The sequence below is a fragment of the Saccostrea cucullata genome, unplaced genomic scaffold (genome assembly GCF_032062105.1).
Source record: "Saccostrea cucullata isolate Sc308-1 unplaced genomic scaffold, CSIRO_AGI_Scuc_v1 ctg1277, whole genome shotgun sequence".
In the NCBI taxonomy this organism is placed as follows: Eukaryota; Metazoa; Mollusca; class Bivalvia; order Ostreida; family Ostreidae; genus Saccostrea; species Saccostrea cuccullata.
Genome location: NW_026920520.1, coordinates 12,928 through 85,016, shown reverse-complemented (window position 1 = coordinate 85,016; position 72,089 = coordinate 12,928). Strand labels below are relative to the sequence as shown.

General features: G+C 32.2%; 2 protein-coding genes and 1 long non-coding RNA gene across 4 annotated transcripts; all 3 read left to right on the top strand.

Moving 5' to 3' along the window:
• Positions 1-13,577: 13,577 nt before the first annotated feature.
• On the top strand, positions 13,578-22,841 carry LOC134250197 (serpin B6-like). 2 transcript variants are annotated; one of them, XR_009988441.1, is made up of 3 exons: positions 13,578-14,513; positions 14,672-14,775; positions 15,441-15,669. XR_009988441.1 is itself a non-coding variant. In XM_062732553.1 (3 exons), exons 2-3 carry the CDS (start codon positions 15,508-15,510, stop codon positions 21,338-21,340), a joined length of 1,263 nt encoding a protein of 420 aa, XP_062588537.1. In that variant the 5' UTR covers positions 14,224-14,513; positions 15,441-15,507; the 3' UTR covers positions 21,341-22,841. The 2 variants fall into 2 exon arrangements, 1 of the variants encoding a protein (XP_062588537.1); XM_062732553.1 differs by lacking the exon at positions 14,672-14,775 and adding an exon at positions 20,575-22,841 and having other exon boundaries at positions 14,224-14,513; positions 15,441-16,004.
• Positions 22,842-27,218: 4,377 nt separating this feature from the next.
• Positions 27,219-61,460, top strand: LOC134250186 (major facilitator superfamily domain-containing protein 4A-like). Its single transcript, XM_062732541.1, has 11 exons — positions 27,219-27,754; positions 52,386-52,584; positions 52,729-52,953; positions 53,280-53,403; positions 54,099-54,208; positions 54,488-54,580; positions 56,332-56,412; positions 57,486-57,633; positions 57,869-57,939; positions 60,471-60,588; positions 60,934-61,460. The coding sequence occupies exons 1-11, from the start codon at positions 27,456-27,458 to the stop codon at positions 61,110-61,112; spliced, it is 1,647 nt and encodes a 548-aa protein (XP_062588525.1). The 5' UTR covers positions 27,219-27,455; the 3' UTR covers positions 61,113-61,460.
• A 3,151-nt stretch (positions 61,461-64,611) lies between these two features.
• LOC134250151 (uncharacterized) lies at positions 64,612-66,173 on the top strand. Its single transcript, XR_009988436.1, has 4 exons — positions 64,612-64,985; positions 65,388-65,481; positions 65,588-65,813; positions 66,071-66,173. It is a non-coding gene; the product is annotated as an uncharacterized LOC134250151 (long non-coding RNA).
• Positions 66,174-72,089: the final 5,916 nt, after the last annotated feature.

The following is a 72,089-nucleotide window of genomic DNA, read 5'->3' as shown; positions in this document are numbered from 1 at the left end:
TCATTCAATCATGTATTTTTCACGTACTTTTGATGAAAAGGCTAAATAAGTTGAAGTCCACATTGTTTATATTTTCACTGTTCATATTATATCAGCATGTAAATATTAAAAGATGTTCCATTTGTACAATATTAAAAATGTTAAAAAGAATTAAATTACAAAACTTGATATACATGTACTTACTTTCATCTAATCTTTATTTCCTCCATTTGGAGATTTGATTTGTTTGAACTGTACATTTCTTTTAAGGAAGTCTGAACATGCAGATATATAATTATTACTGCATGGAATTACTTTTTCTTATACCCGTCATAAGATGATTAAATATTGGATACTGATTTAACAACATAATTTTCGCCCCTTTTGCCCTTGTTACATATTACCATGATGTTGGCGAATTTAAAATGGAGCGAGTTCAAAGAACACAGAAAAAATTCTTAAACAGAACTGTGACTGGGCGAATTTAAAACGGGGCAAAATTGTAAGTAAGTGTAAAACATTGTAAAAGGGCGAAAAGAACACGGGGCGAAAATAATCCTGTATACAGTATGTCAGAAAACTTTTAATTATATTGTTAAAATGGTATTTTTTAATCATACATTTAAACAATCAATGTACCGGTAATTCATCTACTGGTTCTGGATGTACACGATTTTGTGTTTTATATCGTGAATGGTTGTGACAGGCTTCGGACAGTTTGTAATATAACGAGTTGTAAATTATTCGCCTCTTGTCTTCAAGGATTTTTTTTAAATGTACAGTAGAAATTTCTGATATCTGAAAAATATAAGATAAAATGTATAAATTTAACTTTGTTATAACAAGAAAAAAACCCTATATTTATTAAAATGGGGAATATGATTGGAACCATTGCATTTTAAAATAACACACCTCAGCGTAAGTCAATTACAATTTTTTTTTTTTTTTAATTTATTGCTTCTGTAAATCGACCTTAAATAAAGACACAAAAACATTTTATTGTTTATACTCATGTCTGTATGAATAATACTACAAAGAAGGCTTAAGATGAAGATATAATAAACCAAAGATGCCTACAGATCTATCAAATTTGAGAAATAAAGTCCTTTAATGATGCTTTATAACTTTAGCTTGCCCAAATAAGTTAAACAAGATGGAAAACCACATTTTAAACTGTCACTTCCAATGACAAATGAAGAAAAACAATCATGAATGTGGGAGTTTTTTTCCTATTCGATAAAGGATATATATCCAAATGTATCCAGATTGCCTACAGTCTCCTAGAAACCGGTAACTTGTATGTTCAATCTTAACCTTAAACCTTAGAAATTATGATATGAGTATAATTAAATGCTTATCCACTGGCTGTCAGTGGGACAGTTCTTTCGTCAATCCCTTGACAGGAACTATGCCCCTTGGGCAAGCCCTCGGGGAATAGTTTCCTATCGCAATTTCGAAAAAATATACGTCCCACTCACAGTCAGTATTATCCAATCATTATTTCCCCCATTAGCAGATTTAATTTTTTGAACTGTGCATATCGTTTAAGGAAGTCTGAAAATTCCTCTCCTTTAAAATAATATAAAATTTACAATAGATATCATGGTTACTTTATTTGAATTCCATGAAAATGCCCTATTTTCTACATAATTCTTTTAAGCCGTAAAAAACGGGAAAAAAGAAAGCTGAAATTGATTATGACGTCAAAATGGATCTAGCATCAACAAATTTGTCTAAAGTCATTTACTAGATGTTGACCTTTAATTTGAAAAAAAAAGAAATATTAAAAGTTCTATCTGCTTTACAATATTGAAATATCTACTTGCTTAAGGTCAAATAAATGAAAGATGCCTACAATTATCAAATTTGAGGAATAAATCCCTTTAATGATGCTTTATAACTTTAGCCTGGTCAAAGAAGGTGTTTCGGGTCATAATTTGTAGGTAAACAAGATGAAATATCATATTTTAAACTTTCATTTTGAATGAAAAATTAAGAAAACCAGTATTGAATATGGGAGTTTTTTTTCATATTCGACAAAGGAAATGTATCCAGATTGCCTACAGTCTCTCAGAAAACGGTAATTTGTATGTTTATAGCCTCTTCTTTAAAATAATATCAAATTTATTGTAGGTATCGGGATTACTTTTCACGATTTCAAATTGAATGCTGTGAAAATACCATATTTACTACATATTTCTGCTAAAGTCGTTTACTAGATCTTGACCTTAAATAAAAAGATCCAAAAGCTTAATAAATAGATTCTACTTCAAAGGTTTTATTAACAAGATAGCTTAAGCGGATAAAGCTTTAATTACTTTTCCAGTGCGACAATCACTAATTCTCGGTTATTATTGCTGTATTTTGAGGTGCGTATTTCATACAAGGAAGTAAAAAAAATTAAAATGTACCCGAATTTACCTTCTTTTTACCTAACTTCTGTCATATATTGTCGAAGGTAGGTCAGCAAATGTTACCTCCCTTAGTAAACCTCTTAATAAAGTAAAGTTCCTTTACACATGATTGAGAATATTGAATAAAAGACCTTGAAAAAGATACACAGAGTACTGTAATTTTAAAATTGAAATTATTAAAGAACTGTTTAATTTCAGAAGAGACTTAAAAGTTTGCTAATGAAAGTAACTGCATTCCATGTAACTTTTATTCAATGAAATTATAAAGACACGGATTACAGCAAGTTAACCACTTTATTGTCACAATAAGAGTACACGTAGGGGCGCTGATCCAATACTAGGCGCTAGTGTGTTCCTGTTAACAAGAGGTGACGAGATCTAGTATAATGTGATCGATGGTTTTTGGTAAAAAGCTAAAATAAACAAATACAAATACTGTAGAAGTACCTTTTTCCGCGTGGTATTAATTTACGCTATGTACGCGGTCAAATATTTTCCGCGGGAATTTGTCCAAGCGTATTTAATATAAATGTAAGGCATATATTGACAATCTAGAATATCCGCGTAATTTTCTACCCGCAGATTAAACAGAATTTGAGGTTCCGCGGAATTATGACCCCGTGGAAAAAAGTATGTCTACAGTATACAAATCATACTATAAACAAAACTACAAAGACAAAATGTTTGAATGAAAAAGATCAATTTACATTGATGACAAATTACATTACACAGTTTAACTCGCTAAAAGTACAATGGCATTTAATGTCACATTACAATATTTACATTTGCAAATATCTTTCTAAGATGAACCCATTGAAGAGAAAATACGTTCAATTCTGTATGAATTTCATTTGGGGGTCAGAGGTCATAGCGCGACTGAATCACAGAGCGAAGTGATGTTTTGTTCGTGTAATAAATGCAATTTAATTCGAAATGCATGTATTCGTCTCAAATGTAAATATAAGTAATAAACAACAATGTTAAAAAGTTCACTAGGAAATGAACTTTTATTTGGTACGTGATCAAATCTACTGAGAAGCCCTTCAGGCTTAACAGGATTTGATCACGTGACCAACTAAAAGTTCATTTCCCAGAGAACTTTTTAACATTGTTGTTTATTTCTTAATTAGCCTTAAAGCTGCAACTTTAAAACAATAAACAGATAGGCCTAACTTGTAAAACTTACATTGTGATCGGTCACAGTTTCTCGGAGTTTAAAAATGTCTGGATAGTACTACTAGTTGAGTCTTTTACAAGAATGAAATTTGTGCGTGAAAATTCAGATTATATAATAAAACCTACACAGGAAACAGCATATTTTCATAACTAAAATAAATATCAAACTGCAGGCCCTTCCGGTTACATAAACAAAATGCAGCTGATTTTAGCTTAAACATAAACAGCAGACGGCCGGGTCAGTCAGCGGAATTCAAGCATTAGAATATGGTTATAAAGACTATTGGAACAATGAACAATGTATTTAGTCATTCAAGATTTGACATATTTGCTAAAGCACCTGAAATGCACAATCTGCAATTCTAAATAATACTATACAAAATGTAAGACATTACAATAATAAAAGTGATGAAAGAATATACTACTGAAGATCTTATTTTCCCTAAAAGTGGAATAGATTATATGTTTGATTGATTGTATATAGTTGAACGTTCCTCTAAAGAATTTATAACTCATATGGATACGCCGGTAAAGAGGGCTTCAAATTTTGTACTATACTCAGAACCATTGAGCAGTGAGAGAACTTTTTCATGCCAACATCTACTGTGACACGGGACCTCGGTTTATATGATCTCATCCAAAGGACCGGTCTCCACGTCCTACAGTGGGATCAAAGACAATTATACCCGGTAAGAATTATTTTAAACAGAAAACGATGTAAAATTTTTCTTTTTAAACCCTGTATATAACACAATTAAAACAATTTAGGGAAACTGCTTTTCGACTTCTACCTTGTCATGAAATGAAAGTAAAAACCTTAGAAATTATGATATGAGTAAACGCTTATCCACTGTGAGTGGGATAGTTCTTTCATCAAACCCTTGACAGGAACTATTCTCCTCGGGCAAGCCCTTGGGGAATAGTTTCCTGTAGCAGGTTTGATAAAAGATAAAAGAGCTATACCACTCGCAGTCAGTTTCTTCCAATCTTTATTTCCCCCATTAGAAGATTTGATTTTTTGAAATGCGCATTTCGTTTAAGGAAGTCTGAACATTCAAAATATTACTGGAATTACCTTCTTTCTTACTTTCGTTTTAATTTGATCTCAGATATTCGTATTTAAAATCTGCTACAGAATAAGAAGAATTACTCATTGGAATTTACGTTTTTATAGAAGGTAGGTAAAGGAAATCTAACTTCATAATGAAGGTGAGACTTACACGTTCTCTCTCGATATTGAGTAATCTTTTATTTTTTGAAAATTGGATACTGATTTAACAACTTTGCATATGTTAAAAAACTTTTTATGATATTGTCAAAATGGTACTTTTTTAATCATACATTTAAATAGTCAATGTACCGGTACTTCATTTACTGGTGCTGGATGTTCACGATTTTGTGTAACGAATTTTATATCGTGAATGGTTGTTACAGGTTACGGACATTTTGTAATACTAGTATAACGGGTTGCAAACGATTCGCTCCTTCTCTTTCCAAAGTGTCTCCAAGGTTTTTTTTTAAAAAAAAATGACATACAGTGGATATTTCTGATGTCTGAAAAATGTAAGATAAAATCTATAAATCTAAGTTTATAGTACATGTAATAAGAAAATCCCTTTTTTTAATACGGGAAAAATGATTGGATCCATTGCAGTTGAAAATTGCACAACCCGCTTAAGTCCATAACGATTACTATATACCCCCCGCTTGAAAAGCGGGGGGGGGGGTATATAGTAATCGTTATGTCCGTCCGTCCGTTACGCTTTGGGATACCCATCTCTTATCCGCAATTCCTCTTATACCACCGAATGAAATTTGATGAAACTTTAATTGAATCTGTATTACAAATAAAATTTGATGAAACTTTAATTGAATCTATATTACATACTGCCATTGTGCACCTTCTATTTTACTTTTTGTTCTGACACATATTCTGGGGTTCCATTAAGAAAACATGGACACTCCCATTATATTCATATGGGAGGCGGGGGTATCATTTCGTAAGCTCATTGCTCACAGTACCTCTAGTTTTAAAATGTATTGCTCCTGTAAATCGACCTTGTTTAAATTCATAAAACATTTTTATTGTTAATGTATGAATAATAGTATAAAGAAGGCTTAAATTTGAGAAAAAAAAGAAATATTAGAATATCTTTTTGCTTTAAATTATTGAAATATATCCTTAAACAAAAAGCCCAAAAGATTAATAAATAGATTCTACTTTATTTGCAAAAAATTTAAAGCGGAAAAAGCTTAAATTACTTTTCCATTGCGATAATCGGTAAATATCGGTTATTGTTAATCCGACTTAACTCAATATGAGATAAGTCCCGTTATGGAGACAAATAGAGATAAAAAGTTCAGGGAAGATAACTCTCACTCAAATGCACCGACTTCATTTAGCCACATCCATTACGCATGTGCATTTGCTCTTCCTTTCCATCTTCCGTCATCCATTGAAGCTCAGCATCGAGTTAAGTCTCAACACTATTCATCTTCATTTGGTGTTCCTTTGAGAGTCCAACGTCGGAAATATGAACATAATCAGGGCAAATAGATCCTGGACAAAGCGCCCATCCATATTACAGGATGTGAGAATATTAATTTATTATCATAGCATATCTAAAGTATCAACATCCCCAATGATGATATTAACCACGTGTGCAGCAACCATCGCAGTAGATGAACTCTTGTTTGCGAATATTAATACATTGGTGAAATCGAAACCAACTTTTCGTTGGTATTAAAACCAACGTTTACAAATGGTGCCCACATACATTGGACAATTACCAATAGCCACCATGCAGTGATCACGTGCCTGTTGGATCCGCCACGACATAGATCGGCGTCACATTTCATCGGGTTCGGACTGCAAAATATTCCATCCATCATGGCTTCCGTGTAAACATGTGTCGGTAAAATTGTTTTAATTTTTAAGTGCAGCGAGGAACTGGTCTGTGAATGATCCTTAAGAGAGACATTTTCTGCGCATTCAACCATAGTGGCATTTATCACTTTGTTAATTTAACTGTTAATATTTTACTTGCCATTTAATTGAATTATTTTGTGCATCAATCAGCTGATCTCTTGACAGTCTTGTTGTTACACTTGTGCTTGTCTTGATATATGCTATTTATTCAATGTTTACTTTATTTATTTATTTTTGCATTGACATCACCTCGATCATCACCACCATTGTTTTTGCCTTCATGTTTTACACTGGTTGAGAAATATTTTTGAAGAAGAGTCACAGATCAGGGAGTGTGAGAGTTGAGGGTAAGCTATGACTAATTGAGAAGGGAACCATCTACAGATCAGGTTCATATACCATAGATTTGGTACGATTTGTGTTTAGTGATGTTTGTGTATATTGTGATGTCTATTTGTGTTGTAAATAGAATTTCATTTGCATACTATGAATGGAAATGTTTATACTGTAGTGAAAGTAAAGTATTTTATGATGACGAATTTGTATAATATAATGCATGAAATGTTATTTTACGATCCCTAAAAGTTACGAGGAAAATGGAATGATTTCCTTGAGCAAAATATTCAGTGTCCAAAGATTATAAGTGCATGCTCCTTGGGTGTTCAATGACGATGGCTTACATTTGGAAAAATTTTCATCTAAACTCCATTGGATTGTCAGTCAGTAGGTAACAATAATAATAAATAACTAGAGCCGAGCTCGTTGCAAAGCAACGAGTAGGTCTTCCGTCCTGTTTTACCGGAAGTAACTTTCATTTTAAAGAAAAGAGTAATGAAGTCCAAAAATGGGTTACCGGTAATCCTCCAAATCTATGTTAAATAAAGCAAAATTAAGCCATTCTTTGGTACTTCCGGTTTGACCGGAAGTGACGACGACGGATGGAAAATTAATATTCAAGCTTCTAGTGAGAGATGTTACCCAAAAACCTGTCAAAAACGTCAAAAATATGCATTTTCTGACTACTTCCGGTTCGACCGGAAGTGACGTCCCCGGACGTATTTTGACGAACCCATTAGATAAAGCTTGATATTTTGAACAACTTTGCTTCTTTAATGCATAACAAATTCTCAATACTTTTTGAGATATCTGGAAAAAAAATTTGGCCCCTCTAGGTCCCTTAATTTAGGGGTCAGCCCTTTTTTCGACATATCACTTGAAAGATCTTCTAATTCTGCACAAATTATGTTCTATATATTTTAACAAAATATTTTTAGTTTAGAAGATAAAAAGAAAAATATGAGTAATTTTTGGTTCTTTTAAGCGTTCTAATTTTTGACCCCTATATAGCGCCATTTTGAATACAGAAATAGAAAAACAAAAACCGATGTGCACAACTTCAATCCTTTTATTATCTAAAATCAGTAAAATTTCTGCTCCAGCTTTAGCCGTCTCTGAGCCTTTGTCTGGAAACGAAAGCCTATAAATTTTCCTTTAAAGGGAAATAACTCAAAACCGGAAGTGGCTTTTTGAAATTTTAGACATTATTCTGATAGAATTTATTAACGTCTATAACGTCTGAAAAATTGAGCGAAATCCGTTGAGAAATGAGCGAGATATGAGGTCTCAAAGTTGCGGTCTAGGAAGCAGATTGAAGAAAAAAAAGAATAATAATCTTTACCAACAGAATCAGTAGAAGGTCTTCCGTTGGAAACGGAAGACCTTAATAATAATAATAATAATAAATAATAAATAAATAGTGTTGGAAACTAATTAAACATTTCAACAAACTTGTCAGGAAATAGGAATTCCAATTAATGCAGATTAAGATTCAAAGCCCAACCACTTATTTAAAATAAAATAAATAAATCCAAAGGATTCCTTAGAGTCTTAGAAACTACCTAAACATTTCAACAAAATTGTCAGGAAATAGAAATTCCAATACATAATATCGCTAGTACCTCGCAGTTATCTATCTTACTACCGCTCTTTTGCGGGGGAGTCGAGAAAGCTCAAATCTTGCGAGATTACTGGGGCACATGGCATTGTTTACAGTATTGACAATCGAATGATTTGAACAATTTTATGCTGAAAGTACAATGTATTGCCAAGAATTGAACTCCAAATAGTAGATTGTCAAATAAGGTAAGATTAGATTATTTTTATCATCTTTAAAATGTGACGATTTTCAATGAAAATTAAATGAGAAGAGCCTGCTTAGTTAAAAATATCGTTAAAAATGTAACATTTTAGGATAAGCTCCTTTCAAAAATTAATTAGCTTGGTTCAGCGATTGGTTAGCAAGGTATAACACCAGGATTTTTAAGTTATCTGTCCTTATAAATTCTACAATGATCGATCTTGCATTGTATACAATAGCACATTTGTCCCCAGCCAACAGACATTTCCTACCTCCTTCGTGAAAGAGTTCCGCTAAGTTAAGTAATCGCGATATCAAGTATTAAATCAGTTTAAAATTGTAGGCCACATAACGTATTTAACATAAAATAGATAAACGAATAAATTTCAAGGATTTCTTAGTGTGTTAGAAACTACCTAAACACTAACAAACTTAATTCAGGTTAAAATTGAAGGCCCAACCACTAATTTAACATTTCTTGTTCTAGTTAAAAATTCCACAAGCCAAGTTCAAGTTCAAGTTCAATTTATTCACTCAAACCTTATAAATGGTACATGAAGTTCAACAATATATGTACAATATATACAAAAAATAATATACAAGTTACACGGGAAATGGCGGAAATACATCTGTATGAAGTAACAAAAATAATTATGCCAAACATATTCATCCCAGAGCACATTTGTAAAGAGTTAAAATTTGTTTGGCTGATTATTGTCAATTTCAAGAAGCCCACCTTTCAAATGCAGTATTGTTCAATGCTGTGGCCTTTCTCATTCAATTTTCGTTAAACAGTAAAGTTTTATCAGGAAATGTGGTATGTAGCTGAAGATTTCACAATGCAGCTTTAGCCCATGATTTAAAAATTATGTTAATAATATAATAAATAAATAAATAGACAATTAAATATAGATAAATAAGTTAATTAATTAATAGATTAAATAGATAAATAAATAAATAGATAAATAAATAAAAATAAATAAATAAATAGCTAGACAAAGAAATATAATTAAGTTAATTAATTAATTAAATGGATAGATGCAAAAAAGCATAATTATACATGTATATATATCTTCCACATTTTGTCAAACCAAGAAACATCTTTATTATTTAAAATACTTCACAGCTACTTGTCAATTAAAACCAACATTCCACGTTCAGTTTTTTGCTTAATTTGGTGTGAAGCCTTCTCGTCATTCCAATTTACTTTAATGCTACAGAAATTTATTTCATTTGTTGGCTTTGACACTAAAACATTTAAGGGTAATACTCTTAGAATTGGGGGTGCTACACACTTGAATTTATCAGGCTTGTCTGAAGATTATATAAAGTTTAAAGGGAGATGGAAGTCCATGCATTTCAGACTTGCATTCAATTTTAGTCAGTCAGACATTTGACAACACCTTTTTACTGTTTTTTAATTTATCCTAAATTTGCAGGCACTTCTGTCATGGTATGGATTATTGGAAGTCCATGCATTTCAGACTTACATTCAATTCTAGTCAGTCAGACACTTGACAACACCTTTTTACCATTTTTTAATTTATTCTAAGTTTGCAGGCACTTCTGTCATGGTATGGATTATTGGATCATCTTTAATAGTATTATGCAAAAAACCACACATTCATCAATGTAGATAATGCAAATTGGATTTAGAACAATACAACATCCATATCAGATGGTTTGGTCGACACGGAATGACCTGGAAAAAGGTCCAACCATTCAAATATTCAAACTCTGGTGTCATAATACAACAACCCTCATGTCATAATGATTCATTGTGGGTAATAGTATTGGTACCATGTCCCTTTGCCATCTACAAAAGTTTATGAAATTGACTGTCTTGTTTTCAATTATGTTTAATACCAAGGTTTAAATTCATTGGGTCACAAATACTGCCAAGAAATTATTTCAGGCCCATGTTGTCACACAAGGCTTGCATTAGGATAAATAGCTCATTATATTGGTTCATTACCACAGGGGATGAGTGTATAGTCACTACCCCAATATTCAACAGGGCTCATCAAAATTGTATCCAGAGGGTGTCTAACCTTTCTCATATAGCACATTCTACCATTATCCTCTATACCATTCAGTGTCACAAAATCAAAATAATTTGTCAAAATTTGCAGTGCTACCTACCATTTCCATTTAGTTATTAATCATTACATATATTATTGATCTTTGCAACTATTAATCTATTGAATTATTGAACAGTTATTGATCATTACATATATTATAGATTTTTGCAACTATTGATCTATTGAAAATTTATCCATCATTACATATATTATTGATCTTCATATAAAATTTCCCTAGTTCTACGGTATACTGCATACATATCAAGCAGTAATTAATTTTGCATAATTGTAGTAAATAGCAGTTTTGTCATGGCATGGGCAAAATTTGCCGCATGTGGCGGATGTCTCCACATGCCGCGCTTTATTAGCTCCCATGTGAAGACATATGGCCGAATTTTGCTAGAAGCTCGCTGCTGATCCTGTTATCTTCCAGGGCCAGTGGCCAATAATTGAGCTTCCGTCATTGTGCCATTGCTATTGATTCTACGTCATATACTATTGATAAAGTCGACGTAGACCATTGTCTTTGTAATACATTGCTACCTGCTCATTGCAATTCATTTATCATTGAATATCATTGTATATCATTGAATATCATTGCATATTATTGCATAACGTTGCATATCAATGCATATCATTGAATATCATTGTACCCATTGTGTAAATACATGTATACACTTTGCGTACATCATTGATTGAATATCATTGTTTATCATTGAATATCATTGTACCCATTGTGTATTAATTATTCAATATACACTTTGTGTACATCATTGAATTGATACTTTATGTACATCATTGAATTGATACTTTATGTACATCATTGTAGAGATACCTTGTGTACATCATTGTATTCATTGTATTGATGATTAATTTGACTATTGATTGTATTGATGATTGATTTTGACTATTGATTGTATTGATGATTGATTTGACTATTAATCAATAAAGCCATGACAAAAACTGCCAATCATTCTTAATCTATTTTGTCGACATAATCCGACTTAACTCAATATGAGTTAAGTCCCGTTATGGAGACAAATAGAGATAAAAAGTTTAGGGAAGATAACTCTCACTCAAATGCACTGACTTCATTTAGCCACATCCATTACGCATGTGCATTTGCTCTTCCTTTCCATCTTCCGTCATCCATTGAAGCTCAGCATCCCACCCACCTCTCCCAATTTACAAGATTTTGATGAATTTTTCTTTTTTGTCAACAAAATGTTGCTGCTGTCTTTGATTTCCTTTTTCAGTCAACATCCATTCTCTTGGCTACCAGCAGAGGAATCCATTACATCCATTCCTTTGGCCACCAGCAGAAGAATCCATTACATCCATTCCTTTGACCTCAAGCAGAAGAATCCATTTCTGCCGTTCCCTTGGCTACCAGCGATAGGATCCATAACTTCCGTTCCTTTGGATACCAAAAGAACCCGTTAGCGTCATGGCTTTATTACGTTTCATTGAAATGCAAAGTATATGGTCTTCTTACAGGCTGTTTTTTAATGCTGAATCGAATTTTGCTAGAAGCTCGCTGCTGATCCTGTTATCTTCCAGGGCCAGTGGCCAATAATTGAGCTTCCGTCATTGTGCCCTTGCTATTGATTCTACGTCATATACTATTGATAAAGTCGACGTAGACCATTGTCTTTGTAATACATTGCTACCTGCTCATTGCAATTCATTTATCATTGAATATCATTGTATATCATTGAATATCATTGCATATTATTGCATAACGTTGCATATCAATGCATATCATTGAATATCATTGTACCCATTGTGTAAATACATGTATACACTTTGCGTACATCATTGATTGAATATCATTGTTTATCATTGAATATCATTGTACCCATTGTGTATTAATTATTCAATATACACTTTGTGTACATCATTGAATTGATACTTTATGTACATCATTGAATTGATACTTTATGTACATCATTGTAGAGATACCTTGTGTACATCATTGTATTCATTGTATTGATGATTAATTTGACTATTGATTGTATTGATGATTGATTTTGACTATTGATTGTATTGATGATTGATTTGACTATTAATCAATAAAGCCATGACAAAAACTGCCAATCATTCTTAATCTATTTTGTCGACATAATGTATTTTGAGGTGCGCGTTTCATACAAGGAAGTTAAAAATAAAAAAAAATTGCCCGATTTTACTCTCTTTTTACCTTACTTCTGTCAAAAACTGTCGAAGGTAGGTCAGCAAAAGTTACCTCAATTAGAAAACCTTTCTTCTTATGTAATTATGCTTCCTGTATGATTGATTGACTGTATATTATTGAACCTTCTTCTCAAGAATTCTTAGATCATATAGAGACACCGGTAATTAAAGAGAGCTCTAAATTTCGTACTATACTCGGCATTCAGGGCTATTGAACAGTGAGGGTACTTTTTGTGCCTATTTCCAATGCGACACAGCACTTCGATTTATACGGTCTCATCCGAAGGACCGGTCTCCACATCCTACAGTGGGATCAAAGCAGACAATAATAAGTATTTCAAATAGCAGAAAACGATGATAGATTTCTTCTGATAAAACCATTTATATAACACAATGTAAAACAATTTTGGAAAATGCTATTCGACTTCTATCTTGTCATGAAATGGAGTGTAAATAAGTCACACAGCAAAGTTTCTAAGATTTTATGTATTTTTTAAAAAGTTCTGAAAAAATGAAACATCATGAATTTGATATGCATAAATATAAGTATTTTTTTGTTAAACGACCATTTCTGATTTAAAAAAATAATTTTCTAAAAGAAAAAAAGAAAAAAACATAAAAGAAAAGAAAAATAACAAACAAACGAAAAACTATAAAATTGAATGTACATGAAGTAACATTGTGTGTAAGGGTCGGAAATTGTCTAGTAATTAAGCAGATGGGAACCTATCATATACTTTAACCTGGTAAAGCGTTCGAAATTTTGAATTTTGGGGGATATTTTTCCATAATGGATGTACAATGAAATCTCTCTCTCTCTCTCCCACCTGAAAAAAGTTAATTAAAATAGCAACTTGGGGCCATTATTTATTCAACCCTCTGTGTTCGTTACAATTTTTGCTGTTTTTAAGTGAATATGATGATTAAACCATCTGAGGAGCAAAATATTCACCGAGCCAATTCATTAAGACATTAAGTCAGTAAAAGGAGTTCATGCCATCTTACTTGTTTACATTTACTGAAGTCCTGGCCAAATGGAACGAAATAACCGGGAAAGAATAAACATTACCTGTCGTATCTGGAACTTTTAAGACTATTCTTGACAGGAAAAAAAAATTGTCAGTCTGTTTTGCTGGATGAAAGGGGGAATTATAAGGGAAAATTTGCGTAACTTGAAATTTTGTTTTGGGTTGGAACATTATTGGACAACCCTTCATATTATTTGTTCATCATGCTTAATTATTATTGTTTTTTATTCTTCACATATCACCTGGATCAATAAGACATTGTAACATTGTTCAAATCTTTGTCGAACATTATATCAAAATGTGGATATCAAAACATTCTGTACAGTGTATTTCATTTGTTAATATGTAAAAGGACCATAGACTGAAACTCCTCCGCAAATCGAAACTTGATATTTCTCGTCACGGTCGTAAATTGTTTTATATTTTGAACTGCGCATTTCATACAAAAAAGTTAAACACCCAAACAAAGACTGGGTGTACATTTATTTTTGCTTCCCGACTTTCTGCATGTAAACACATTTAAAATCTGTGAGAGTATATGAAGGAGGAATATTTTGTGGGGACAAACCTTTTCAGGTAATTACATGAAATTTAAATCACACAATTAATTTACGCTTAACACACTAGAGTATTCTTATATTATTTAAAAAATTAGCATTAATTTAAGAACAAATGACGAAAAACCTTCTTATGTTCATATAATCTATTTTTATACACATACATTAAAATGATAGATATACATCATCAACTAGAGGTGCATTGTGGCAATGCAGTGTGATATCAAAGCACTGAGTGTCCTAAATCAGGTGACGTCTTCCAGGCTATATCCCAAAAGCTGGTATTTTTTTATAGTTACATTCTGAAATCTTGTGTCATGAGAGACCCTTTCCACTGAAAAAATTCAAACTTGAAAACCGCAAATAAACAATAATTTTCTTTTCAATAGTCACAATTCAATATTTTAAAAGTAAAACAATACCTCATTATTCTACCCAGTCGCCTGATCCAGCTTTCCATGCTTTGTGTTGATTCTTCTGTTCACGGAACTATTTTTGAAAAAAATATATAACTGTTCGTTACCACCATCTTTTTCACTTTTAAAGAAACTTGTTTTTAAAGTTCGAAATTTGAGGCGTCGATTAACTTACTGATAAAAGAGAAAAAGAAATAGATCAATTGCAATACAACGTATTTACATGTAAGAGCGTATTGATAATGCGTAGTGACATAAAATCATTCACACATGTATTGTTACGAGCACATTTTGCCGATTATCCAGGATAACATGCAGGATATGCTATATAATAGTCCTTTTATGACAGATACATGTTGAAGTTGTAGCAAAAAAAAACCTGCTGATGCGTAAAATCTTTGGGTGGTAAAAATGTACTCACTCTTAGTTTATATTGTTATATTTGCTACATTTCGAATATTTCCTTGAAAATTAAAGAACAGAAATTTTGCTAATTTTGTAAAGGTAATTTATTAACTTAATCGTTTCAGATTAAACTAAACCAGACACAAAAGTTTCATCTTCATATCCAGAATTTGCAAAAGGATTTTAGTGTTTATGCTTGCGGTAGTTTATTGTACCAAGTACAAAATGGCAATTAGATTACCTTTCTCAAACAAAAAAGCGCCTGCAGCATTTCCAACTAAAGAACTGTCTGCATCTTTCTCCAGAGCTAACAAGAGATTCATGCTAAGTCTACTGAAGCAGTTACCATCAGAATCCAATATCTTCTATTCGCCGTTCAGCATTTCAACAGCCCTAGCAATGGCTCATCTGGGAGCAAGAATAGAAACCCTAAAAGAAATGACTCAAGCCCTTCATTTTGAGGAAATGGACAAAGATGTCCATGCAGCATTTGGCTCTTATCTGGATTTCTTGACAAAGGAAACCGGTGATTGCACTCTTAAAACTGCCAATAGAATCTATCAAAGCATGAGGTTCAAACCTGAGAAATCTTTCCTAAAAGACTGCAACAAACATTTTAAAGCTACATTAGAGAGCGTGGATTTCTCTCAGTCTGAAGCAGCAAGCAAAAGCATTAAGACCAATTCTCTGTAATCACCAAAATATTTTGGCACGCATAGTTACAGATTTGAATTTTTATATCATAATTTAATACAGGTGTGTGAGTGATTATAAAATCTAAAAATAGTTTTTTAAATGTAAACTTGGTTGCCATAGAAACGGGATGCAAACTTTCTCATTTTTGTAAATCATGAAAATCTGTACTTTTCATGAAAAACCATGTCTAGAAATGAACAGAAATATCTAAATTTGTGTTTATTGTTGTTATCCAATTAGAGATTCAAACAAGAATATTTACATTTCAATTTTAATTTTACACCTGTAAGTGGTCATGTTATGCATTGCAAAATGTCAAAAATATAGTAAATTTTTATCAATTTTTACAGACTTAAAACAAAAAAATGCAGGCATCTACAAATTAAATAATAATAAAACATGAGAGGTTGATATTTGGTTATATTTAAACAATTAAAAAATTGGTGGGCAAATGATATGTGTAAAAGAAATTCAAAGGTGAATATCCATTTTTTCTGCATTTTGAAGCATTTTTGCTTCCAAATTACTTCCCTTGGATTACTCTCTAGCGTTTGGAGGTACAATATGTAGGCACTTGTTGTGGTAAATAAATAGTTTGGTGAGAAAACTTATCAAAGCGGGTCCAGGGGAAGGATTGGCAGTGTGGAAGAAGGAAGAAAGGCCAAGATATAATACATAAGAAGACAAGAGGTAATTATAAATATTACAAATGCTAAGTATGTATACTTTTTTCTCCATTTTATTGGTTTGCATGCATGTAACCCGAGATTCCTCTGCTATGAAAATTGTGACACCTGAAGGGACCTCTGTCCTGACTCTCCACGGTACATTTAAATACATAATTGCATAAAAATACATGTTGATGGCAGACCATGAAGACATGAATCAGGTCAGACACAATCTCTTTCTATAACCAGGTCCAGTACAATCAATGGATTTGGCTAGGTAGATAGCTGTAGGCCTATATTTCAAAGCAACTTCTAAGTCGCTTGCGCAGTGCAGTGTTTAGAGCGTCTGCTCTAGAATTGCAAAGTAAGGAGTTTATGCTTATATCGCAGATTCATATCCCACTGTGAGACGTGGAGACCATCCCTTCGGATGCTATCATATAAACTGAGGTCCCATGTGGCAGTAGCCAGTACGCACTTGAACTAAAAAATCCCTCACTGCTCAATGGTCATGAGTGACAAGTATAGGACAAAATTTGTATCTCTCTAACGGCAAGTGGTGGGTCTTTCCATATTTGTATTAAAAATTCTGAAGACTAAGAGACACTTTACAATCAATGTAATCTTCTTCACATTTAGTGAAAGTTTCCCTTTTCAGAAAAGAAAAAAAAACAGGTGTATAAAAATATTTGAAGATGAAAAATCATGGTATGATGAAATCTTTGTGTATAACAGTAAATCCTTATACATTACAGCCATATTATATACCGGTAATACACATACTCCTTTATATATACAAGTGTATAAAACTAAAAGTAAATAGTTCTGTCAATAGAGAGGTTAAGCATTTTACCGTGTACGTCTACCTCTACATGTAAACTTAGCCGTGATTTTACATCGCGTTCTGTTTAGCAATGTACCGGTATGTGTAAAACATCATTTCAGCACGACACTTTTCAATCCATTTGTATCAAATAAATCTATTACTTGAAATAAAAAAAAGATACATTGGATGTATGTAATAAATATACAAATTCATACCAAACACCAGATGAAAAATAAATATTCTGTAGTTGAGTTTAAGAAGTACAAGTTCTCATCTATGTGTACTTGCGAGTCTATACATTGTGTACAACTTGTAGAATTACGCGGTATGCAAAACTATAACTTAAATCGCATTAAAATATGTCTTTTTATATAGTGCTTGACCTGTACATATTTTTGTAAGGATAATATGACTTTCCTTTTGATCATGTTGACAGGAAAATAATTAATATATAGATTGATTTTTATTATAAAATTAATTAATTATTATCTTGAATTTAGTCATTTTTAACAAAAATTAAATTTTATTCTTTTTTTTTTTGTTTTAAAAGTATTCACCAAAGAGGATGAAAAGAAAAAGGAACAAGAACATATATACATGTAAATCATGGTTATACAAAGAAATTGATTCTGGAAAAGACAATTTCAGGAACTGGGACAGCTTATAGATGCATTTTCTTCAAGGTAACCAGTTTCAAAAATCAAATCTAAATTGTTAGAAAAGCACAACACTACATGTAGTATATGGTCTGCTCATTTCTCTTTTATTGATCAAAATGATTTAAAACCATAATAATATATGCATGTATCAAAGAAAACATGTTTAACTTGAACAACTGTCATAATGATCATTAGAAAAACACCTCTTGATTTAGGGTTTGCTTTTACATTTATGTATTTAATCTAATTATGTATTTAATTCAGTTTGATATTTGTCTTCATTTGAAGATATTGAAAATTGTATTTACTTCTGCAGGTAGAAAAAAGTCATCTAAAATATATGAGTGAAGATGCAACATCATGAAGTTCAAAGTAAAGTGTAAAGCTGAATATCATAAAATCTCCAAAAAACGATGAAGCCTTAGAAGTTGGAGATATCAGGGCATTAAATTTTTTCCTTAGAAAGTACCATGATGTCTGTTACTAATAATTTAGTTTCCCAAATGAGGAGCAATGTAGCTGAGGAGCAATGTCACCTGAAGATGTAATTGGAAATGAGAATATTCATGTGTGTCTCCATACTGGAAATCCTCAAGATTCAACCATATTTCTAAGTGACTCAGTGAGGTCCCTTAATTAAGGAAGCTCTTAACAGCACACTAATGAGCTCTACTTGAAGGAGTAGTTTAATACAGTAAGAGTGATCTCCCCTTAGAAGTCTGATAGAAAAAAAATGGTTGCTTTCCAATTGATTAATATTAACATTAACTTTCCCAATAGTCAACAATTGGTTTTCTGTTTATGAATAATTCATAACATATTTCTTTTAGAAATAATGTAGGTACATGTACTTGTTGAAAATTAACTAATTGTCTCAATGTGCATATGATATTTTTTTCCTTAATTGAAAGTCTGCAGATCACTTCTTGATACACATGTATTGTTTAGAGCTTCTTTAAATTTCATATGATATAGTTTTCTAATTAAAATATACTGTAGTTGATAATTTTGATAAAGGTTGAAAAAAAATTCACATTAAGCTAACAGTACTTGTCTTAATTGTAATGCTTTGTAGCCTTTTGTCCTATCATACGTAGCAGCTAACTATGTCATTTTTAGCTCACCTAAGCCGAAGGCTCAAGTGAGCTTTTCTGATCACATTTTGTCTGGCGTCCGTCTGTCTGTCTGTCCATCTGTCTGTCTTCAAACTTTTCACATTTTCGACTTCTTCTCAAGAACTGATGGGCCAATTTCAACCAAATTTGCCACAACGCATCCTTGGGTGAAGGGGATTCAAGTTTGTTCAAATGAAGGGCCACGCCCCGGCGCCCTTATTTAAGGGGAGATAATTGGGAATTAATGAAAATTTGGTGGTATATTTTAAAAATCTTCTTCTCAAGAACCACTGTGCCAGGAAAAATGAAACTTAAGGTTCACTTTTGGATTTAAACTTTTCAATAATAAAACCAATTTCCTCTTTTTCCTAGCCACAGTGGTCAGGTGAGCGTTGTGGCCCATGGGCCTCTTGTTGTGTGTTTTGGATTTTGTTTCATGTTTATATATTATAAAAGCATATAATTTATAAATTATGATGCAGCCTTATTAACTGCAGTAATGAGTAATAGAGGACTATTATTTTTGTATTGTGCTAGAAATGGGGGGGGGGGGGGCTTATATTTATGATCATATTCTTGCCTATAGATATGAATAAATAATTTTTTTATGGTTCAGTTGACAATATCTAATTGATTTTACAAATTTTTAGCTTAAATTCCTTGAATTTTTATTTTAAAAAGAAAAATATATCTTGTTATATGAAATGTTCATCAAAGCTGTTTTTTGGTGAAATGCCAATTTTATGATTTTTCATTTTGTTATAGTCAACATTTGTTGTTATTTGCCCATGAATGTTTTTGAATATATTCATTATTTGTGACAAGTACCTTCAGAAGAAATAGGTGATATATTGTGAAAGTTCTGCTAATTTTTTATTTTTCTTCCCAAAATGTTGTAATTTTTCAGTTTTGGCCAAATTTTGAAAAGTTGATATTTTGCCATTGTTTGACAAATTATTACAAAATTTTCAAATAATTATTAAACATATTAAAGATATCCATTGAAAGTGTTGATGTTGTAGTTTTATAAGAAATTAGCAACAAAGTTCTAATCTTAAATATGGGTTCAGCACAGATGGTGTAAAAAGTGTGATTTTAGCAACATTGCCATAAACAAATTAGCTCTATATGTCAGAAATTTTGTATCCCGGTTACCATGGTAACGGAGGATGTCCAGAAAAAAATTATGCCATACATATAAGTTTTACCCTAGGAAGATACTATATGCCAAGTTTGAAGAAAATCTGAGACTATGTGTGCCAGACCCTTTCAAAATTACTTTGGTGATTACAGAGAATTGCTCTTAACTCCTGGGTCAGTAAGCAAACTGAAAATAAAATCCAAGATCTGATTCCAGCAAGTGCGCTGGATGAACTTACATTCATGGTTCTAGTAAATGCCATCTACTTCAAAGGAAACTGGGAAATAAAATTTGAAAACAGAAGCACCAGAAAAATGCAATTCCGAAGCAGAAGAAAGGAGGTTTTTTTAACAGATATGATGTATCAAGAGGACTATTTCAGATTTTGTCACATACCAGACCTAATGATTAGTGCCCTTGAGTTGCCATACCAGGGAAAAACCCTCAGCATGCTGATCATTCTACCCGACGCCGTGGATGGTTTAGAGCATCTGGAGAAAAGTTTATCTGAAGATGTCTTCAAAACAGTAAATGGTAACTTGAGAAATGTGGAAGTTAAAGTATATCTTCCAAAATTCAAAATGGAGTCGACCTTCGAGTTAAAGCCTTATTTGTCAGCCTTGGGTATGCCCTCAGCATTTGACATGGAAAAGGCTGATTTTACAGGAATGAATAAAGAGGAGAAAATGTGCATAAACAATGTCTTCCATAAAGCCTTTGTCGAAGTCAACGAAGAAGGGACCGAAGCTGCTGCAGCCACAGGGTCCGTTGTAACAGTCAGGTGTGCGAAACATACACCAATGTTTCGGGCAAATCATCCCTTCCTGTTCTTTATCAGAGATTCTGTACATGACATCATATTATTTGCTGGAAGATTTTATAAACCAACAACAGTATATGAACTTACAACAAACAATTAAACATTATGTATTCATTTGCATTGTACTGCGAGGCATGGTACTGTTATTAAAATATTTTCACATATTAAGATATGAATAGATAAAATTTGAGTTTGGTGAATTTACTATTGTTGTTGAGGAATTATCGTTTAAAGCTTCTGCAAACTAAAAAATGTCATTCTTAATGTATGTGGCTCACTCAAACGACTGTTGAGATTAATATTTTTTAACTTTTTCAATAGAAATTTGCATTACTCAATTTGTTGGGGAACAAAACAAACATTTTTATAACTGTACAAATACTGTATATAATAAATGTCTACAGACAGCAACAAAAACCCGTCGTCGTCTTTCTATAATTTATAAGTATGCGTCAAAGATGCAGTTCTTTAATAAATGCAGTGGGGACTAATAGGGACTGGTTTTGTATTCACAAAAGCATAGTCGATTTTCATTCGGACAACATATGTAGAGATATGACCAACCCTTTCATAAACATAAATTATGTAGTTAATATTGTGAAACAGCATTAGTTTGTTATGAAATATAAAGAGAAAACGAGCAGTACTGTAATCTCAAAATAATATTTGATATTTTGTTTTAATTTTCATTGTATCGAATGATAACATCTTTACTTGTGTGTTTTGTACAACACAATTCTTATGATATGAAATAAATATGCTATTACTGTGTAAAAATTATATAAAAGAAATCCAATGTGCAGATACTGATGTGTAGCGCTACTGTTCTACAATTTGAGATCTGAAATTTTGAAGATTGGTTCAATAAATACCTGTGTGCAAATGAAAATACTTAAATAAATAGACACTTTATAAACGCCGTATTTGGTCTAGAATAATGTAAAAAACATGAAATATAATGTAATAGTTTTTTTTTAAATTTACAAAATAAGATGTTGTTTTTACGGAACAATTAAGCATGAACTGCTATTCAATACTTTTATGAATATTGATGAAGATGAAGGACATGCGTAAACTGTAGTTATACACGCATGACCGCCTATAGATGCCTTGTTAAATGCCTAATATCAAGCGCAGATACTTCTTATCCCACGATCTACATTCAACATGCTGGACGAAAAGTAAAAGAGACCCGTGCACAGGAAAGGACAATAAGATGCACTTGGATTGGGAAGAAAAGCCTAGCGGATTGGAATATGCATGACTATCACATCATATGTGTGAGTGGATATATGGATGTGTTTATGTGTGTGCTAAAATCCTTTGTATTTTGCTTTTTTAGACATTTAATGTTTTTATACTGTAGAAGTACTTTTTTCCGCGTGGTATTAATTTACGCTATGTAAGCGGTCACAAATAATCCGCGAAATTTATCACAGCGTACTTGATATAAATTTAAGGCATATATTGACACACTAGAAAATCCGCGTGATTTTCTACCCGAGGATTAAACAGAAATTGTGATTCCGCGGAATTATGACCCCGTGGAAAAAAGTACGTCTACGTTATATATTTAAATAATGGATAATGTAAATAAAAATGACTGTCAATTATCTTAATGGTTTAAAATAAGACAGGGCGTATGGCAGGGACATGTACTGCCTGGCTTTTTATATTGATATATTAATGATTTCTTGAATTCATTAGAGGTTGTATATAAAAATTTCGGTATTTATAATGTAACATCCACAAACCCTGCCTTGGCTAACAACTAAGCTTGCGTAAGTTAATTTCCGAGCGGGTTACAAAAAAAATTTTGGATTTATAATATATTTTTGTATAGGAACAAATTTTTTAAGGTATAACAAAAGGATTTATTTTTCCTACATTAAACTTAAAAATTACTGGCTATTCTTATGTTACTCCGAGTCTCCCACTGTGTTTGGCTAGGAATTGAGCAAATGTTAATAAGAAAACTAATGTATTCCAGTCAACTTGTAATCTGGCACACCATTTTCATATTTGAATGTTTAACTGACTACATGTATGAGTTTAGGGGCGAATTAACAACTAAATTGTATGACAAATAAGATGATGGTATCTTTTCCATCTTTGTTTTTCTCTTTTTATTAATAGTCTGTTTTCCTCTGCAGATAGTGTTTACAACTCCCAACATAATCGATACACATGAGTGAAAATTCTCGATATGATCGTTAAGGTAGTCCGATCCTCAGGTTTATAAATTTAGCAGTTAAGTAATCAAAAATACTCATGAACGTATCTCTGAATCCACAAAGTTATGTAAATTTATCCACAGTATTTCTTTAAATTTAAAGAGTGAAGTCAATCATATTACAAAGGGAAAAATGTCAAATCTCCCATATTTTAGCAGAAAAAGCGAATTGGAATATGAGCAATGCATTTTCGAATTGTAAATTGATCAACAAAATATATTTTAGGTTACAAAACGACAGGAATCCAGGCAATCAAAGAAATTGTCATTATTTTTATGCTTATTTGGAATTTCTTGTCTTCTATTTCCGTCATGTATTCTATAATACATAGAATAAAAAGTTTTTGCTATCATTGCAACACACCACAAATCACTTCTTATTTCGTATCATGCTAATAATCAAGAAAATCTTATTTCTTTCAAACTGTATTAATTTTTTCCATTTATAGGGTACCAATGTCAACTTTTATAAGACCTTTTCTACGACTTCCAAAAAGCTTGAATCTTATAAAAATTAATAAAATGAAAATTGTTGCATGAAAATATTTCATTTTCAAGCTTTATTTTGATGTATTTCAAATTAGATATTAATTTTTGGAGTTATCCTTCCTGGGTGAGGATCGGATATTCTTAAGCAACATACTAACAATGACCAATCTAACAAAAATGAATTTCAAAAAATAGCAGGGTTCTTGCAGACAGGTTGATATTTCCAGGATTGCAAAACAATCTCGTTTCAAATCATAGTCTCGTCAATTATATGTTATAATGTTTCATTAGTTAAAACAATCTTGTTAAAAAAATAAAGCCTATGACTTGACCGTATTTTTGTTGATATACATTTTATATCATTTGATAGACCTTATTTTTTCAAAAGCACTTTAGCTAAGAAATGATTCTTCCACCAGATCATCACACAAGTCTCATAATAGATCTACAGGATACATGTACCTACTTCCTCCTACCTGGGCACCTGAACCAACCTCTGGAATTGTCAAGGATGTGTAAAGTCTTGTTGAAATGTGTGTTGCTCAATTTAGTTTTTTTTCTTTTTTTTAAAATAGTTTTTGTCTATTAATTTTCGTTATAGGATTTAGTAAACAAATTGGGAAAGGGAAAAAGAAATATGCATAGATATTTTTTTTTATTTGCACAAAAAATTATAAAGCAGATGCTGATACATGAAATATTGTGTCGATATTGGTTATATATACTTTTATAACATAAGTGAAGTGGGGCACTTCTGTGACGAAGAAAGTAACATATTACCATAATTTTAGCAAGTATTCTACCTCTTATTCTAAAAATTAAAGCCAGATAAAGAAATTTATTTAAAGATACTAGATACCACATAAAAAAATTAATTTTGGAAATTTCATAATTTTATGATGAGTTTCCTTCATACGATCGTATGTTCATGATTTTGTTATTGTTATGTCTCTGTGATGAACTGTATTCGTGTCTGTAAAGGTGCGTTTTATGTATGTATCTCTATTTGTTGCATCCCCTATATATATGTGCTGTATTGTTTGTGTGTCTATACATGTGTGTCTTTTATATGTATCTTTAACAGATATGTCCACTAAATAAGACTGTGTGCTGTACTGTTACAAGTAATTCTATGTTTATATTGTGTGCTGCATGTTTTCATTGCTGCTTTACTGTTATATATATTTTAACAATGTCAATCAAAAGCTCATTGAGCTTATGCTATGTTTTTTGATACCATATTGATATAAATAAAGCTTATTTATCTTATCTTTATGATGTTACAGTAAGCATATTATCTGCTGAAATGGAAGTTAATATTTTAATTTCCATAATAATTTATGATCATGTGTAAGAGGGAGAATTGATGGAATCAAAGATCAGAACACCTGACAAGAAGTGAGAAAAGTTGTGTTAGACTCTAGCAATATACCATTTTTGGTATTTACTGAAATGGTTTATTTTTTTTTTATCAATTGTTACTATTTTAGGTTCTTATTAAAAGTATTGTTATATTATGAAAAGTTAAGCTTGGAAATAATTGTGAATATTTTTGGTGATGTCACTTGGGACACTCTGTTGCATGCTGGTCCTTTATTGTGCTTTCCTAGCCATTGTTGGCGGGAAATTATCAGAGTGAATGTCAGTAGAATTTTATGAAAATTGATTATTCATAATTGCAACTTGCATTGTGCATGTAACAAATAAGTATGCAAATATTATAAGCATGCATATAGAGGTATTTTAAACTTATTTTAAAGATATTTTTAACTTCTAAATAGTCTCTCTATTGAAGTCAGAGTGTTCATTGTTTACATGGGAGATTGTAGTACTCGTAAGATTAAAATAATTGCAAGTTTTTCTTAATCATATAATATCTATAGTTGTGTATTTTTATTCTTGAATAAATGCATTAATGAACCAGATACTGTAACTATATGCTGTAAACGTCACATATGCCCCTTGCATAGGTAATGTGTTAGTTTATTTTATATAAATACTGTGTGTATAAATTTTATGACATTATTTATTATGAAATGAATGTTATAAAGAGTAATGAATTAAGACAAAATAATTATTGACAACTATTTTAAATACTTTAAACGATTTGTAAACGTAAGATTTTTATACTGAGACTTGTACAAAATTTATTATTATTATTATATTATTGTAGGAACATTGTCAACTTTTTGTTTCTTAATGTGGAATAAAGAACCTTGAACACACAATCATTGTATTACACATGCATACATAATATGTTGAATTTCAAAAATAATTGTGTTAAATTCTTAGTTCAGAAACAATCCAATTTTGGGGATACCGTAGTATTCTGAAACTGTATTCAATGAAACTAGACTGCAAGAAAAGACTGTCTTTCCACAATTGTTATTTAGAAAACAACAAAATTTATTTAAGGAATGAATTTAATAGCTACCCATTTTATACGGTATAAACTGGGTGGGACTGTTTACGCTTTATAAACCGCGAAGCGGTTTATAAAAAAGCGTAAATTATTCCAACAAAGTTTATACCATATAAAATGGGTAGTTATTAAATTCATTGCTTATAATTTAATGTTCATTCATTTGATGTAAGAAAAAAAGATGAATGCTCTAACAAAATGACTTCAATTTGTACAAATTTGAATGTAACGTCAGGCGGATGGATACGTTATTGTGACGTAGACAACCCATTTTATACGATATAAAGTAAATTTTTTATCCAATTAAATACAGCGTTACAACCAGAATTAAATTATTTTAAAATAAAACTTTAGGGAAGACAATAGTTATATAATACTGGGGCGGTTATACTTAGCACTTGTATTGCCTTTGATAATGTTTGCACTGAAAAGTAAATACATAGTTTCCCTCGCAATAAATCTTCCAGGAAAAAAAATTAACATACAGGACATGGACTTAATAAAATCCGTTCTTAATTATTTCAAAGTGAGATCATTTGTTAAGTTAAAATTTTGATGCGTGAAATAAATCTAATAGAATTAAAGGTTCAACTAAACAAACTTCTAAACAGGAATTCAAAATTGAATAAAATGTTACTGAAACAAAAATAATCAACACAAAAAGGGGTGAATTAGTCAAACCTACCACAAACCATAATAAAAGTAGCTTAACCGAACGGAAAATTATTAACCCAGGCCAAGATTGATATACTCTGCATTATTAAATGTATACGTACGTCAATAAACAACATCAATAATTCAAGTCTGTGTAGAGCGCTGATGCAGACAGATTATCTAGTCTCCGAAGGGAGGCCAGGTGTGCTGTTCAGGCGTTCTCGGGGGTTATCGATTGCTAAGTTTTCTGAATTGAAGTGTGCAGCATTGACGATTAAAATATCTGGACCTTCAGAGGAATGACAGAGAACAAACGCAAGATGAAGACTGTCATGTGAAATCATTGTGCTTATTCTTATTTAACTATCACCTCTCTACAAATATGGTTCTTTTGGATAAAATACTTTTTATTTGAAAATGGATATCCAAAGTACTCCGGTCATGGACACAGCATCCGCGCCCTTTGACTCTCGAGCAACAGAGGAACTGAGCAGTAAACCTCACTTCCGGTCTCTTTGGCGGGAAAATTGGGTGTCGGTTATGACTGATTGTCTAGTGTTTGGAAGTTTTGGGATGGGTGTAGCAATACTTGGACCTACTTTATTTGACCTCGGGTGTCAGACGAGCGCCAGTTTACGGGAACTACAATGGGTGTTTTTTGTACAACTTCTGTTAACCTTAGTAGGTTCAGTGTCAGCCGGATGTCTCGCACAACGGTATGTTACAAAATTTTCTCGAGAATATAAAGTTTTTAGACTATTATTGATATATTAATTGTTCGATGAACGCAAACTTCCGGGGATGAAAATGTGTCGGTAAATCACTCACACTTTATCTGATGAAGTAAGGGGATATCTACTTAATATGGGAGGGGGTCTGTTTATACAATGTTTATAGTTTTGTATTGTTCTACAATATCTGTTCCGTATATTATACATTTTTTTAAAGATAGATAACTGCTTCCTTTCATTAACTTATAAGCCTAATAGCTTTTTTCCTTTGCAAGATCATCAAAAAGCATTCACTAAAATAAGAATAAGTAATATAAAAATCATTTAAATCGTATCTGGTTTGAATTTTTACTTTGTACATGTATGTCATGAAACACATCTAAACCAAACAGACAAATAGCACTTGTTTGAATTTGTTATATATCTATATAGTTGACAAAAAATAAACACAATCATATTCTTTTGTTGATACCTGCAATTCTATAAAATACATTTTACAAATAAAAAATATTAACTAGAGGCACTGTGAGCACTGAGCTTACTAAATGCTACCCCGCCTCCCAAATGATTATTATATATGTCAAAGTTCATGTTTTGCACTTGGAGACCCGAAATAAGTGTCAGCTCAGTGGCATTATGTAATCACGAAAATATGAATGTATAATCAAATTTTATTCAATGGGATAGAAGGAGTTGCGGATAAGAGATGGGTACCCATCAGTATTATAGAAAGAATGACAGTATCCATGTTCTCCTAATTGGGAAATCCAAAATATGTCGGATCAAAAAGTTAAAAGAGGAGATGTACAATGGCACTATGTGACAAAGATTCTATGAACATCTCATTAACCCAAATCAAAAATTCATTAATAGGTATAAGATGAGTTGAAGATAAGAGATGGGTACCCAAAATCTAATTAACAGACGGACATAGATCCCGATCACTACATGTATATCCCCCACACTTTTCAAACAGGGTTATGATAAGAGAACACTTTTAGATATGACAACATGATGCATTGGAAAAAAGAATTGGCATGAAATCAAACTTTTTTGTAATTATTTTACAATCATCACGAGTTTTATGATGTATCAACCGCAACAGGTTTTTTAATAATATGGATTCTCGAGCTTTAGTAATTTGTTAGACAATGTGTAGAAGATTATAGCTGACAGTGTCAAGCTCGAATATGTCAATGCTATTACAACATATCTAAATTGATAGAAAAACATGTAGCTAAGCTAGTACAAAATTTCACTAATGAATTTGATCTACTAACACAATCCCAGTCAGGGTTTAGAGAACTCCATTCCTGTCAAACTTCATTTACAAAACTAACAGAAAGTTGGCTTACTGCAATGGATCGTGGTGAACTAATCGGTATTACATTTATAGATTTTAGTAAAGCATTTGATTTAGTGAATCATGATATTCTTCTAGAGAAATTAACCCATTACAAATTTGACCAAACAGCTATAAAGTGGTTTAAATCATATCTTTACGATAGGACCCAGTGTGTTAAATTTGGATCATGTGTCTCCAATATTCTACCCGTCACAGCAGGAGTGCCACAAGGGTCAATTTTAGGCCCACTTTTATTCTTATTGTACATAAATGACCTTCCATTACATGTAAACAATTCAAATATTGATATGTTTGCTGATGATGTAACTCTGTATTCTAATAATAATAATGCAAGATGTTTAGAAAATACACTAAATTCAGACCTTAGTGAGATTGAGAAATGGTGTGCTCAAAATCAAATGGTTTTGAATGTAGATAAAACAAAATGTATGTTAATGGGAACACAGCAAAGAAAATCAAAATTAGATAATCCAAATTTACAACTTTATGTCTCAGACAAAACAATTGAAATGGTTGAAACTGAAAAAATTCTTGGTGTACATATTGATGATAAGTTACAGTATGCAAATCATATTGATTCGGTTTGTAAAACGGTAAATTATAAGTTATTTACTCTTCGAAGGATTAAGAAATTTCTCCCTCTACATACCAGAAAACTATATTACAATGCTTATATTTTACCATCCATTAACTATTGTTTGACTATCTGGGGTAATGCCCCCAAGCAGGACATGGACAGACTATTTAAATTACAGAAAAGGGCAGCAAGGATTATTCTTGACGCAAGTCCCGATTCTTCTTCTAAACCACTGTTTGAGAAACTTGGAAACAGTTTATGAGCTAGTTGATCTATACAAATACATATTATTATACAAAATTTTCAGTGGAACGACTCAATTTATTTGAATTTCATTCAACATCTTCTTATAACCTTCGACAAAGTAATTATGATCTAAGACTGCCGAAATTTCGTACAAACTTATTCAAGACATCTTTTCAGTATTCAGGTGTACATCTGTGGAATAAACTTCCCCAACACATTAGACTCTCTCAATCACTACGAACATTTAAGCGTAATATAGAAAATTACATCATCAGCTGCCGCACAATTATTTGAGCACAATAAGGTTTCGATATTGTATATTGTATTATGATTGTTAATTAAATATACATGGACACTATATTCATAATCGTGTGATTATAATTCCTAAAACATATTACTATTATATATGATGAATTGTATTCTGTATATTTTTGTATTTGATATATATAGAAGGCCCTGGGGAAGAATAGTGCATGCACTAACCAGGTTACCTTCTTTAAATAAAGTATTTATTATTATTATTATTATTATTAACAAACCAATAATTAAATAAATATTGTTTCTTTTTCTCTTTTCCATTTCAATCTGTAATATCCTTGAATTTCTTGATGATTGAACAAAATAGTACAAATCTCTGCAAGTTTTCATAATGGTAGAAACATGCTCTGGCATATTTTTTTTAACGTAATTATTTTTGAACAAATCAAAAGAGACGTGATGCGTTAGAAAAAAGAGGATAAACATTTATAAGTCCTGGTCATTTTGATAAAAGTCATGCAATCACTTATGTTATACAATGCTTTTCAGACAATCACACAGTTATAACTAGATACAGTACGGACGGCGTGGTTCTGTAAAAAAATTGGCGAAATAACATTGTGTTTTTCTGGCAGTAGATCAAAGCCCTGGACAGTATTATCTATCACGTGCACATGTTTTATTAATCTCATAGAGAACTGACATAAATATGCCTATCCACCGGCAAAACTAACCCATTTCAGAAAATACAAACAAAGTTCCTTATAATATCACTGCTTGAAAGGTGGATGGGTACATGTATATGGTAGTAATCTGAGTGTCCCAACGTCTGTCAGTCCGACTGTTACGCTTTGGAATACCCATATCTTACACGCAATTCCTTGTACACCATTGAATGAAATTTAATGTGACTTTCACATCATACTTGTTACATAGTGCCATCGTGACCTCTTATTTTCATTTTGATCCAACTCATCTTTTGAGCTCGAGGTCTACCATAGCAAACTGAAAACTGTCATCTTTTTCTATAATATTGAAGGGTACCCAGCTCTTATCCATGACTCCTCCTATACCACTGAATAAAATTTAATGAGACTTTCACAGATTCTTTATTACATAATGCCATTGTGCACCTCTTATTTTACATTTTGATCTGATTCTTGTCTCACAGAGGAAAACATGGACAATGTCGTTATAATTATATGGGGGTGTGGATGGGGGTATAATTTAGTGAGTTCACAGTACCTCTAAATTTTTGCATTTTGATGGCGCTTATTTTGGGTCCCCCAGCAGGGCAATACATGGACTTTTCCATTATAATCATATGGGAGGCTGGGAATCATTTAGTAAGCTCAGTGCTTACAGCATCTCTAGTTTAAATTGAAACGAATATGTTTCAAGGAATTGATGACTACGAAGACAAACTTTGTTTCTCATTAGATTTTATAAAATACTTTGGAATTTTGGGACTGTTAATGATACATGTATTCAACCCCCTTTTCTGTGCTATAATATTTTTATATTGAATAGGATTTTAGTTTATATTAAACGTATATACATGTCATTATAGAGTCTTTGCCGTTTTCTTAACAATAGGTAAGTTCTGATTTTATTTAGTATGATCGTGTTAAAAGTTAACTTCAAGTATCAAAAAGTTAAATACTTAAAAAATTAATTCCTGATATTCAGATTATATTTTGTACTATTGATCCTAACAACCAAGTGACACATGTGTAATGATATCCTTGAGCTGGGATCATGTTTTATATACATTGGATTATACCAAAGACCGATAAAGAAGTGACCTAGGAACAAAATTTGACGTTAAATTCTTTTACTTTTTTAAATGAGACTAAGTTTTCAATTTGATTTTGAAAGAAGTAAATCACTCAGTCGTTTGGCAAGAGAACTATGGAACATAAAATAATATCTAGTGTAAAAAAATTGAACGTTGTCTGCAATTCAAAAAGTACTTGCAGCTGTGGGCCTATTCCTGAGAATACATAGGCGCAATATGTACACAGTGTACTGAATATTATCATTAGAAGCCAAGAAATGGTAAAGCTTACTGCGACTCTGTAATAAATTGGCGCAATATTCCCGTGATTGGTTTCACGCGTACGAAAGCCCTAAACAACGATATTAATCATATACATGAAACTTACTTTCTACATCAATGCCATAGCAAAGATAAATATATTTTAATAGGTTTCCAGGTTTTTAAGTTCAGCATGAACTATTAAAACTAAACTAGTTTTCTTCAAATTTGATTTAGAAAGTGATGTTGTATGGTTTATTAAATGTCTTTAATACATGAGATAGCATATCTTTGACGTTTGAACTCAAGTTTTAGGAATTTGAAAAGTGTACAAAATATAGCATTTTAATTCGATTTGTAGTACTTTTTAAAATTTTTAAATATTTTGATATTTTCCCCTAAAAACTGTTTTAGAAGGACGTGTAAATTTCAACTAGCCTGTTCCAATTTACAAATTTATCAAAGAAACGAAGGTCTGCCTGCAAAACCTAGAAAATATAAGGCTAACATTAGTTGGGATTTGAATTATTTTTGCCATAATCCAAAACGTGAGGGAAATACAAAATCAAGAAAAAGGGAATATAGAGAAAAGAAAATGTTGAATTATTCCCACCATCAAGGGTCTGTCCGTGAAGTGTGGTTAAATTGCATTCAGTGGTTTCTTTGATACACTGTAAAAGAAAAATGAAACTGATTGAAACGGGTTAGAATAAGTCTATGGAATGGCAAGACGGACAAATGAATATGTCGAAATCAAAAACTGCAAGTTATTAAAAAGCTTTATAAAAAAGAATAAATATACCAAAATTTTGAATGGAAATTTATTAGCATTGAGTAAAAGGTTACATCTGAGGTCATTATATATTTTTGGTATGAGGGCATTTGTTGGACCTGAAGATGAAAATGTTGCCCGAGGCCGCAGGCCAAGGGCAACATTTTCACCTTCAGGTCCAACAACATTTATAATTTTATTTAATCAATACACGCTATATTTGTTATTTTATATGGAAAATTATGGCTTCTATATATATAACATCAAGTCAATATATCTGTTGTATATTATTTATCACAAAACATACTTTTCCCTTCTTCCTTAAGAATCTATGTATTTTCACGTCGCCGATATTGAACTGAAATTGTGAACACTTTTTATTTTGTTTATTGTTAGACCGAAATTAACAGTTCTTTTGAATTTTATATAGAATGATATTTATAAGGGTATAACAAATATTTTTGGTCATACAAACGCAACATTTATAATTTTATTATTATTTGTTTTTGTTAAACTATATATATTGTAAATATATTATCTAAAGAATTATGTTTACTGAATAACACTTTTTATTTAGTTTATTAATTGGAATTTTTTATTGGACTGTTACCTGTTGAAAAATGAAATAAAATTACTATTATAACGGACATTGTAATCCATCCATCCAAAGTATGTGAATCTCTACTTGCCTTTATACAACAACATGATTTTTGATGTATTACCGAAGATATAAGATTTAAACTAAAATTTGATACTAGAATGACTTTAGCATGAAAATTACTTCTAATGAACATACACGTAGGTCAATAATTGAAACCTGTCAGGTGTTTCTTGGAGAAAGGGCAAAACAAAGAAGAACTGTAACTCAGTTCATTCACAGCAATTTTAAATTGCCAAACGTTACATTACAATTACATTACATTAAATTGATGTTTTATAATTGCATAAAAAAGAACATTCAAAAATAGGATTTCACCAATAGCAAAATGCGTTTATTATCCAAGAAGGAATTGGCATTTAGATAATGTCATACTCATCAGGCTTGGATCCTCTGAACATTACCGAGTCTAAATCTTTGTTATATATGGATAGACAAGCATTAACTCCTCCGAAAGCTAATGGAGAAATTTATGCAGTTCGCAGATGAAAATAGGGAATTTTATTTCTGAATTTTGCCCGAAAATTCCCCATGAGACATGTATCCAATCTCATGTATTTTAGATCAAAAACAAAAGGCGGAAGAATCCATAAAAATCAATGTTCAGCGAAAAGAACAATGGTTAAGATACAAAGAGGGAATTGATCAGCTTGTTCCTAACTTATCAGGCTTTTAGTATATTGTAACATCAAACACAGTGATATAGCCGAGGATAAGACCGCAGTGAACCGGGTCAAAGTCATTAACATTAATAAAAGAACAGCTGTTAATTAAGCAACAACCAGTAAGCAAGCTTCAAAAACTTCAAAATAGAAAACCGGATGAACGACAATAAATTTAGCCAATAACAAAACGCTTGACAATCATATCTCATTTTAGTATTTTTGTAACTTTTGGCAGAAGAGATGTTTTTCTTTCATTTCATTAACTACCGTAGCCTTATCAAGTTCAATACAAAAATGACGGACTGTTTAAAATCTTTATAGTTTATTGATGTTAGATGAAGCAAGCATATCGCATATTGCTATTAGTCTAGATGATGAATCAGATTTAGTGTTATTTCTAGCTGGCATATTTCTGTTAGTCTAGCAGATGTATCACGTATTGCTGTTAGATCTAGCAGGCATATCGCATATTGCTGTTGTCTGACTAAAAGATATATAAGTATTGCTGATCTAGCAGATATACCACCTATTATTGTAAGTCTAGCATATATATCACGCATTGCTGTTGGTCTAGCAGATATATCACACACTGCTGCTAGTCAAGAGGATTGATATCACGCTTTGTTGTTGGACTCGCATACATATTACGTAGTGCTATTAATCTAGCAGATTTTCACGTATTGCTGTTAGTCTAGCAGACAATCAAATACTACTGTTAGTCTAGAAGATATATCATGTACGTATTATATTGCTGTTAGCCTGGTAGATACATCACGTATTGTTGTTGGTCTAGCAGATAAATTACGTTATTGCTGCATATCAAGCGGATTTATATTAAGTATGCTATTTTTCTAGCATTTATATCACGTAATTTTGTAAATCTAGCAGATTATCAGTCTTGCTGTTCGCCAAGCAGATACATCACGTATTACTGTTAGTCTAGCCTATATTTTACGTATTAATATTAGTCTAGCAGTATACCACCTATTGTTGTTGGTCTAGCAGATATATCACGTATTGCTGTTAGTCAAGCGGATTTATATCACCTACTACTGTTGGTCTAGTATATAATTCAGGTAATATTGTTAGTTTTGCAGACTATCGCGTATTGTTGTTAGTCTCGCAGACTTTCACGCATTGCTCTTGGTCTAGCAGATATATCAAGTATTGCTGTAAGTCAAGCAGATTTATCACGTTTTATTGCTGGTCTAGCAGATAAATATCACATATTGCTATTATACATGTATCATGCATGCGAAAAAAGTGCCCAAGGTGATGTCTAAACATCTTTTTAATAATTCCTTTAAGATGCCAAAATGATAGGGATATAGAGTACCATTTTAATTATCATGGCGTGTTCTGCATTAAAAGAACTAGAAAAATGTGCAGAACATCAATAAAAATATATGTATATGAATTTACTAAGTGTTTTCGTTTTTATTTTTTACTTTAGAATATCTGTTATCGAAAACCTAGGTTAATATAATATATATTTCCATTTCTAATTTTTTTCTCTGTGATAACTCTTTGAAAGTTAGGGTAGTTTATTTTTTGATAATTCTGCCGGAATGTAAATTAGGTAGGTCGATAGGTCAGGAGCTAAGGAGGCCTAATATGCATGCAAATCTCATGCGCATTTGTCTCTGTGTCTGACGCTAAGGAGGCCAAATATACATGTAAATCTCGTGCGGCTGCCTTTGTGTTTGACGTCAGTGGATGAGGACTACTGAAATTTGCATGGGGGTCCTCGTGTAATTTAAATCAATTAGTCTATATTTTTTAAGTCTAAATCTACAATTTTATTTCACAATGAAATGAAAATATAAGGAATCACTGTCTAGTTAGTATAGTATGCCAGGGGCATCAACGATAGTGGGAAACATGGGATAATTTATGCATAACGCGCTTCGCCCGTTATGCAAATTATCCCATGTTTTCCACTATCGTTGATGCCCTGGCATATTACACTAACTAGACAGTGATTCCTTAAATAAATTAATAAGAGTTCATCCAGGTTGATATAAAGAGGATATTCTTGCTTCGTGTTTTCAATATACACTAGACTTAAAAATGAATTGGAAATCAGAGCAAAAAGTTACACCATGAAAAGACCTTGTAAAGCAAAGGACCACTAGTTGTTTTATATATATATAAATAAAGAAATATTTTAGTTCATGATTGTATAATTTCGACCAGTCCTCTTGCATTATCAGTTCGAATTGCTTGAGGCATCTTTACATGAGTTTTACATAGTTTGAATTTCACTATGCATTTTATAGCTGATCTCTGAATACCCTCTCACCATCAGACAATTGAATTGAGCAAGTGTACGAGCATCAAGCATAGTAATACGTATCGGAAATGCTGAATTTTGTCCTCTACAAAAATTGAAATTGTTCAATTAAAATTTGTATATAAAATTGTCATATACAAATTTTTATTGAAAAACTCAAATGTCTGTAGTTGACACTATCAAACTACTTTCAAACACGTTTGAAACATCCATGTTGAGTTTTTAATAACTGATTTGCGTCCGCTAAATTTGCTTTTCTGAAATGCTTCGCACCGCATCAACCTGGGTATATTATGCCAAAGAACCAGATGGTCTTTCTACAACATCAGCTTGGTACGTTGATTATGGTGTTTTGTCCTTGATAATGGACGGAGCATATTTGACGACTATGGTTGATTTGAAGTTAACGTTTGAACTACCACGTGTATTAAATTAAAAATGGTTCTATAAACAAAATACCTTGGTTTGAAACTGAACAATCGTGATAGCAGTTTGAAAAATTGAAAAATGCTTTACAGCTTCATTTTTCTGAATTGAAGAAATCAGAGATTATTATTTTATTTAGTCGATTGTTAATTTGATTAATATTTTTTATATGCAAGAGCACGAAATACTCGAACATTTTTCACATCTTGTGTTAAGTCATGAGCAGAAAGACATCGTTAAGAACCACTCTGATTGTACACAAAAGTACTCTGAAGTTAATTAAGTTATTAAAGAAATACTGAAGTTCCTAACTGATAATATATTTCTCTAGTTTTCGGAGGCTAGGTAACTTTTCCAACAAAATGTGTAAATTTTTAAAGGCACTAACTGTACTCCTTTATTATACCCCCCGCTTGAAAAGCGGGAGGGTATATAGTAATCGTTAAGTCCGGCTGTACGTCTGTCCGTCCGTCCGTCCGTCCGTCTGTTACGCTTTGGGGTACCCATCTCTTATCCGCAACTCCTCTCATACCACTGAATGAAATTTAGTGAAACTTTCACAGAATCTTTATTACATATTGCCATTGTGCACCTCCTATTTTACTTTTTGATCCGACACATATTTTGGGTTTCCCGGCCACAGCAAAACATGGACTTTGCAATTATAACTATCTGGAGGCGGGGGGTATCATTTAGTGAGCTCATCGCTCACAGTACCTCTAGTTAGTTGATCTATTTTTATATTCTTATAAAGCAGACTTTATTCAAAACCTTCTAAATGACAAGAAAAACACTAGCTGTGGTCTTCAATTCGAAATTCAGAAATATCAATGATATCTTTTAAATATATCCAGTGAATTTAAGATTAAAGACATCATCAGGGTATGCTACGCCCGTTTTTAAAAGAAATTGTTTGTTTGGTGACTTTAGACTACATGTATAGGGACCAAGTAACGAATAAATTGTATGACGAACGAGATAACTTCACCTTTTCCATCGTCAGTTTTCCTTATTTATGTACATGTAGGCATATTTTACTATAACGGCTTATGTTTTATATTAATCGTTGTATTCGGTATACAACAGCTTGTTATGAGTACGATCAATGCTAAAAAGAGGACATGCCACTTATATATAAAGCATCCATTTCGTAAATTTTGAGCTTGTTATACTGACCTTCTAAGCAAATGCAACCTACCATTGGGTTTTATTTTGGCTGAATTGTTCCATGCATTTAATAGGCCCTTTTTTTTTACAACTGACTTTCGAAAGTTTCTTCTACCTGATAATTATGTATAGGGATCACGGCGGGTGTGACTGGTCAACAGGGAATGCTTACTCCTCCTCCATCCCACTTATCAATTTCCCTTTTTTTACTATCTTCACGTATTTGTATTGCTTATTGATTTTTTGAGATTGATGTATGTTCGTTATGTTCTCCTTCTACATAATCAAATTTTCTTTTGGCTTAGATTATTTAAATTTGTAATTTAAAAAAAAAGGAAATTGATTGATTACTAGTATTAAAAAAAGTCTTGTCTTATAACTAACACAGTGGCAAAGACATATACAACTGTCTATATGATATTTTTTAGTATGAAGTTTAAACTTGTCGTTTAAGGCATTTAATCCATGTACTTTATTTATCCTGTAATACAAATGGTCATTCTTGAAATTCGTGAACTCTACGTAAACTGTCTACGTTAGGCTAACCATCGATTTGTTTTATCCCCGAGGGACTGATTTAGTATTCTATGTCTCGTTGCCCATTTAATCAAAACTTTTATAGGTAGAGCCCAGATTTTTCTGCCAATTGTTAATAACAGAGGGTTCATTTATGAGATCATATGTATCAAATGCCGTAAAAAGAGCACACTGATCATCAATCATTTATATCGTTAGTGCTATGAAATAAGCATATCATGACAAAAGTAAGCTGTATTGAACTACAAAGCAACAAAGGGTGGAAAAAATCAAATAGCGTTATTTCAAATAATATATATTTAACTCAAACCATTGCACATTCATTGTGAGTCCATATACTATAACCGTCTGACAAAAATTCGTAAAATCATCATGTTTGGGATGCAATTTATTTCATATTTGATTATTTAATATGAAAAAAGGCTTTGTGTTAAACATGTTGACTTCAACTTTTAAATCGTCAAATTCATTAGCTTCCAATATAGCAACATACCCTTATCACTTGTATATGGGGTTTGCTAGTATATCTCAGTTGATTTGACGCGGAAGAGTATAATCCACGTACGGTGAATGTCAAAAAACGCGGCAAAGTATTGGCAAGCTACTGATGAAACAAGGAGGATATGAACAAACTCGTTTAAAGTCATCATTTTACAAGTTTTACGGTTGATACAACGTTCCTGTCAGCAAATAAAACATATCGTTTAGTCAAATGTTGACTGACGTTTTTCATACTAATTTTTTTGTCATTATATATCCGCTGAATTTTCCTCGAATATTTTCCGTTATTTCCCGATCATGACAAAGCAAATGTTGGGTCTGACCGGTCGGCAGGAGATGCTCATTGCTCCATGGCACGTGATCCCACCTCTGATGTTTTTGGAGTTCCATGTATTATTTCACTCCCGATTCGCGTTGATAAAATTGACTTTGAGCTTGAATATTGTTCGTTATCTGTATCTTTCTGAGGAAGAAATTCTTCAAAATCATACGTCAGATTTAAATATTTTTAATATCCCAAACAACCAGAGTGAATTTGAATTACCATATCTATATTGGATTCCGAAACGTTATAAAACTCCTCACAAACAAAGATACAAAGCAGTATCCAGTAAATGTTCTACCAAGCCTCTTCCTTTGAGCTGTGAACAGTTGTGAAGGAGAAACTTCAAGAGTACTGTGCAACAATATATTCGAGAAGTAAATCATATGAACAGTAAAATTTAAATTTGTAAGATTTTACCAAAGTCAACAGTTTAAAAAGACTTTTCAACTGTATACACAACCGTTCAGCACGATAAATTAAAGTCCAAAATTTTTGATATCATTAACAGCTGGTTTATCAATAAAAATGGAACTCGTAAAGGACATGGGTGAACATGACGTGAGATAAGCCCATAGCGCAACAAACATGAATGTGAAAAATTAAATCTCAATTATATCAAAATTTTCCTTAATATTTCATCTAACATTAAAGTATACTTTATGTAAATCTCTACAACTTGCACAAATTTCATGAAGGTTGAAATTATTTGCTTAAAAATTCACACACGAGAACTTTTTTTCACGAAAAATTTTTCGAGATTGAGAGTTAATCCTCAAAGTTTACAAACATACATATTTTGGTTTCCAAAATTATGGAGCAACACTATACCTTAAAAATATAATTTTATGATAACTAAAAAATACTTGACTTTTCAATGGTCAACTGTATACACCACCGTTCAGCACGATTTTTATTGCTTAAAGTCCAAAATTTTTGATATCATTTTAATAAAAAATTTTTCAGTTTATCATGATTTCATAAAAAAAAACATGGTTTATCAATAAAAACAATTTGAATATGATTTTTATATGTCTGAAGCTTGTGGGCTTTCTGCACGCTAAGTCCACCCATCTCCTTTGCTTACCTTGTCATTGGTCATTTGCAAAATTATTTTGTGAAAAACATTCTGATTGTACACACAAGTACTCATAGGTTGACGCCAAAAAGTAACTCGAGTTTCTGATTGACAATATCTGTTTTTGGAGACCAGGTCTTTGAACAATTTATTGAATTCCTATGGGTACCAATTTTGCACCGTCATAAGCAGACTTGTTTTTTTTATTCATTTGAAGCAGAATTTGTCCACCATTTTATACATGAAAAAAAGAAAACATTTCTTTTGGCTTTCAGCACGACATTTAGATATATTGGCGACGTATTGTCAATTAACAATGGTTATTTCCATTTTTACATGTATATAGATACGCTATATCCTGGTGAGCTTGAGATAATTGATTCCACAGAGTCTAACAATCTGTTCCATATTTGGATATTTAACTTGAAAGGACGTAAATGGTAATCTAACAACCAAGCTTTATGATAAACGTGATGACTTTAAATTTTCTATCGTCAACCTCCATTACTTACACAGCACTATACGGTATATTACCGTATAGCGGATTATTTTAGCGGGGTGCTAATTTTTGCTTATTTTGGCGTTTTGATAGAAATCTGCTAAATTTTTATCGCTTAAATATTCAGTACTTTTTATGTGTTCATCCGCAAAGAGCTGAAACCCTTTGTCCCTTAAAATAAATCACGGCAAAATTATTTAGCAGGAAAACCTCAAATTTAAGAACCGCCAAGAAAACCCGCTATACCGCTATACCGTACCCTCAACACCTTCATACGGAGTTTATATATTTCAGATGATTCGATACGCAAGGGCATGCTCCACGTATTTACAATTTCTAAAATTAGTAAATTATTGACAAACAAATTGATGAAACGAGAATATCAACAGTCTCGTTTAAAGCTATTATTTCGTAAGTTCTATGGTCGATACAATAACCTTGTCAGCAAATACAATTATCACTGAGTCAAATGCTGACTGACATTTTTCATACTAATTGTTAGTCCATTATTTACACACTGAATTGACGACGGATTTTCCATTATTTCCCGATCATGACAAGGAGCACACGGCGGATGTGACCGGTCGGCCGGGAAAGCTCATTCCTTCATGGCACCAGATCAAAACTCTGATGGTTTGGAGGTCTGTGTTTGCTCTGCTACTATTTTGCATTGTTTTATGAACTTTTGAGCTTGAATATTGTTCGTGATCTCCATTAATTTCATTCAATATTTAACTTTTTAAAAAATCGTACATGAATTTTTAAAAATTTCTTATTGAATTTATGCTTTTCCAAAATCTAAAAGTAATTTTTCTGTAGTGAAATAAAACATATCTGTATAACATTTAAGATTTCAAAATTTTTTAAAAGATCTCTACAAACCTGAGATTTTTTCACATGTTTGTACATAATCATCTAAGATGGGTAAAGGTTTTTATTGCATGGGATATTGTTTCAAAACCTAATTAGTAGATGAGAGAGAGAGAGTTTGCACAAAAATCGACATCAGAAATATTACTTATATATACGTATTCTGCGAATAATCTTACTGGATTAAAATAGGTTCAATTCAGAAATAATAGATTTTAGATTTCATTGCCTGAGGACAATGCCTGTATCTGACGTCACAAATGTACACATCATTGACTATCAAGTATCCCTACTTCCGGATGTGTAAAAAACGGAAGTTCTACGAATGATTTATCGGGACTTAAATAAAAGAAGCTGACAGCAAGCTCTGAAATAAATGGAAATTCACAACTCAGACACACAAATCCACCATTTCTAATTTAAATCCCAATTGCAACAATAATTGAATCGAAAATTCACTCTCAAACGATATTTCTTGTTCAAAACTAATTTTGCTTCAAATAATGCGTGATGATTATAAATCTAATACGGAATTCCCAATTATAGTTAGGTTAACGAAGCTAAAAAAAAAAGTCAAGTCCTTTGAATCCTTAAATCGCATGTATTTGGTCATTTATTACGATACAACGAAGAGAGAGAGAGAGACAGAGAGAGTGTGTGAGGGTGTGTGTGAGTTAGAGAGGGTGTGTGTGTGTGTGTTTGTATTCAGTCCACCTGACGGAAGAAATCATGGATTAATTAAAATACCAATATTATGGAAAATATGTTAAGAATATATGTATATTCAAATTTAAAAAACATTCATGTGTCCCGAATGGTAGTTCTATTCATTTCCGGAACCGTAAAGTAAAATGCACCACTTTAAAAGCCTAATTTATGACAATTAAGACAATTAAGATCATGTTTGTTTTCCTTTTTGTCAAAATAATATATGAATTCATGAAAGATAGAACTCAATGCAAATTCAAAATAAAATTAAAGCTTTAAAGAGGAAATCGAGCAGTAGAATGTTAAATTGATTTTTTGCATGCATCAGCTTTCTATGAAAGTTCATGGGCTTTCGTAATTTTTCAGTAGAGAATTTACGCCTTTCGAATTCATTAAATATTGGTCTACAAATTCAAGGTGGATGATATTTTCGATTCGCTAATTTATATTGAAAAGCTAAAATGAAAGTAAACTTTTACCTAACAAACTATTTAAAATTTTACAAAATAAATCAGTGAATGATATGAATAAGTGAAGTGAAGTAAAGGTGAAGAATAGTTATCTACCTAAAATATTCACAGACAATACAATTCAATGAATATAACACATACATGTACCCCAAGAAACTCGAGAGGTGGGATGAGGTGCCGAGGAGGAGTAAGCATCTCCCGTTCATTAGAGACACCCGCCCGAAAGAAATTTATCAAAAGCAAGGTTGTTTATGTCAAATACATGAGATAATATTCCCGCCTTCTATGGATACAATCAACCAATGATACTCGTCTATTTGTTGGATGAACAATTTCGTCTAAAGATGCGAGGAACCAATGGATTTATCAAATGATTTTATATTATTAAACTCTGCAATGCAGTTGAAGCCTTTGAAAGTCGAATTATTTTTTGTTGACCCATTATCTAACAAAAAGAATGGCTCGTACATTTTGAATAAAGTTCAATATCACGTGATTTTATGTCTATTTGTGTTCATATGATTGAGATTGATATGAGGGCATTATTTTATGCTTTTAATCATAACAATATAAAAATCCATCAGCTCAAAGAAGAAATAAGTTGACAAGGCTTTTCTTCAAAATGATAAATGATTCAGTTCTGACAGTAGTTACAATATAATTGGAATTGCATTTTTCATTTGGATCTTTATGGCAACAAAAGAAATATTATCCTAACTGGCCTTGAACATATATCCTCCTTGTTTTGTTATTGGAGAATGACTATATGTGAATACTGGTAATTGTATGAGGCAGCACATGATTAATGTACAGATCTAGTTTTACTTAAATGATCAACCTCTGTCTATAGGGACCACCTCGTGTCTGCCTTCGTCTGGAAGCTCAGTGTCAGAAAACGTGTAAAACGACCCGAAATTCCCTTGATATCCAAGTATCCAAGTCTTCAGATGTATAAGAATTCAGTCCTTGTCTTTGTAGGGGATTTGTGATCTCCTTTATCTTGTAGCCTACATGTCAAAAAATTAAATCGAATTTGAAAATTCGAAAAAGTGATCCAAAATAAAAATTCATTCTAATTTAGCCATTTTTAGACAATAAAGTATCCACAAAAATGTTCATTTTCAAATCCAAACTTAAAATGTTTGACTTTACGAGGGTTGTTCGAAAAGTTCGTGGACAACAGTCATATTTTTTTTTATTTGATGTCATATGTTATTCAAATTTGGTAGAAATATTTTAACAATAAATCCAAATGATTTGTATTAATTTTTTTTCAAAATATTACGATTAATCCACAAGTTTACCCAGATTTTATAAATGCAAAAATCGGGTCGCGGAGCAGGTCAAAATTTAGTAAGTTACAGACAATACACTAAATATTGTCTGTCGTCATTTTCTCTGTAAAATGGAGCAAAAACGAAAAACAACCTAGAAATTAAAATTAAGAGTTGTTTCATCAATTCGTATACCAAATTATGGCTTTATATTTTGCCTTGTTTAAAAGAAATCAACATACATCTTATTGAAAACGAAAAAATGACGTTTAAGATGAAATTTGAAATTTTGTGTTTTACACCGAAAAAATCCTGAATTAACTCTACGAATGTTAGAGGAATCAAGAAAATATGTCACAAGCGAGTTGTGCATGTGTGTACAAATAGTACATGCAATATTTGACTCTGTATCGGATGAGGACAATCCATGAAGAAACGGTTTAACTGTAAAAATCTAACCAAAAATTCTAAAAATTTGGAACGTCAAAGAAAGACATAGGCACTTCAGAGTTGCTTATCCTGTGAAAGCAGAGTTAAGTAATAAAAGAAATTAGAACCTTAACAAAGTAAATCATCCAACGACAGCAATTCTTAAAAAATAAATGTAAAGTATTAGAAAAAGGATTTAATGAGTGGGCATTGGATTATACTGTATGAAATGTATAGTATTTTTAGAAATTCCGTTATGTTTTGAACTTTGTCGTTAAGAAATAATGATTCTAAAATTAAATTGATTTCTGTTAGAATGGAATGAAACTTTACATATCAACAAAACAAATATTTTTACATATTATATCGTGCTTATTCAAAATTTCTAGTGAGTATTATAACGAAGATTGACATCGTCCACGAACTTTTCGAACAACCCTCGTATATTAACATTATGTGAGGCATGATGATTTTTGCGTTCTATCTCTCAGAAGAATCAATTTTGAATGTACATTGAAGACCTTACAGCCTAATTGGTGGCATATTTCCCTGTACACAATTAAGAGTAGCATCTTTGTTCAATGCATGTATTTTATGAAAAGTTTATGAGACACCTAATTATTGTTTGTACAGGTCCTTGTAGTAACTTTTTAATGATTAGTTTCGAAGGGAAGTATAGAATAGTAAGAAATCGATTAAGGAAGAAGTGAAAAAGCTTACAATAGCAAGATTAGAACTTGACTTGATTGGCACTTCTGAAAGCTGATTTTTATTCATTAGTGAAGAATTCTTGCCGTTAACTGATTTTTATCCGGTAACATTTTATGTACAGACCACCAGGGATTATATGATTAAATAAATCTATCAAAAAGTTGACTTTACATAAATGTATGGACTCCACATTTTCTTCCTTTAGAGAAAAGTTGATTTATTTACATAATTATAACATACGTAACTGGCATTTCCTTTATTTTTTCAACTGATTTAGAAGGCTGTTATATAATGATAACGAACAGTTATCATGCTCACAAGTCAAAAATACTATGCAGAAAGAAAGCAAACAGAGGCCTCTGAGAAAAAATTAATTAAAGGTGGGATCAGGTTCCATGGAAGAGTAAGCATTCCCTTTTGACCTATCACAACCGCTGTGAAATTTTTCTCCATCGGGAAGACGGAGAAGTCCTCTCAGCAACATGTTAATCAGTAGTAAGCTGCGGGTTAAAAACTTGGAAGGTAAATAAACATATGTAATAGATATAAGAAAAAACTTGGATGCATATGGGTTTTTTTAATATTCCAATTTTTTTTTATATCTATTACATATGTTTATTTATCTTATATGGTAAAATAAAAGTGGTAGTATTTTCATCGAACACGGTACGGACCTCCACCTTTCTCCTTTGCTGGTCGTGATAACTTTTATTTTCGATTGCACATTCTTCCGGTTCAATTTTCAGTTCGGTTGCAGCTTCTGCAAATCTAATTATTGTTGTTTGCGATAAATTGATGTTTGAATGCCTCTTTCCTTAAAAAAATCTCGGAGCTGGGGAACAGATTTAAGACGAATCAGTTCCGCCGCCATTTTGTCCAAATTGAGCCTAGATTTTTGTCTCGTGGTGATGAAAGTCACATGACACATTTACTTTGTGCAGACATCCCGGAAACGAGGTATTAAGATAACTTAATATGTAGGTATAAGGTAAGTTCACAATAAAGAGTTCTCAGGTGGACCAAATCTTAAATTGTGTGGTAGAGATGTCATCCTTCTCTTACATTTATAAATATACAAAACTTTTGCCATCAATAACTTAAATTCTTCAGTAAAATCTAAATATGACACAAATTTGAAAGACATTGTGATATCTTTTGTTCCGAATTCAATTTATGAATGAAAATAATGTTGTTCATTGACAGAACGTTATTTATCTAAATGTAACATTGAAGGCCTACTTTATTTTTTATGTAGAATCTATAGATAAGTTCTTTAACATATTAGTGCAAACACAGGTCTGGTAATAAAAAGGGAGCATAGTTGTGTATAACCTGTTAGGTTTCCAAGACCGACTCAACGCCAATATTTGGATAAAGTAGTACACGTACCTGTAAAATAACTAGATGCACATATTTCTACATTAGAAGGATTTCAAACAAGATGTGTTTGTTAAACACTGATGCCCCCGTATGGCAGCTTATGGTGAGGGTTGAATTCTTTCAAATGCATGTCAAACTCCAAAGGTCAAGGTCAAAACTCAAAAGTTTTGGTATTCTGTGGAAGGTCTTGTTACAAGGAATACACTTCTGAAATATGAAAGCCCTAGTTCTAACTGTTCAAAAGTTATGACCAAGGTTAATGTTTTTTTAAAAATTGTACAAACTCTTAAATCAAGGCCAAAAGGTCATAAATATATATACCAGCTGAAAGGTCTTGTCACAATAGATACACATATGAAGTATGAAAGTCCTAGCTCCAACTGTTAAAAAGTTATGACCTATTTTAAAGTGTGGTATAATTTTTAAAAGTAGGTTAAACTCCAAGGTCAAGATCAAAAGGTCAAATTTGGTGGTACCTAAAGAAAGGGTTTGTCACAAAGAATATATCTGTGAAATATGAAAGCCATAGCCTCACCCAATCAATAGTTAAGGGGTAAGTTAAAAAAACAATCAAACAGACAGGACAAAAATATACCACCAGATCTTTCGATCCGGGGGCCTAATAACTGATATTTAACATCATTTGTCCGTGGACAGGTGACACTTTCCATATTCCCTAGTGCCAATCGGGGACAGGTCGACGATTCACAGTTGACACTTTCCATACGTTCTATTATCAAAGTACTCAGAAGTACAGAGAGCCGGGCTCATTTACAGAGTAGAATGGATTTCTTATGAATCACGTTTATATTCTGATCTATCAATATAAATGTTAAGACATTGACAGTGAGTTTTTCAATAATACCACGGATTTTGTCACACTTGGTACCGCAGCTGAATGTAAACAAACAGGCCAGTCTGTGCCATGTGTAGAGAACTACGGTAACACTGATTATCAAAAATCCTTACGCTAATGAACTATGTTCTTTGACTTATGAAGTTTTCAAAGTCATTACTACTAATACTTATTTTATGTAGATAAAACTTCGTTTTATTTTTATTGCTTTATTTAGCGTTTGTATTATCTCAAAAGCGGTTGAGAGTAAGAACTATTTTTTGCAAACTTTAAAATGGTGACTTCCTATTGTAGCGTTGCTCTTTGAAATCTATTGTAGCGTCAAATATATTTTAGAGGCTAGGTGAAAAGAGTAAATCTCTTAATTGTCAACTGTCTACTGTTAACAGAAGATTACAATGAAAACTGTCAACTATCAACGATTGACAGTAGAATTGTCAACTATCATGCGAAGTTTACATTAGGATAGAAAGAAGCTGTCAACTGTAAACCTTTTAATATGGTTGACAGTCATATGGTCAACATTGGAGGACAAGTGGTTAACAAATGACTACCAAGTTATATTAGCAAGCTTCCGCATAGGAACCACATACCCTTATATTGAAGTTGACCCTCAAGACCTTCTTCTCAAAGATCTCAAAGAGATATTGTCAATTATAAACTCGAAGCATAGTTTTTCACTGTGCTTCTGTGTGGATTCATACTGATTGCAAACAAAGTAAGACTGAAGATCACCAATCACAATATACAATGTATGAATATATCCGAATTTCAATTATACCTAAATAAAGGAAGAATGTCTCTATTATGTCAAATATCTTGGTTGTATTAATTGTTCAAAATCTTAACATTTAAAATGGTAAAATGTTAGCGTTTTGTTTGAAAAAAAAAAACAAAGATGATCGTATACTTAATCAATCGTGAAATATCGCTCTAGATGGCAAAAATTTTGTAATTATTAACTGAGGAAAATATTTTACTTTAACTGAATAGAGGATTTATTGTCAAACTATTAGCGAAGTTTTTTGGACTTTGATGGGAAAATGGGAAATTACATCAAATAATTGATCATTGTTGGCAATATTCACCTTTGACCTAGATAAAGCTAAACTGTGACAGCCGACGTCCTTTAGGATATTCCGTTTTTTTTTATGTTAATATCATTTGATTGCGTCTGGTTAACACCTGTTACCCAATGTATGTAAAACTATAGATATGTAGATGAAGTCATAACAATACCAATGTCAGGCAAGGTCTCTTTAAAAGAGTATAAAAAATATGCATATATAATTCTTTGCACTTCAAAAATTAACTTTGCAAAATGGTGAAATCAACAATTGATTCGATTCCAATGCAAACAAAGATAAAAAACGATCTTAACACTTTGTGTGCTTTTCGTATATAAGAAAACCACACAAATTGTCAAAGACTTATAGATTTGCGAAAATCTTTTCTTTTTAATTTGATGTACGAGGGCCGTTCAAAAATTACGCGGACTGTGCTATTATTTACTCTTACAGACGTCATATAGTTATGAAATTTCACAGAAATATGTATCTTAAAGATTACAATAAATTTTGGGCAAAATTTCTGTATTTTAAAAAAATTCTACTAAAATTATCGGTATGATGATATCGCTGATGGAGAGTTACGGAGCACGACAAAAAATTTAAAGCAAAAGCATGCGGAATCCAAAATTTAGCTCATTTATTTTCTGTAATTCGGGATATTTTTCGACAAGTTTCTCAAATGTATCTTTAAATTGTTCTATTATCATGTATTTAGATTTCTGACGTGATATTTGAAGTATTAACAGAAATATTTTTCTCTGATGCGATTCCCGTGAAAACGACTGTGAAAATGATGTCTCCTGAGATTGACGGCGCACCACACTTTTGTTAAATCCAAACAAGTTGCTGTCCCTTAAAAAAGGACTGCAATACGTGGACCATATGCATGTGTTTCCAACCGAAATTCAATTAGAGAAAATTTCTTGGTTTAGTGAATATTCAAGTAGGTTCTTTTACACTCCACAATGACCTGCCTACTTTGACTGATAGTACATTCATAGCAAAATTGTTAAATTTTATCCCCGGATAGCCTATATAATTTTCTAATTTAAAAAAATCGGGCTATTTTGACACATGTAACCCATATCGGCGGGGACATGATATCTGTTCTGGACTTATACGATGGAATACATCTGTCAGAAAATAGATCGGATTGTACACCTGTAGCATAACTCTGTAGTAAGCGATTTTTAAATTTTACCCCCCCCCCCCACACACACACACACATGGAAAACTGTTTCTACAGGCATGTATCAAGCTATATTTGGATTGTTGTATATTAATTTTATTTTGTGAGTCTTGATGCACAAAATTTATGCCGATTTTAAAAGCTAGAACATGTCGTTGAATGAAGTTTTCAATTCAAGTTATTAAGTTATCTAATCAGTAGTACATACTGCAAGATCTTCCCACTTCTTAAAGTGCTTGTGCCATAGAATGATTAATCAATGTTCAATTTGAAAATAAAAGTATAAATGTATGGGAAATTCGGATCCGCAAATAAATATATAAATACGATAAATTGTGCAAATTGAAAAGCCAGATTTTTCAATGAAATTGCATATTCTAATTCGATTAGGGCGAATTGTTCTTCGAGCAAGTTGTCTTAGAAGCAAACTCTCTAGCATTCCCGCGCATGCATATCCCGAAGTTTGTCCAGTGCATCCTGTTTAACCTCGCTTATTATGCATATTTGCGTGGACCCTGATATATTTACTGCGTGGACCTCAGGGTCCACGCAAATATGCATAATAAAACATGTAGCAAACTAGGGTATTCGTGACATTCGTCCACAAATAGCAAACTGAAATTTTAGACCGTTAGACCTCTGTAAAAATGCTAACGGGAGAACGGGAAGAAGATTTTCGACGAAAACTTGATCCGAACTGTAAAGATCGGGGTTGAGAGTCACGAATATCACACTTTATCTCATAAATACCTGCAGTTTTTGGTTTTAAAACAAAAAAGAATATTTTTACTCGTTTATTAGATTTTAAGCTAGACAAGAAATGGTGTTTGGATGTTGAATAGATAAGGTAACTCAAACTGTACAGGTACTCAAGGGAAAATGTTGAGAAAATGAGAGATCAATCACATATTTTTTTATAATGCCTGTGACGTCGAAGATTTTGCTGCTCCGTGACTAAATGATATGTCCTGAAAAATCACTCAAAATTGATACCAATTTACGACATTTTGATATGAAATTTTGAAGACCATATATTAAGTAAAGATTCTTTTATATTATGTGTGACATTTAGCCCGATTATGTCGTCAAATATTTTTTTCTGTGCAATAAGTCCGCGTAATTTTTGAACGGCCCTCGTACTTGTTGGCAATTTCTCGTTTATTTGTTTCAGTCTTCGACACACTATTTTAGAGATATCTATTGATTAGTCTTCTGATTAGCTATATTAAAATTGATAAAGAAGCTTTAAGCAATAAACTAGGGCACAAGTTAGAACAAAGTGCTTCTCGATACACGAAGATCACTATCAGGATGTAAAAATTAATTTACTTTTGACAGACAGACGGACAGTGGAAATTTAAGGACACCTTAGTTCCATTCAGTTTCACCGTACGGAAATAATGAAAGCTTTTAAGATTAAAGCAAAATTGAATATCTTGACATCTGAAAAGTGAATCAACAAAACAGACTTGACATTTCTATGAAACTTCAGCTTGTCAAAACAGATGATTGAAAACTAATTATCAATTTTTTCGACATGTACATGTACTCTTGAAATCATGTGGGGTGTTTTTGATACTTGCTTGAAAACGTTTAGTCTGTTGTGAAATAGCAGTGCAGGGAGAAAAGTGATTTCCATGAATAATTTACACAGTTGTTGCAAGTAATTTAAACATGCTACGCTTTTGAAATAAAAAGAAACTAACGCTGTTAAGCAGCGAGTTCAATAGAAATCTATACAAAGGAACCAGACTTATAATCTTGCTTATAAGATATCTTTTATTAATGATGGCGCTATTTTAAGCAAATGATCAGCTCAAAATGGACATATTCGTTGGAAAAGAACATAACATTGAAATTACGATTCAAATGCAACATCAGACTTTTTAAATAAATGTTTACCCCCCCCCCCCCCCAATCGTATGAAAAAAGTACTTTAACAGTATTTGTATAAAATGAAATTCATCATGACATTATAGAATGACACCGAGAGCGATACCATTAACAACACAATTAACATTTAATTAATCTTACATAAATGCATAAGTATTATAATATAATAACTATATCTGCATACAATATTGCTATTAATTATCTCTACTCTCGGTTTGATGAATTCCAAAGGGACCTTCAACAATCTTACTTAAAAAGGACATGGAAGTTTAAGTCATCAATCAATTTATAGATCAGTTGATCAATCAATTCATCCATTATTCAATCAATCAATCAATCACCCAGTTGTACAATATGTTGTAGAATTGTCCCTGTCCACGTGCTTATGTTGATCGGGATGATTGGTCTCCCCTTCACCACGCTATTAGTTCCCGCCTGTACCGAGTTTGGAGAACTCTTGGTAAATCTAATGTTGATGGGATGGTGTATGGGTTGTATAGACTGTGTTGCTAACCTCAGAATGATTTTGAGATTTGGAACAAATGTCTCTCCATTTCTGCAGGTAGGACTTACATATTTCTTTGCTTTTTTCAGTTAACTATCTCATTCAGAGCTTAGAAGATATCTTGCAAAGAAGAAAATAATTTTTTGATATGGTATGATGAGAAAACCGAAGTTTCTTGTTTTAATGCAAATGTATTATCAGGCAATGCACTTCTGTTATGGTCTCGGAGCATTCATTAGTCCCATGATAGCTGCACCTTTTACCCTTGATGTTGATTGCTCTCAGCCATCTCATGATAAATTAACAAAAGACTTTGAAACAACATCGAATGTAAGCCAACCAGTAGTATCAACGCAACCGTCAGTGTCACGTGCTCAACATCTTAGCCATTCAGAAAGAGCTTTCTTCATCCTGGCTAGTATCCAAGTAAGAACGACAATTTAGATATAGTAAAAAAAATATTTTAAATAAAACCAAAAGACTTTATTGGCAGCTTCTTTAGGCTGCATTGGTAATCGATTACATAACTTTTCAGTTTTAATGATATTTTAGTATTCCAAATGATGGGTACACCAATTTCACTAAATCGATACACGTATGGATTGAATGTATTCATGTAAATTGTATTATACAAAAGCGTGCTTAGCATTACCAGGCGTTGATGCATTATGTTTTTCATTAGCATTAACATACAATCTGTTGATCTATTAATGGTTTAATATTTCTTTCATCTAACTAGGCGTTTTTGACAGTTTTTCTTTACAGCTGTTGTAATAGTGGTGATTATTTTGGAGAAGAAGCATATTATATCATCCGGAGCCGCGGTGTCTCAATCAGTCAGCATGGCGTCCGTTCGTTCTGATTCATCAGATCAAAGTAAGGAAGGTTGAAAAAACATAGTAGACAAACGACAAACACAATTAAGTAGTTTAAGCTTGATTTATCTAAAAAAAAAAGTTACCCAAAACATTTAAAACAAATATGAGAGAAAGCACGTATTACAAATGTGTGTTTCATCTTCAATTCTATTGAAATAGGGTGGACATAACGAACATTGAATATAAAATATTGAAAGTATAAATTGAAACAATTGAAACAAAATGTATTCAAACACAGATTAAGGACATCGACCGCCTAAGTTAGAAAAGAGGTAAATGCATGCAATGAATGAACACGAACAATACACTGCTTACATGTACAAGAAGAACATGAATCTGCAATAGAACTATACATGTTTCGGAACACACTTAAATTGTTCAGCTGAAGTCACCTACTTAATAAGACTAATGAGGCTATAAAACTATGAACAATTATTAAATTTAAAGTATACATAAGAAGATATTAATGGAATCCTTTTCTGGAGTATAAGATCTCAGAATATCTTTATATGGTCTTATACACTTTTGAATAGTGTTTCCTGTTTGTATTTTTAAGCCTACACGTGTATGCCAAAGTGTAAAATAAAAACAAAATGTTACTAAAGGCAGAGAGTCTTAAATTGTTTATAAAATGGTACATGTTTCTGACACGTTGGTTATTTCTATAACTTTATTTTTGGTATACTTTATTAGATATGAGGGATATAAGTGGACAAACCTACTGCTTCTGCTGTGGAACAAGAGAAATCGTGATAATTATTCTAATTACTTCAGTATCCCTGTTCTTCTACGACGGATTGCAGGTGTGTAACAATCTATTTTGATGAATATAACATTCAAATATCAAAGATCTTATTCCTAATAATCATGATCAATTATTGTAAATTTTATCTCTGATAAAACTTAAACTTTCAAGCAAATCACCTGACAATATGAAATATTAGGTAATAGGTTTGCAAAGGGAAAAAATAATTATTCGAAAAAAAAAATCAGCTGTTTTACACTGTTAAAAACTTAACTATTCTATACATTGTTTCTACACTATATTTTTATTTGATAAAAATGTTTTAATGTTTTCACAGTCCTCCTATGCTGACTATATATATTCATTTGCCGTAAAAAATGTGAAAGGGTTGCAAAAAGGAGAGGGAGCGTACCTGAACGCTTGTTTCTGGGTAAGTGTGTGTGTATATTTGAAGACATTTATTTCCTGACCATCCAATTGCAAATAACTACATGGATGTGTCTGCCAAAGTAATGTTCGGTTAGATATTCCGACACTACAATTTTCTACTTTAAACATTATGAAAAGAAAAGAAAAATGATATAATTATTTGGACATCATTTTGTAAAATTGATTTGTCTTTTTCCTCCGAGTACCTATTTGAGTTATTAACCTTTCCACGCCAAAATGGTCCGTGTAACACTTAACAATTAAAATTTTTAAGATGATTAAGAGTTTTAGAATGTTAATATAATTGTTTAAATTTCTAAATTTCAACAACGCATACTGATTAGGTATGATTGAAATTCAATATTTTAGTTAAAAAAATCTTACTTTCCAAATTTCAAAACAGGTTTTATCATTTGAATGTTTTACATTTTTACACACTTTGAATTTCCAAAAAACGATTTTTGTTTTTTAAACATTTGAGTTTTTAATCTACGGTTTGTTCAGAAAGTTTACGCTTAACTATCCAAATTTCAGTAACATATTTTGTCTTATGATTACTTAAAATTTCCTTCAAACTTCTATTTTTCAACTTTCAAACGTTTTATATTTTTAGAAATTTAGAACTTTCAAACACTCAAATTCTAAATATTCTTAAACACTTTTTACATTTTGGGTTTTAGTCTTTTACTTCAAATATTTAAAATACCAAATTCCAAACCTGTTTGAATTTCGAAACCATTTCAAAAAGTCTTTTGGTCAAGCAAAAGATCTTTTACACAGTTAAAATATTGAACTGATATTCAAAATTCAAATCGGGTTTGAAAATTTGATATTTTGGATATTTCTATTTTAAGTAAAATTAAAAAAAACTCAAGGTGTTTTGGTTACTTGAAATTTATATGTTTGAATCAAAATACAAAATTTCAAAAAACTCCAACCATTTTGAAGCTCGAAGTAAATTTTAAATAATTGAAAGACGAAAAATGATACTGAATTTTGGATAGTTAAGCGTAAACTTCGTGATCAAATGGTAGATTAAAAACTCAAAAGTTTAAAATACGAAAATCGTTTTCGGAGATTTGAATTTTAAATAGTTAAGGCAAACATCTAGAAAATTAAAATTGTAAACCTGCTTGGAAATTTGATAATTTAGATTTTTGATCTAAATTATTAAATTTCAATATACCAAATTAGTTTGAGTTTTTGCAATTCAGAAATTTGAACTATAATATTAACACTTAAAACTCTTAATCATTTTTAGAAAGAATTGTTACTTAAAGTCTTACACGGACCCAAAATGGGTCCGGATCTGGCGTCTGTTAACCATACCAATAAACTGTTGTGAAGGCGCTCAATTTACTATAAAAATTCATTATTTATATGACAATAAAATTTCGATCGACAGAAACGTTGATTAATTAAGAAGGATATTGAGGTAACGAACAGTATTCAATCTCAAAGGTCAAAAAACAACACAAAATAAGAGCAGAGCAAACACAGACCTCCTAAACATCGGAGGTGGGATCAGGTGCCATGGAGGCAAACTAAAACCAAAGCAAACTAAATATCAATATCAACAATATCTTGATTTTGGATATTGTTGTCAATAAAATAACTGTACCTGTCCATGTCGACAGAATTAATTATAAAGCGCATTTTTGAATTTGTTAGCATGACCAGGTGCTATTATACGACTGAAGACGTCAGAAAATAAAAATTCTATGCTTAAATATTTACTAATATACTTCACAGGGAACCTTTGCCCTGGGCCGACTGATCGCCATTCCATGTGCCACTAGACTGACTGCTACCTTTATGCTCACCTGTAATTTAGTGAGTATTGATTCATGCTGCTTTGGCCCGCCACGTGGTTCTTCCTTCTCTTCTTCTTCTTCTTTTTTTTTTTACTTGCATTTATTATCTTCTCTTAGTCTTTGTTTGAGTTTTGAAACTAAAGTGTAAACATCAATAGTTTTTTTTTTAATTTCCAGAGTTAATATATTCCAGAGAGAATGTACTTAATGACAATGTAAAAAGTAACCAAAATCTAGACACCTTTAAAATAGACTTGATGTATTTTGACAAGATGTGTGCAGCCATGTAATGGGCAAAACAGCCCTAGAAGAGATATAATAAATAATTCGATTTTAAATTGAATTGTACACGGTGCATTATGTCTTAAAAACACATTTTCTCGTTTTGGAATCGATTGATGATAAAACTAGAATACATAGCTGTAGTATAATTAAAAATCGATAAAATTCAATTTGTGGCAAACTGTTATTGTTCCCTTAACTCATACCAAAAAGAAATATTATTCCTGGTCAATTTGTTTTTCTTCAGTTTAATCACTTCAATTATTGTCTCAAAACATAATAAAGGTACATGTAATATTCAGATCGATTATCTGCGTTAAAAGATACCATTCCTTCATTACAACCATTTTAAATTGTACTTTTCTGCTGCTTATATATATTTCCTGCCTATTCCCCTTCATAATGCATACATTTTGATTGTTAATTGATTATTTATGAACATCATCATACTGAAAAAAAAAATACTGTATGTTTTATAATTTTGTCTGCATCACTCAAACAACAGGCAAAGAAATAATACAATACCCCACCTGATGAATTAATTTTGCATTTAATAAACTAAAGCAACGTCAATTTATGGTGAAAATGTAAATTATAGGAATGCATCGATTTCATGTTATTGTGGATAGAAACGATTTTCTATATAGTATGCATATTCAAGCATAGTGACTTTCAAAGATAAAATTCATACTCAAGTTATTAATTTTTCCCATACAAACCATCAGAATATATAGCATTATAAATCATAGTATACAAAGTACATTTGTTCCTCTATATCGCATCATCCTTACAATATCTTTTAATTTTTAGGGTGGATGTATTCTCGCCCTTTTATTCACATTGATATTTCGAGGGAACCATGTGATAGCATATTTCGGCACATGCGTATTTGGACTCTTTCTAAGCAGCATGTCACCAACTATTATGTCACTTACTGAACTATTTATTGACATCAATGGTGAGCCTGAATTAAAGTTTTTATTCAAGTTATAGCTAAATTTCATCCTGTCAATATCTTAAAATAATAACACATAACCGAACGATAATTTCATTCGGAAAAAAAATGAATTTTTTTAGTTTATAGATTATGAATTTCATTTCGAAAAAATTCATGTTAAACGAATTTATCTGGAAAAATATTCATCAATACGCATTTAAGAAAAGTGAAATGCTTTTGATTTGATTATTGTCAGCTCCTATAGCCTCCTGCCTGGTAGTTAGTGCGGCCCTGGGTGAAACACTGTGTCCAGTTATTGTGGGCAACGTAAGTAAACTACTAAATAATAAAGCATTATCTTTTACTACTGAAACAGCAACGAATCTTTTTTTTTTGTTCCAATTTAACATGCTTGCATTTCGTGTCGGGATTTTAGAGTTCTTCTATGTCTTTTAAGTACCCTTAGGTTTCCAGCCATCAAGACGCTTGTCTTGTATGCAGATAATGAGTTTATTTTACATAGACAAGTAACAATATGTCATGCACGGTGTTATTTGCTAATAAAAACAAGAGGCCCAGGGGCCACAGCGCTCACCTGAGCACATTGGGCTTGAATTTACCCCCCCCCCTTCCAGGCGTTCATCATTTGAACAAACTAGAATCTACACTACCTGAGGATGATTCCATATAAATACCCCGGGTATCACTAATCATAGCTTTGAAGTACTTGAAAAGAAGATTTTAAAAGGTTTCCCTATATATCCCTATGTAAAACTTGGGTCGGCCATTTTGGCCCCACCCTATCCCCAGGGCCGGGGGTCATGATTTGAAAAAACTTGAATCTACACTACCTGAGGATGATTCAACATGAGTTTCATCTTTCCTGGCCCAATGGTTCTGGAGAAGAAGATTTTTAAAGATTTTTCCTATATATTCCTATGTAAAACTTGGGTCGGCCATTTTGGCCCCACCCTTGCCCCGGGGGTCATGATTTGAACAAACTTGAATCTACACTACCTAAGGATGATTCCACATGAGTTTCATCTTTCCTGGCCCAGTGGTTCTGGAGTAGAAGATTTTTAAAGATTTTTCCTATATATTCCTTTGTAAAACTTGGGTCGGCCATTTTGGCCCCACCCTTGCCCCGGGGGTCATGATTTGAACAAACTTGAATCTACACTACCTGAGGAAGATTCCACATGAGTTTCATCTTTCCTGGCCCAGTGGTTCTGGAGAAGAAGATTTTTAAAGATTTTTCCTATATATTCCTATGAAAAACTTGGGTCGGCCATTTTGGCCCCACCCTTGCCCCAGGGGTCATGATTTGAACAAATTTGAATCAACACTACCTAAGGATGATTCCACATGAGTTTCATTTTTCTTGTCCTAGTGGTTCTTGAGAAGAAGATTTTTAAAGATTTTTCTTATATATTCCTATGTAAAACTAGGGTCGGCCATTTTGGCCCCATCCTTGCCCCGGGGGTCATGATTTGAATAAACTTGAATCTACACTACCTGAGGAAGATTCCACATGAGTTTCATCTTTCCTGGCCCAGTGGTTCTGGAGAAGAAGATTTTTAAAGATTTTTCTTATATATTCCTATGAAAAACTTGGGTCAGCCATTTTGGCCCCACCCTTGCCCCAGGGGTCATGATTTGAACAAATTTGAATCAACACTACCTGAGGATGATTCCACATGAGTTTCATCTTTCCTGTCCTAGTGGTTCTGGAGAAGAAGATTTTTAAAGATTTTTCCTATATATTCCTATGTAAAACTTGGGTCGGCCATTTTGGCCCCATCCTTGCCGCGGGGGTCATGATTTGAACAAACTTGAATATACACTACCTGAGGATGCTTCCACATGAGTTTCATCTTTCCTGGCCCAGCGGTTCTGGAGAAGAAGATCTTTTTTAAAAATGCCATTAATTTTTAACAAATTCATGATTATCTCCCCTTGGAAAAGGGTGTGGCCCTTCATTTGAACAAACTTGAATCCCCTTTACCCAAGGATACTTTGTGCCAAGTTTGGTTGAAATTGGCCCAGTGGTTCTTGAGAAGAAGATGAAAATGTGAAAAGTTTACAACAACGACAGACAACGGACAAATTTTGATCAGAAAAGCTCACTTGAGCCTTCGGCTCAGGTGAGCTAAAAACTGGCAGCTCCATTTTATTGTATGGATTGCTTTATTGTACTCAACTGCATTCTTAAGTCCCAGAGATTTTTTTCCTTTCAATCAATTTATAAAGAGAAAAATCCGAAAACCATCTTGCATTGTATTAGTTTTTTGCATTGCTTGCAGCTTAACAATTCAACGAAAGCCTGTCAGGAAGCGAAATGAATAAAAAAGTATATTTCTTTATTTGGATCGATCGGTATATAAAAAGATCAATTCTAGGATCAGTTTACTGGTTATTTGGACAAATTGGACAAATTGCCATACATGTTCATTATATGTTTTGATGCATTTTTCTGCCAACAAAATGTGAAATTTATATATATATATTTTTTAATTGAAACCTTGCAATGGCATTTTAAAACATTTTTGTCATGTATGAAACATTTTAAAAACCTAGCCAGATTTTTTTAAAACTACATGTATAATGATTGGGCACCACGAAAAGATACGATTTAACATTTACTAAAACAATCTTTACTGGCATATTTGTATAACTCGAACAATTTTTAGATTTGATAGATTAAGCGATCTCTTCTGCCTTGCCTTCTATCTAAAATAATCTATGATTTAATTATGTGAAAAGTAATAACATTATAATAGCTCTTTTTATAAGGTGATGGTAAGGTACAATGGTTTTTACATGATTAACAGTGTCATACGAAATAATTTTGTTAACAGCTGTTTGTAGCCACTGGTCCGCCAAGTTTCCTTGTATTCTGTTTTGTGATTGCTGTTCTATCAGGACTTCTCTTTGGTGCTCTTTTCTTTTTTGGAAGGAATACTCCAAAATATAGAGGTTTGTAATAAATACATGTATTAACAAATGACGTCATTTTATTTTGAGTTTTTTTTTAAAAGATAAAATAAAATATTGTTTAGCCGTCTTACTTAATCTGTGTAAATATTATTTGAAAATAAATCAAACATCATATTGGTTTTGATATTACATTTTAAATATAAAAATAAAAACCAAATAATAATGAGTTCAAGTTTTCTGTGAATTGCATTTTATTTCACTAAATGAGAAATATAATTTTCAGAAAGGTACCATTGAAATAAAAATTAGTACACCTCAGTTAATCTTTGAGAAAGAGATAGTACCTATAAGTTTATGATTATTCTTTTTTCTGATAATATACAGGGTTGAAGCCTGGATCCTTTATCTGGATAACAAAGTTCGGAAATCGCAAGGAAGAAACAAATCCATTTAAACCAATATCAGTCAAATATTATTCTGAAAAGGACGAATATAAAAGGCATTCCCCAGAAGGGGGAACAGAATTTCCAAACAATATCTCTGAAAATGCAAAACAATACTGACAAGAATGATAGTATTCATATTGTATGTAGAATGTCAAATGTATGTATAAGGAATTGTTTTGATGTGTATTTTATTATCTCAAACAATGACGCCACGAAGTTAGAAAGGAGAGGTGAATAGATTGTAATGGAGAACTAAAAAAACTTTTCTTTGTTTGATTTGATGGTTTGAATCTAGAATATTTTTAAGATTGAAATGTTAGAAGTTTATATTTTAAGCATAATTGCTATTTGGAGACACTTTTATGTGTCTCAGAATGTCTGCTATATATATGAGTCAAATAAAAGTCACATAAGATGACTTAGTACTATATATGTCAAAACGTTAAACACATGTCTTAAATAAAAAAAGGCATTACTGTTTCATTTAAACAATATTTTTCGAAAGAACTTGCCGTTCTGTAAATCATGATGTCAAAATGATATTACATTTTTAAGTAATTATATCAAAAACACTTCCTATTTTCTAGAATATTCAAAGAGTAACACAAAATGACAGTCTTTCTTCTTTTGGAAGAAAGAGGAAACAATGCAAGAATAACTCGATTCTGGAACTGGTTAAATCGTACTGCTAAGGTATATCAAATGAAACATAACTCCAAATGATTTTTTCAGAAATTCCCTTCAGACGTCTGTGGCAACGCACTTTGAAAAAATTACGCACTTTGAAAAATTTTTTCAAAGTGCGTTAAATTTTGGGACCAGGTTAACGCACTTTGAAAAAATAATTTTTTTTTCAAAGTGCGTTAATATCGACCATATTAACGCACTTTGAAAAAAAAATTCTTGGCTTAGTCAATATTCCTACAAATCTTAGGTATGATAAATTATCATTTGAACCTGATTTGATACTTTTTGTCCCCAGCTTGAAAAGTGGGAGATATTAATTTGGGTCTATCAGTCCGTCCGTCTAGCTGTCCGTCCATCCGTCTTTCTGTAACGCTTTCGTTTCCACACGATATCTCGCCAACCCTTTGAACATTTGCAATGAAATTTAACATAACAGAATCCCTGTGGCCTTAGGAAGACCCCTTTTGAATTTGGGGTCAAAAGGTCAACATTCAATGTCGTAAAGAACTACGAACGATAGTATTGTTCTTCCGCCTATCTCTTAGTCAATTCTCAAATGTTAACATATTGGAATGATTCTAAAAAAATTTATAGATATTTATATGAATTTTCATAAAACCTTACTTATTTGGGATACTAACTCTATAATTTTGGCAAAACTTGTGTTTTTAAACACCTGGAGTTTAACAGAGAGATATATATGGTATCAAATTAACATCGAAAAGCAGACAGGTACTATAGATTCCTTAATATAAGCAAGGAATTAATTTCTGCGTAATTTCGCGAGAAGTATCACTCGCGAAAAAAATATATTTCTCGCTTTTTATTTTTCTGGTGCTTAAATCTATGTAAAATCTGTTAATAAACCGTTCATTCGCGAATTATAATTCTAGCGATTTGACGTTTGAGAGCCAGTTCACGATAAAAAACACTCGCAAAAAATAAGGAATTTACAGCTAGTAATTAATATTCTGATTTTCCTGAAAATGATCATAAATATTTTAAAAGAACAAAATTTCGATTTACTGAACAGTTATTTATTTAGAATCTCTTTTTTTCAAAAAACACTTAAGGTTACAAGTTATAGTAGATATATCTGGGTGGGAATGATAAAGAGTTGAGCTGATAGACCTTAATTCAGCCAGTCTTTTCTTCGTTTTCCGTTTCTTGGTTTTCTTCAATCCATCAGTTTTTAGAAAAAAACACATCAAAGTAAGGGCACCGCAAAGCGGAGTATTCCTTCCCAAAAAAGATCCCGATACAAATTACGTCAATTCCACACAGAAAAAACTAACATACACATAAAGTAATAACACATATAATCGCATCACTATATCACATCATACGTTGCAAGGGGTTAATACTGTTGTCTATTTCTAAAATATAAGTCTAATTCCTTTTGTTTCATGAAAATTTTTTCAAAGTGCGTTAAATGTTTACATGGTGTAAAATTATGATGTACAGTTTTAACGCACTTTGAAAAAAATTTTCAAAGTGCATTTGGTCCATTTTTGAAAAAATTTTTCAAAGTTTTTTTTTTTTTTTTTCAAAGTGCGTTGTAACAGACGTCCTTAACATCTACGATTGCATGTTTGCAATTATTTTTGAAATGAATTTTGTAATGAATTATTTTTGTCTTTAAAAAATGACAGTGTATATTGTTATGATTTCATATATTTGACTGCGCCCAGCTTAAATTTTTTTAAATTTTTTTTTTACACATTTATGAGTTTTTCATGGAGTTTGATAGAGCAAGGTTAGGAGTTGTCAAATATGAATTTTTATGGTCCTACCTCAACTCTTAGTATGTTTTTTAAAAATTTATTTCAATTATAGGTCAACCGTGAAATCATGACGTCATGTTACTTTTGTGCTACGTCAAATGTTTTCCGAGTGAACGTGACTATGTTTTTTGTAACGTTACTAATACAATGTATATGTATGCATATACAATCATTTTTTATATTTAAGGAGTCACTGTCTAGTTAGTATAGTATGCCAGGGCAGCAACGATAGTGGGAAACATGGGATAATTTGCATAACGGGCTAGTGTTCACTGATATTATTACATGTATCAAGGTTGAAAAAATGTATACCAGTAAATTGTCACGTGTGACAAAATTTGCGTTTTCCTCAATCACTGCACATTTAGAAACTCCAATGTAAGAGTTAAGTAAAGAATTCTTTTTTACTTTCGTGAACATGAAACTTATTTAAACTGAAGATATGATTTTCGACTAGAATGTTGTTCATTGTATTTTCACGCATATGAAAATACACAAACACAGACTTCTTTGCCTGATGCATTCATAAAAGCTGCTAACTGCAAGTATGTGAGATCTACACATAATTGATTCTGAAGTAAAAGTAGGGCGTCTTTCAGTTAGAAACTATGGAAAGCCACAGGGGACCCCCAAGTCATGTTCTATATATTTCATTGAAAAACGATCTTGACCTGGTCATGTTATCAATCCTGACCATGTCAAGATTTAAACATGACCAAGTCATGATTTTTACCATCTTGACCAGGTCAGGATTGATAACATGACCAAGTCAACATTGATAACATGACCATCTTATCCTGACCAAGTCATGATTCAATCTTGACCCCGTCAAGATTAATAACATGACCATCATATCCTGACCAAGTCAGGATTGACAACATGGCCATCCTATCTTGGCCATGTCATGATTCAATCTTGCCCGAGTCAAGATTGATAACATGGCTTAGTCAGGATTGAAAACATGACCAAGTCAAGATTGACAACATTGCCATCCTATCTTGGCCAGGTCATGATTCAATCTTGACCAAGTCAGGATTGATAACATAACATGACCAAGTCAAGATTGATAACATGGCCATCCTATCTTGGCCAGGTCAGGATTGATAACATGGCTCAGTCAAGATTGATTAGATAACATGGCCAAGTCAAGATTGAAAACATGACCATCCAATCTTGGCCGGGTCATGATTCAATGTTGACCGAGCCAGGATTGACAACATTACCATCTATCTTGGTCGGTCATGATTGCATTGCGCCAGGATATATTACTTCCAAACGCAGTCAAGATTTCTTCAAGCGTCAATCCTGGCCAAGTCAGGATGCAATGTCAAGCGTCAATCTTGGCTTGGTCATGATGTGTTTTTCAAACGCAGGCAAGATTTATGGTCATGATTGCATTGCGCCAGGATGTATGACTTCCAAGCGCTGTCAAGATTGCAAATGCAAGCGCTTTCCTAACAACGAAAACCCGCTAAAAATGTGTATTGGATTTGCTCCTCAGCTGACAGTGACAAATAACGTAAGTACAGGTGAATTTTTCCTCGTCAATCTATATGAATATCTTTTGTTGTTCTAATTAATGCAATGTTTCTTTTAAATAAGTGATATGAACAGCATTTCAAATAATCGAAAACATTCTGCAGTTTTCATCGAGGAAATTCGAATTTTTGTATCGGCAAATTAGTAATTCTGTGAAATTATGAATATAAACAAATAATGTTTCGTATGATCCGTTAAGAATCAAGTTGTTTATATTATACTTTCATAAGAATTTACGTATATTCAAGTGCAAATTATAGGACTTTTGGGGTGTAAAAACGGAGGGGTGGGCTTTGTCCTGCTAATCGATATACCGATAGACTGTGCATTATATTTTTACAATATTTCAATATTGATCTTTTATTTACTTTTCTTCTCTTAGTACTAGGTCGCAGTGACTATGTTGTACTGAACAATCAACAAAACTCCAGATCCATGGCGCATTCAATATTTGAAAGTTGGTTATAGATCTACAGGTAGGTATTCTTTCATGTCTTGTAATTAATTCTTTTTTATTATATGTAGATAATTTACATGACTAATTCATCCATATTAAAAATTTATAAATGTAACTATTTATAGTATCTCAGATTGACACATGCTGACTGGAGTCTTTGGCTATGGGACCCATTTTGCAGTAATTAAGAATGTGCAGGAGAAAGTGGTACACTTCATTTCAGTCGCATCTTTCGACAAGCGGAAATCCATGGTCTACCTGGAATAAGTTTATTTGGCATCAAGACAACCTTTCTCCAAGGTCAAAGATCAAAGGCCAGAACTGATGTCAGCTGGAAAGACACCACAATGGGTATTGGATTTGTATTTTAAATTTATATACTCTCTTTTATTAGCTTCAGTGATTTTTTTCATTTTGTAATTTTTAATTTACACACACTCGGTGATGTTAATACATTCAAGGTGTTTTTCCGAGCTTGACAAAGGGTCGAGAAGATGCAATTGACTATTCATTAATAAGTATTTCATATCTTCAACTTGACTATCCACATTCAAAACAATCATTTATAGTGGAAATACAGATCTATATATTTTGTTTTCAATGTCAAGGTCAAAGATCAAAGGCCAGAACTGATGTCAACTGGAAAAATACCACATTGTGTATTGGATTTGCAAGATATATTTAATCAATGCACCACTTTCAAGTTCAAAGGTCAGTAATAAATTGACAACTTGCATTTTTAGTTCACCTGAGTAAACTCAGGTAACCTATTGCTATCCGTTTTCATCCATCAACGTGCGCTGTGCATTAACATTTGAACAGCTTCTTCTTCTCTGCAACCTCTCCACCAAATTTAATCAAATTTGGCACAAAGCATATATGGGTAAAGGGGAACAAAAATTCTGAATTTTATGTTCCCTGCCCCCTGGGGCCTGAGGGGTGGAGCCAAAGCCACTAAAATTAATGCAATCTTCAAAAATATTCTTCTAAACTTCTAGGCATTAAGCACTCAAACTCTTGGCGTGATTGTAATCTGAGCATTGAGTCAGTATACCAAAATTGTAAAAATTCATGGCCCCGGGTCAGGGGTTCTAATGCTAGGGTGGGACTAAATAGATTATATAGTGAAAATGTATTACCGTATAAGTAGAATTTTTAGCGAGGATTTAATTTTGGCATTATTAGCGAGGGTGCCAAGATCGCTAAAATTTAATATCGCTAAAAATAAATTGCTCTTTATTTGTAATAGCTTCTTTAGTGAACTTTTAAAAATCGCTAAAATTAGATCTCGCTAAAAATAAAATACCCATTTTTAAGGACAAATCGCTAAATTTGCGTCTCGCTAAAATTTCCACTTATACGGTATTTCTTTAAAAAATCTTTAAATAACTAACCAAGTACATAGTTATGTTGAATAAGGATGCCTCATCCAAAATTGCAAATCTCATTGCCCCTGGGTCAGGGGTTCTATTGTTTATATAGTGAAATTGCAATTTAAAATCTTCTTCCCTGCACTTGGGCACATGTATTGAATAAACTAACCAAACACAAAGTTATGATGAGCAAGAACGTGTCTTCCAAAAACGTGAATTTCATGGCCCCAAGGGGAATGGTTCTAGTGTTAGTGTGTGGCTCTATTGATTATATATGAGAATACACTTATTCTTAAAACAATTTTCCTTTGCTCCTGATTATTAAGAGTCAAAATCAGCAAGCATCGAGCATTGAATGGAAAGTCAAAATTTTATTTTTTCAAAAGCTTTTGGTATATGAAAGATTTTGTCTTACCTAATGCTAAAACACAATTAAAATTTTTTTCGAACGTATGAAGGGACTGGTATCCAAGGAAATTCATTTCCTTAGCAACGGGTTCATAAATCCTTATGAAAATCAATGATTTTAAGACATTTTTCTACGAATATGTTTTCTGAACGTGATAAGATAAGGTATTTTGGTTACTTTATTTGTTAAAGGATGGAATTACTTTATTCTCCAAAAATAGGAAAAACAAAATTTCTGTAGTGATGTTGTTGCCATGACAACGGGAAAAGAACATTGCGTCAATGCTTATTAATTTTGAAAAAAGTTACATATGTTTATCACTTTATTCACAAAATCTACAACCACTGCTGGAAAAATGAATGGTATGATCTTGTTAGGGGTTATCTATATGTCATATCTATACAATAAAATTTGCAGGCAACTTTAGCAGAAAAAAGTTACAAATGGTTAAAATGTGTGAAAATCTGGCATTTATAAGCTTTTTTGAGGGGTTGGGGGGTAATTTGAATTCATGTTCAGTGTCCATTATATTGGCCATATTGGTTCTGATCAAAGCATACTCATTACTTTACTATTGTTAATAAATAAATGCACATTCAATTTCAAAAGGAATTTTATATTCCTCACAAACGAAACTTGGAAAAATGGGGGGGGGGGGGGTTAGGAATCACCTTGTTCACCGATCCATATGTATGTAAAATTTTGACTTGTCCATAACATTTCAATGAAGTGCCACTGAAAGTTCATACTCGATATTAAGATTGCTTGTGATCGAGAGATGTGTCAAAAACTTGACTCAAGGTCATTTGAACAAGTTCAAGGTCATTGATAGAAGAAAAGTGCAACCTTTGCCCATTCTGTAACATTCTAATGAAAATACTTGGTTTCATCTTGGGAATTATTTTTAAGCTGTAGGTTTGTCATGACCTTGACCAAAATTCATTTGAACATGTTTGCCCTTGACTCAAGGACATAGCTTTTTCAAGGTCACTGCAGTAAAAGTGTACTATATGAGTTTGGCACATTTACATATTTAACTTCGAATGAAGGGAAAGTTTGTGCTCAACACAACGGTTTTACTACCTATGACTTGAGTATTTGTCATAGTCATTTTTGGTATGTATATCTGCACTAGCAAAATTTTAAAAGGTTTCAAATTAGTATTTAGACCTTTTTTGTAATAAAAAAAACATTTAATGCAATAGCAGGAGGGTTGTTATCATTCTATTAGCTTGCTCACAATAATTCTTGTTTATGAAAGAGAGTCACTATGACAGCTCACATAATTATAAAGTAAAACCATGTCAATCAGGCATGTAGCATCAGGTTTAGGTGGGGTAGGGGGGATGACATCCCCCACCCGACTTTTTTCTCAACGTACCCTAATGTTTAACCACACCCCCCTCCCGAGTTTGTCCGTTTGTCCTTCCGTCCGTCCGTCTTTCTGTCTGTCTGGAACGCTTTCGTTTCCACGCGATATCTCGAGAACCCTCTGAGCTTTTGCAATGAAATTTAGCATAGCAACAGTTACTCCCTATGGACTAAAGAAGAATCCTATTGATTTTGTGGTCAAAAAGTCAAAGGTCAAGGTCATAAATAAGCAAATTCTGTCTGTTATAACACTTTCCTTTCCACACAGTATCTCTAGAACCATTTTAGCTATTGCAATGAAATTTTACATGACAACTTCCCGTGGCCTTATGAAGACCCCTATTGATTTTGAGGTCAAAAGGTCAAAGTTAAAGGTCATAAATTTATACATTCTCTCTGTGTGTAACACTATCTTTTCCGGGCGATATTTCAAGAAGATTTTGAGCTTATGCAATGTATTTTATACCAAAACTCCCTAGGACCTCTCTCAAAGTGTCCCGCCCCGTTTGTTTTATTAGTATTTATAGTATTACATGTCGCTATTTTTAGCACAGGGGAATGAGGAGAGTTATTGCGTATAAAACAGGTTCTCGGCAGAATTTATATTCCTATCACATCTACCAGAACTGTTTAATAAAGGTTGAATTAGACATCATGTTTTGTGTAAATTTTTGACGATATCAAACGTGAATATATACATGTATGTGACTTCATATTTGCATATAATGGTCGAAATTGTACAGCAGTTCCGTGGCGCAGTGGTATGTCTCCCGCTTCACATGCGAGAGGTCAAGGGCTCGATTCTCGGACGATCATTTTTTTTTCTTTTCCGAAATTCTTTTTTTTACTAAGTGATAGTATTCAGCATGTGAAATGAAAAAAAATTATGAGGTCTAGCTTGTACAAACTCATAAAATCATCATTACGTTGTGATAAATAATCCACATAAAATGAATCTTCTATACACATAATCAAATCATTATATCAATATTGACATATTTTATTTGCTTCAGTATACATGAATACTTTTAAAAATTCTACAAATTCAATTAGGGGGATCCGACCCCCCCCACCCCCACCCCCCGCCTCGAACTGCGCATGGTTTACTTTTTCAATTCTTTATTCGCTCAAAACCAGATCACTGGTACAAGAGGTACATATATACATATATACAAGCAAAAAATTATTACAGTCAAGGGTCAAGAGATAGACAAGTACATTGAATATAAAGAAACTCGAAAAGAGTGAGAAAAAAAAAATGACTGTAGTCATCTATATATAAAACACACGGAGGAATCAAGAAGGACAGACAGTTTTAAAAATTCTCTTTATAAATAGTGATAATGATTTTTGTATCTCTACATTATTACTACTCATTAGTTCATTGAATTTGAAAGTGTTAGGATTATTACAATATCTGTTTGGGAAAAATATTTTTCTGTCTTTTGAAAAGTACTTACATTCCATAATATAATGATATTCATCACCAACAGTTTTAAAATCACAAATGGTACATATTCTTAAATTTCTGTCAATATTATGCCATCTACCCTTTTCAATTGGCAAATGGTGATTACAAGTTCGGAGTTTTGTAAGTGTAACTCTTAAATCTTTTGGTAAATTCATCAGATAATTTTCTAAACCAAAATCTGTTTTAAAAATTCTATAATTAATACACTTGGATGAACTATAAACAATGCTTCTCCATTCTTGTTCGAATTGACATTTTAGGGTATCTTTAATGATTGACTTAAGCCAATTAAAACTAATAAATGATTGACTTGTCCATACATAGGACAATCCACAAGAATTAAGTACATCTTGTACACATTTTATCCATGGATGTACAAACGACCCATCACAATAACATCTATAAAAATATGAATAAATAACATTTGTAAGCTTACTTTCGTGAGCTGTTAAAATTTTTGCCCAGTACATAACTATTTTTAATTTTATAAATATAGACAGAGGTTATCTACCTGTTTCTCCATACACCATACAATTCGGAGTACTAGATTTAAGATTAAGAATAAATTTCAAAAATTTCAAGTGTACTTTTTCTATTATGTCTAAATTTTCGTATCCCCATACTTCACACGAATAAAGTAAAATTGGGTTGATGACTTTATCAAACAAATCTAACTGACAATTAATTGGTAAATTAAAATATCGAATTTTACGTAAGACTCCATACATTGCTTTTGATGCTTGTTGGGTTAAATGTTTTTTTGCATTGTTAAACTTTCCACTTCTTGACAGGAATAAACCCAGATAACAGAATTCTTTAACATTTTCAATAGCTACACCGTTATATAAAAATTTACGCTTTGTCATTGGACCTTTAGAAAAAATAAGGACTTTTGTTTTGGCTATGTTAAGACGGAGTTTCCATACATCACAGTATTCAGCAAAAACATCAAGTGACTTTTGTAAATCAGAAGCAGATTCAGACATTAAGACCGTATCATCGGCATAAAAAAGTATACACAGTTTTAACATAACAAACATATCATCTTGCGTTTGTTGACTAGGACATGTAAAACCATTAATTTGATTTCTTGTTAAATAATCTTCTAGGTCATTAATGAACAATGAAAATAAAAAGGGTGATAAATTTTCCCCTTGTCTAACACCAACATTACACATAAAAAAGTCTGATAACTGATGACCTATTTGTACTTTTGACTTAATACCATTATACATATTTCTAATAAATCTAAAACATTTTCCATCAATACCACTTTGTAAAATTTTAGTCCACAGACCATGTCTCCAGACCGTATCAAAGGCTTGCTTAAAATCTATAAAGGCACAAAATAATTTCTTTTTATTATTCAGGGCATATTTACTCAAAAAATCAATCACAAATATATTATCATTAGTAGAATAACCTTTTCTAAATCCTGTTTGGGATTCATTGATTAGCTCTACTTCATCAGCAAAAGTATTTAAACGGTCACAAAGTATACTAGTAAAAAGTTTTCCTAAACAACTAAGTAAAGTAATTGGTCTGTAATTTTCAGGATGGCTTCTATCACCTTTACCTTTATAAATAGGCTTAACTAATCCTACTAACCAGTCCTCTGGTATTATGCCACTATCAAAGGTAACGTTGAATAATTCTACATACAGCGGCAGAAAGCTTGAAATAGTCGTTTTCATATACTCATTCAAAACATAATCACCCCCTGGCGTTTTATTGGTTTTTAATTTATTTACTGCATTCTCTATTTCTTCACCTGTGATAGGCTGATTAAGGATACTGTCATTACTTAAGTCTACGTTAAATTCTATGTTATCATCTGTGACAATACTTTCATTTGTTTTCTTTAAAAAATCAAACATAGAATCTATATCAACACTTGTTTTATTTTTCGGGTTTGAGCTATTTAAAATATGCCAATATTCTTTCGGTTTTCCATTTTGTAGTGATTTAAGTTTATCTGAAATTCCATTATTATACTCCTTAAT

Bases quoted from the DNA above. Each gene is read 5' to 3' on its own strand.
- LOC134250197 (XM_062732553.1), top strand. From the start codon at position 15,508: ATGCTTGCGGTAGTTTATTGTACCAAGTACAAAATGGCAATTAGATTA. The intron at 16,005-20,574 runs GTAATCACCAAA...GTGATTACAGAG, and splicing joins AGCATTAAGACCAATTCTCT to AATTGCTCTTAACTCCTGGG.
- LOC134250186 (XM_062732541.1), top strand. From the start codon at position 27,456: ATGGATATCCAAAGTACTCCGGTCATGGACACAGCATCCGCGCCCTTT. The intron at 53,404-54,098 runs GTAAGGAAGGTT...ATACTTTATTAG, and splicing joins TTCTGATTCATCAGATCAAA to ATATGAGGGATATAAGTGGA. The intron at 60,589-60,933 runs GTTTGTAATAAA...GATAATATACAG, and splicing joins GAATACTCCAAAATATAGAG to GGTTGAAGCCTGGATCCTTT.